A 61,142-nucleotide genomic window follows, 5' to 3' on the forward strand; every position below is an offset into this window, starting at 1 on the left:
CGAGCTTTTTCTTCGGTGATGTCATATACCTCGGCCAAGGATTCATTTTTGCGTCTATGCCCTTCAGCCCTCAAGCTCGGCTTAGTTTTATGCGTGGATTTGAAACGTTTGCTGCATTTAATGCTTGCTTTGTTCTTCGCGCTTTAATGAGTGATTGATTTGATTTGTGCTGCGAATTTCAAGGTGTCCCTGACCGTGTGATTGGTTGAGTTTTGATCGTGGGCTTTTTTGATGGCTCGGATTGGAACATAACGCTTCATATGTAACTGCTCTAGTCACTATGTAATAAACATGTTTGCAACCTTTGGTTTTTTGTATTTGGGATTCTACATTTTGAAAAAAAATGAGCAAAAAAGTGAGTGTTGATTCACATCTCTGCTCCTTCTTTCTTTCTTATTTTGGTTTTCTTTACTTTGTTGCATGGAAGAGGAAAAGGCTGGTGTTGGTGAGGGTGACCTCTATTGCTGGGTTGATGCTAAGGTTAGGGGTTATGTTCGCAATTTAGTGATAGGGAGTCAGTTGATGTGCTGGGTTCTGACGTATGGGTTAGGAGCGGTAGTGGGATTAGGATAGAAATACTTCCCTGTGATAGTGGTGATCGTGTTTTCCACCGTCGCGATGACTGGGCCTTTTTCTACATGTATAGCTGCTTGTTTACTGAGTTAGGAGTTAGGCTTCCCTTTACTGATTTTGAATGTGGCGTTCTTTACTGGTTGAACTGTGCTCCTAGTCAGCTTCATTCTAACTCGTGGGGGTTTGTGAGAGCTTTTGAGATTTTTATGGATTTCCTTAGTCGTCCTCCGTCTCTTAGGCTCTTTTTCTCGTTATTCCAGGATAAAGGGGTTGGTCGTGGGCTCTGGGTTAATCTGAGTAGTTATCCTCGTCGTGCTATCTTTGGTCTTTATAAGTCTTCTTTTAAAGATTTTAAGACCATGTTTGTTAAGGTTAGGAGCGTGCCCGAGGAGTTTCCCTTTTACCTAAATGAGTACCTTGTGGAGAAATTCCCTTTGTCGTGGCGTCCTGAGCCGATGCAAGTTTCGGATGTGGATGATAGGTCGGTTGATGACCAGATTGTAATGGAGTTTTTGTTTGAGATGTTGGGCCCGAAAAGGCTGTTGTCCGTATCTGAGTTGTTGAAATGGGATACCGATAGGCAAGCTGTTCTGGATTACCTAGGTAATTTAGTTTTTGTTACTTTGTTGTTGTGTTTCGTTTGGTTTGTTTTCATGTTGCTGGTTTTTGTGCAGGTGACAAGGCTCTTACTATCACTACTGCCGGGCTGAAGTCGTTTTTTAATCAGCGAAAAAAAGGGGAGAAAGAAGGATCGACTACGAATGCCGAGAAGGGTCCTGCATTTCAACCTGATCCGACCTACAAGCCGAAGCGAAAAAGGGATAATGTGAAAGAGAAAATTGTTGAAAATTTTTTGGAGAAAGGGGATTCATCTATGGAGCTTCAGATGGTGAAATTGGCGTATGAGTCTCAAAAAAGGTTGCACGGTTATCTGGGGGACGTGCATACTCGGTCTCTGTGGGGTAAATTGTATCCCTTTTCTGTTATGGTTGATGAGCTTTGTTGCTTTCCTGATGATATGAAGATGATTAATGAAGTCGGACATGTTGGGACGAGTCGTTTCCTGCAGGTGAGGAATTAAATTTGCTTTGTTGTTTGTAATTTATGATGTTTGACTCTCTGTCTTTGTTGTAGGTGATTGGTGCACGGATTGTGGTTATCGGAAGGGCCCAAGAACTTGCTTTCGAGAAGGAGGATAAGGTTACGTTGGATATTGCCGAGTTATCCTCGGCTATACAAGAGAAAGAGAAAACCATTGCTGAGTTGTCTTCATCTCTGAGTTTGAAGGAGATGGAGCTTGTTGAGGAGAGACGTCTTCAGCTTGCTTCTACTGAACAAGTTAAGACTGTTAAGGATGAGAATGATCGTTTGGAGTCGAGGATTAAGGAGTTGGAGAATGAAGTTTACGAGGCCTTTGTGCAAGGCTTTGATCGAGCCGTGTCTCAGGTGAAGGTGTTATTCCCTGAGTCTGATGTTACAAAGCTGGATGCGACTAAGGTTGTTGTCAATGACCAGCTTATGGATGATGAGGCTGCTGCTGGAGATGATAGCGAGGAGTCCAGCATTGGTGACAAGGCAGACTAGGCCTTTTAGTTTATGTTTTGTTATTTCGAAATTGTGTATGGCATTTTTTCCTTGGATGTGTATGTTTGACTATATATTTTGACTGTCTTTTGAATATTCCTGGGCGTGGTGCTCGGGTTATGCTTTATTTTCAGAGTATGAAGCTCGGTTTAATTTTGAAGACTACCATTTCGGCTATGTTATAAGATGTGTTAATTATCAAACTATGATATAGTAGCGTTGGAATTGTTCTAAAATAGTATTGGTTGATATATTATAACTTGTGGCGTCCGACCTCATTAAAACCCTCTTCGAGTAAAACCCATGTTTTTTGAGAAAAAAACCTTCGAAGGGGAAAAAAGAGTATCTTCATCCGCAGAACATAGTACATAATCATGATTGGTATTTCTTTAACGAGGTTACATTCCATGTTCTTGGAATTTGATCTCTTTTTAGGGTTTCTAACTTGTAAGCTCCTTTGCTGAGGTTCCTGACTACTCGGAGTGGTCCCTCCCAGTTTGCTGCCACTTTTCCGTGTGTGGGAGGCTTTCGTGCTTCCTCTGTTCGTCTTAGTACGAGGTCTCCCTCAATAAAGAACCTTTGAACGACCTTTTTGTTGTGTCTTCTTTCTATGAAGCTTTTCATTGCTCGTTGCCTTATGGTTGAAATGTCTCTCTCTTCTTCTATAAGGTCTAACTCGGCCTTTCTAGCTCGTATGTTTGTTTGCTGATTGTATAGCTCGGATCTTAACGTCGGCACGCCGACTTCTATTGGGATTAATGCTTCCGCGCCATATACTAGCTTAAGGGAGTTTCTCCTGTAGCGGATTAAGGTGTGGTGTTGTAGCCCCACAGAATTTCTGGAATGTGCTCGGCCCACTTGCCTTTGGCTTCTCCGAGCTTTTTCTTTAAACCCTGCAGAATAATTCTGTTAGCGGACTCAACGTGTCCGTTTGTCTGTGGGTGCTCGACTGAGCTAAAGTGATGTTTAATGTTGAAGTTAGTTAAAAAAGAGGCAAGTTTATGATCTGTGAACTGTCTTCCATTATCGGAGATTATTTCTCGTGGTATACCATATCTACATATGATATTTTTCTATAGGAAAGATCTCACCTTATCTGCTTTTATGTGTGCTAGTGGTTGTACTTCTATCCACTTAGAAAAATAATCTATCGATACCAGAAGGAATTTTACCTGTCCTGACGCTTTCGGGAAGGGTTCGAGGATATCAAATCCCCACCTATCGAAAGGCCATCTTACCTCTATGGTGTGGAATCTTTCGGCTGGGACATTTGAGTTTGCGGCATGCCTTTGGCAACTGTTGCATGCTTTGACTTTTGAGATGCAGTCTCTTTTGATTGTTGGCCAGTAGTATCCTGTTCGTAATATTTTGGCGGCCAATGCTCGACCTCCTCTGTGGTTCCCGCAGATCCCTTCATGTGTTTCTGCCATGACCTCCTCGGCTTCGTCCTTACTGATGCATTTGAGGAGTGGTTGTGAGTATCCACGTCTGTACATGGTGTTTCCTATTACTGTGTAGAAGCTTGCCTTTCTTCGGAAGAGTGATAAGTTTAATTCCTCCTTTGGCATGGTTCCTGTACTAATGTATTCGAGAAAAGGGGTTCTCTAGTCCTGTACCTGCATGATACTTAATATTGTCTCTAGCTTAAACCTTGGTTTATCAAGTGTCAGTTGTGATAGTGCTGGTGTGCTTGTTGTTTGTCTTGTTGGGCTAATTTGGATAGTACATCGGCTCTACTGTTTTGTTCTCGGTTTACATGAACAATATTAAATTTATTGAATTTTGAAATAAGATCCTTTATTTTGAGCCAATATTTCTCTAACAAAGGATCCTTTACCTGGTAGTCGCCTTTGACTTGGTGTACCACAAGTAAGGAATCACATTAAACCGTTATTTGAGGTATGTTGAGCTGTTGGGCGAGCGTTAGTCCTGCTAGTAGAGCCTCATATTCCGTTTGGTTATTGCTTGCCGTAAAGCGGAACTATAATGATTGCTCGGCTATTACTTTGTCTCCCTCTTTTAACAGTACACCTGCTCCACTTCCTTCCTTGTTTGATACTCCATCTACATGTATACTCCAACTCGTCCCTACGAGTTGTGCCTCGGTAGTCATTTTCGAGATGAAATCAGCTAATATTTGTGACTTCGGGATTTTCCTTGATTGGTACTGAATATCGAACTCGGAGAGCTCGATGGACCATTTGATTAATCGTCCAGTAAGCTTGGGTTTTGTTAAGATCTGCCTCAGAGGTTGTCGGTGCGTACTATTATTGTGTGGCTTTGGAAGTAGTGTCTTAGTCTCCTTGCCGTAGTGACTAGGGGTGTTCAAAACCGATCCGGACCGAACTAAACTGATGGACCGAATCGAAAAAACCGAAAACCGAATTAACCGAAAACCGAAAAAACCAAAAAAGTGATGTTTTGCGATTTTTCTGCGGTTCGGTTCGGTTTTCGGTTCTTGCCACCAAAACCCTAACCAAACCGAACCGAACCGGTTCTTCAGAAAACCCTAAAATTAAAACTACCCCAACCCCACCCCCCCAAACGCGTTACACTTTACAGGCTGCGCGAGTCCCTCCCCTCCCCCCATGGAAAGCTAACCTCGCCGCCCAAACCCCAGATCGGAGCCACCACCCACGCACCCACGCACCCAAACGGCCAGCAGTCACCCACCTTCTTCACTCCTTGTCCTTGATACTTGAAAAGTCGAAGGCAGCAGTCACCCACCCACTGCGAACACGAATACCCAGTCACCCACCCACCCACCCATAGGACCTCCGACCTAACCACCTCCGACGTCACCGCCTCCACCCAGAAAGCCTCCACCCAGCAGCGTTTCTGGGTTTTGTAGGGTCACCTCACCACCTCCGACCTCGCCGCCTCCACCCAGAAAGCCTCCCACACAGCCACCGATTCAAGTGCATATGGAGCCCGAGCCATCTATTCAGGTAAACTTTACTGATGCATTCTTGCCTTGTTGTTGGTATTGCTGCTTGGTGCTTGCTGGTTAATGGTTATTGTTCAATGTTTAGTTTGTTCAGTTTGTTCAGTTTGTGACTTTGTTCAATGTTCAGTTTGTTCACATGAATACAAAAACGGGCAAAATAATGGAAAAATAGTAAATAGTTTGCCTTTTGCTTCAGATATAGGTGAATGATTGGAGTTTTTTTTTTTCAATTTATTTGTAGGATCAAAGTTTTGAATTTGGCTTCTAAAATAGAGGCTTTCAGTTTCTGGTTCCTTGCTTGTTTATTGTTTGGTTTATTGCTGTTTATTGCCAAGTTCAATTTGTTGGTATAAAGGTTTATTGCTTGTTCATTGCTTGTTTGGTTCATTGCTGGTTTAATTTGAGATTATCAAGTTTTGTTCTGTTTAGTGTTTAATTTGCCAAGTTCAATTTGTTCATTGCCAAGTTCAATTTGCAAATTCTGTTTAGTGTTTATTGCTGCCTTGTTGGTTTAATTTGTTCATTGCTTGTTCACATTATCAAGTGCCAATTCTGTTTGGTTTATAGCTGGTTCAGGGCTGGTTTAATTTGTTCATTGCTTGTTCACATTATCAAGTGCCAATCCTTGCTTGTTTATTGCTGCCTTGCTTGTTCATTGCTTGTTCACATTATCAAGTGCCAATTCTGCTTGGTTTATAGCTTGTTTATTGTTTATTGTTTACATTATCAAGTGCCAATTTGTTGGTATTCTGAAATTATTAAAAATTATCTTAGACCATCATCAATAGGCCATGTTTGGTTAAATGTTGTGGAAGCCATGATTTAATTATGCAGTTAGCTAGCATGCATTGTATATGAATTAAACAGAAGGTTTTGTGGGCGTGGATGCGAACATTTTAGAAGGTTCTGAATTTTGTTGAATTCAGCTACACTTTCTTAACTTTCCATTTTTCCTATGAACCCTTTATAACGTTCCTTCAATTCCCTCTTAATCAATTCATTTTCATTGAAACAAAAAAAACATCAATTAATTTTCACTATTCCGCTAACTATATATATTTTCCTTCTGTGTGTACATTTTATTTACTTATTTATCTTCCTATATAAGTATATTATATATATGGGCTAATTAAAATGTTGGGTTAGTTTAACAGTTCAACAAGCAGATAAGCAAAATGAATCTCTAGTGAAAGTGACATACAACTTTATAAGATCGTATGTAATATCAAGTGCAAATTCTGTTTGGTTTATAGCTGGTTTAGGGCTGGTTTATTGTTGTCTTGCTGGTTTAATTTGTTCATTGCTGGTTTAATTTGTTTATTGTTTGTTTTATTGCTTGTTTATGTAGTTTGACGTCAGTTCAAGTGAGAATATGGGCGACACTGGATTGCCTCCAGTTCCTATTCTGAATGAATCAACAAGCATCAGATCTCCGACTGCTTTGCCTTCTGCTTTAATGACAATTTATTTTTATTTTCAGTTGTGTTGATTGTTGAGCTATTAAACTTCTTTAATTGTCGTATTTGAATTCTATTGTCGTTATATTTCATTAGATCAAGACTTTGTTAGCTATTGTGTATTTTGGCTTGTTGATTTCAATCTTATGACATTGCATAATAGTATGGTAGAATTTTTTTATTTGATTGAAAAAACCGAACAAACTGAACCAAACCAAACCGATTTTAATTGGTTTGGTTTGGATCGGATGACCTTGAAAAAAAAACCGAACCAAACCGAACCGCAGCTTAATTAAACGATCGGATCGGATGGCTTTTCCTTCAAAAACCGAACCAAACCGCACCGCGAACACCCCTAGTAGTGACTAGGGCTAGTGATAAATGAATTTTTGCCGGTATAGAAATTATCAAGTAATCAATCGTAGTATAGTCTAAACCGACGCAAACTCCATCATCAAACAAATCTACAATCTATAACCGAGAGCATTAGTCTCCCGAGTCGTCCTCCCTTGGAATTGCCAAAATGTGCATCTTATTGATTAGAAAGATTTGTTAAGGTTCTTTGAAAGTTTTAGCAATGTAGTAGGAAACAAGTAATCAATCATTAAAGGACTTGGCTTAGGGTTGGCAATTGAATGCATATCCTTATAGTTCTTTCAATGAAGATAACAATTAGGCCATGCCTCATTTAGTTATCCCCTAGGTATAGAGGAAAGTCAAATGAAGGTAGTCAACTTGAGTCACAAGTCCTAGCTTCACCTCATGGGAATCTAGCTTTAGTGCACTCCAAGTCAATTAGCAATCCCTAATTCCAAATCAACAATTGACATAACTATTCAACTTCTTCTAATGATCCAACCCTATGCCAAGTGAGAATTTTCTACTCCATAACTAGTGTTGACATTTTATCAAACATGTGATGAGCAAGAAAGATAGTCATAGTAAAATGAGAAGAAAAGTAGAATTAAAGGTATTGCAACACAAGGAACTAACAACAAATGTCAAAGAGCAACAATGAGGATCAAAATCTCAAAACATTAATGAAATCCAAAATCATCAAGTTGAATCCTAGATCTAAGGGAATTTAGCAATTACAACTACAACTTGGAATTGGAGAAGAAAATCTATTACATGAACAAAGTAAAGTGAAAATTGCAATGGATCTCACCAAAGAGTGGGTGAAAATTCAGAATTTTGATGAAGAAGAATCCTAGTAAGAGCTTGAGACCTCTCTCTCCTCCCCCAAGAGTGTAACTCCCTATCCCTCAAAATATCTAAAAAACTAGAAAATGAACTAAGTGTCTTTGACCCTTGCTCCTCTGGTCTTCTTAAACTTTTCCCGCCAAGACATTCCCCAAAAATGGGATCTCTAACCAACTCCACGCCTAAGTCACGTGACTTCTAAAAAATCACAATCGAACATCGGCGCGTACGCGCAAGGTACGCGTGCGCGCCACAGATGCATTTTGGGATGTACGCGGAGGCGTGACGTACGCGTGCGCGCCCGAGAAGATCATGGCTTAGCCGCTGTGCAAGCCGACTCGTGGCTTGACTCTTGGCTTCGGCTTCTAGTTGTTCTATCCACGCGGACGCGTCAAGTGCACGTATGCGCCCATGCCGAGATTTCCAAGGCTTAATTCTCTTGCTCCCTTCCTTTGCTCCCATATTCCTTCTCTCTTCCGGTCCATCCTTGCCCTATATTCTGGAACCACTTGACACACGGGTCACGGCATCGAATGGCATCGAGAGAGGATTAGAAATGTATCTATTTTAGTGCAAAATAAGTATGTTTTCATCCATGGTGCAAAACTAGGAAAGGAATGCAAATCCTTGTATTTTCATACAGAAAGTGTGTGAAATCATTGATAAAACCCCTGAAATTAGCACAAGATAAACCCTCGAAATGGGGTTTGTCAACATCCCCACACTTAGATTCTAGCATGTCCTCATGCTTGGAGAAATGCAAAAGAAACATAGAAGACCGAGGAATCACAAAAGTGTAAGACTCATGAAGTACAACCTACTTACATGAATGCAACTATGACTAGTGCTATTTCCTACTTGGTTAGGAACAAATCAACCCTCTCATGACAAATGCGAGCATATGGGACACAATGGTGGTCAACGTATGGGACTTGCCAATTTCTAAGCATAAGAATGCGGTATATGCACCCTTGCATAAAGAATGCTCGTGAGAGCCGGGAATCAAGGAATTGAGCATCGAACCCTCACCGGAAGTATTTACACTCTAACCGCTCGGTGTTTGGGGTTGATTCACTCAATTCTCCCCTAATCATGCTTTCCAAGATTTGTTTTTCTTCTAACAATCGACATACATTTCATGCATGCATACAACTATCATGAGGTCTTTTCTTTGGTTGTAATGGGGTTGGGGTCAAGGTATGATGCATATATGGTTAAGTGAGCTTGAAATTTGAATCTTTGATAAGCTTAAACTTTCCACCTAACCTATGACATCTTATACAATTTCAAAGCTAGCTTAACTACCCATTTTGCACTCCTTCACATACTCATGTATCCCTTTTCGTTTCACAACACTCATGCATTGATTTTACTGAGCTACACTTTACTTTGGGGCGTTTTGTCCCCCTCTTTTTTTATTTTTTTTATTTCTCCCCCTTTTTTTTCTTCTTTTTTTCTTTCTTTTTCTGTTTTTTTTTCTTTTGTTTCTCTCATTTTCTTTTTTTTTCTTTCTATATACAAGAGCATCAATGCATAAGGTTTTACATTTGATCAATACATGAGTATGTACCCAATTCCCAATAAATTCAATAAAAATACCGAACTACCTTTTTATTCACCCAATGTCCCAAGATTCCCACACTTGAATAGTACTCACACACACTAGCCTAAGCTAATCAAAGATCCAAATTAAGGACATTTATTGTTTTCCGCTTTAGGCTTGTAATGTGCTAAAATAAGAACGAAGTGGGTCAATCGTAGGCTCAAATTGGCTAACAAAGGAATATAAAAGGTAAGGCTATTTGGGTAAGTGAGTTAAATGAAATGATGGCCTCAATCATGTAAATGCATGAATGCACAAAATAATGGACATCGAGAATCGAACAAATCAAAGATTACATCATAGAGAGAGAATAATGCACACAAGAAGGAGGATAAGTGGTTATAAGATGTAACCACGCAATTAGGCTCAAAACTCACTAGCTTGTGTTCTTATCTCAAAATCCATGTTCCAAAATATAATTCTTCATGCAATTTTTGGCATCAAAGTATTTTTGAAATTGGCAATGCCACGGTTGCCCCAAAGTATTAGTTTCCTAAGAAGTGGTTTCATTGTTCCAACCGAGTGGACTTATCATGCGAATGGTGCCAACTAAAACCTAATCATGCAACCTATCCTAATTATGATGGAGTTCAAGGAGCAAGAATTTATTTGGGTGTTACCTACGGAGATCGGTCGGTTGACCTCCCCACACTTAAAACTTAGCACCGTCCTTCGTGCTATAGGTAAGGCGCAGTGGGTGGTCGAGTCCCGAGTGTCCTGCATCTCCAGTGTCATCGTCATCCCCGCTTGAAGTTGCGGTGGATGTGGAGATATCTGGCTCCTCCATAGGTGGTGTGACTACGCTTAGAAGTTTCTTCACATGAGCATAGCGGCGTTGGTTACGCCTCTCATAACGGTCCAACTTCTTGTGAAGGTCTTCAAGGCGTTGGGTGGCTGACTTTTGTGGTGTAGATGATGTGGTAGTGTCGCTTGTCGGTGTGGGTAATCCAAAGTCCTTGGTGAGTTCCGGGGGCTTGAGGCATCTCTTGGTCGGAATGACATCACTTTCGACCGGAATCGAGGTTCTCCTATCTTTAGCCTCTCGGTTGACGCCGGCCCTTGCAACCAATTCGGTCACCAAGACGGGAAATGGTAGGTTTCCTTTGGCATGAATGCGCCCCATGGATTGGCGAATGGCATGCGAAATGTCGACCGGTTTCTCGGTTAAGATGCACCATATCAATAAGGCAAGCTCGGCGGTAATGGATGACCCATGGGTGCTCGGGAGCACGTAGTGAGCTAAAATTTGGGCCCATGCCGTAGCCTCTTGAGTGAGGTATCGGGCATCCAAACCTTTTGGTCATCGCTTTATGGTCCCCCGAATCCAACATGCGTCGGGTATAGCGATTATACGGAGGATAGTGCTCCAATCGAACGCACGGTCATCACATGCTGTCAAGACTTCTTGGTAAGCGTCATAGTGACCTGTCAATGGCTCAATCCCAAGGACCTCTCGGATGGTGTCCACTGTGACGGACACTTGCTTCCGACGCACAAATACTGATGTAAGAAGGGGTGAGTGGTAGTTGGAATAGAATTCCACCACCCATGAGAGATTAGCCTCCGTCGGTTGTCTCAAGAGGAACCCCCATTGTCTCCGGTCAATGTGTGGCATCACAATCGGATTGAGATGAGCCGGTAGGACTAGAAGGGGCTCCGGGTGGTAGTTCCTTTCAATCATTCTTGAGTAAACAAGTTCGCAGTAGCGGTTGGGGAACTTGTTTGAATCTCTTGGCGGGTTGTCCTTTTCGAGAACATCAACGGGGCCCTTAGTCTTCTTTAAGAGCGGCTTGGCCGTTGGTTCTTGGTGCGCTTTAGTGGAAGCTGACCTCTTTGGAGCCTTCCCTTTATCCTTTTTAATGACCATCCTGTGATAGCAAAGAAAGGGGATAACATCAAACCCAAAGAGGCGTAAATAAATGTGATGATGCAATGAAAGGTTATGCCATATAGTGTAGGAATCATTATTACATGACAGCTGCAACATGTAGTAAGATAACATGTGAAGAGCAAGGCAATTCATTTGCATGTGGGACAAGGGTAGTAGAAGCATGCAAGTAAGAAGCATGAGAAGCATGTACCTTTAATTATCTAAAATGGGAAGCAAGTTGAGAAAAATGAGGGAATGGATTGGGGAATGTGGGGATGCACGTAAAAGTGATTAGTTGAGAGGCAATTTAGTCAAAATGTGCTAAAAACTCAAGTATGCCTTTCGTCGAACACTTGGCGTGCATCCTTTGTGTAGTATGGGATTAGAAGAAGGTGAAAGCAATGTAACATTCCACAATCCAATATCAATGACTATAGTGCACAATGGATGTAAGAAAATCAAGCAACACATCTCATCTACCAATGCAAGAGAAGTTGGGACCCAAATGCCTATGAAAAGTTAAATGGAGAAAAAAAGAACAAAGAAAAGGAAAACAAAGACATTCTAAAGGGATAACTAAAGGGAGGGAGGAGGTGGGGAGAGAGGCTACTTAAAAGAAAGTGAAACTAAATGATTAAGAATCAAAAGTGGAATGAGAGGGTACCTTAGTATAGTACCTTGAAAGATGGAGGAAGATATGGAGGAAGAAGTTGTATAGTGGGATGATGTGGGGCTACCGGAGGTAGGTGGTGGAAGGTGGTTGACTGGAAGAAGAGATAGTGGTAAGTGGATGGGTACTAGAGAGAATGAGAGGGAAAGGGTAGGAGGCCCTTCTTACGCTGGCGTCGATCACCCGCGCGTGCGCGCACGGTGCGCGCTCGCGCGCAGGAGCGAAGTGGAGTCGAGGCGCGCGCGCGCACGCTGCGCGCACGCGCCCATGCGCTTGGGCTGGTAGCTCAATGGTGGCATAGAGGAGGCACAACTCTCTGGACGAGGTACCAGAAGTTGGCGACAGGTTGACGGCGCGTACGCGTACTGTGCGCGCACACGACAATGGGGGTATGCCCCAGGCATGATATCGGCCTGGGCTGGGCCTAACTCTCTGTGGAGTGGCCTAGCGGAAAGTGCAGAACCTGGGACGCGGGCGCGGCGAAGGCGCGCGCGCACCTTGTGTTGGTAGTGTATGGACGCGTGCGCGCCAGGTGCGCGCACGCGGCAGAGGTGCTGGGCTGGTGGCTTAGTGCGGGCCCGAGGGTGGCTTAACTCTCTGGAATATGTACCAGGGGTGTGACAAAGGAATCGACGCGAGCGCGCGCAGTGCGCTAGCGCGTCGATTTGCAGATTTCGCCCCAACGCGCGTACGCGTCATGTGCGCGCACGCCCGAGTTGCCTATGCTTCAGGCATGGTGCTGGCTTGGTGTGGGCGTAACTCTCGGGTAAATATATGGAGGGGTGTTTTTCGCAACCCACGCGTCCGCGCACGGTGCGCACGCGCGTGGGTTGTCACCAAATGCCTCAAGGGCGCGCACGCGCCAGGTGCGCGCACGCGCAGAAAGGTGCCTTTTCAAAATTTTGCATGATTTTGCACCACTTATGACATTCCAACCCCCCAAACAGCCACTTCAATACTATAGTAAGGCGTTTTAACTTGATAAACTACCAATGAACTCAACAAATGAAGCAGAATTAGGATTGAAATCTAACTATCAAACATGAAGTCAAGTGTTAAGCTAGTGTTAATCAAAGAATGATGCAATGGCTACATACAAGGGAAGATCTTACCATGGTGGGGTGTCTCCCACCTAGCACTTTTGTTTACCGTCCTTAAGTTGGACTTTCAATAGCTCAAAGTTCTTGTTCAAGAGGTGCATCCCTCAAGAGGAATACTTCAAATTCCTTAGAGTTCTTTCTTTGCTCACCGTGGTACAATTTGAGACGGTGCCCATTTACCTTGAAAATTTCCGGACTTGATGGATGGCGCAAGTGGTAGACCCCAAAAGGTTCTACCTTCTCCACTTGGTAGGGTCCATCCCACCTTGATCTAAGCTTTCCGGGTAGTAATCTCAGTCTTGAGTTGTAAAGGAGAACTAGGTCACCGGGTCGGAATTCTCTTCTCCTAATGTTCTTGTCATGGATGGCTTTCAACTTTTCCTTGTAGAGTCTAGAGTTGTCATAAGCTTCTAATCTCAAGCATTCCAATTCCGCTAATTGAAGCTTTCTTTCTACTCCTGCTCCACCTAAGTTCATATTACATTCCTTTATTGCCCAATAAGCTTTGTGTTCGATTTCCACCGGTAAGTGGCATGCTTTACCATATACAAGCCGAAAGGGGCTCATGCCAATAGGTGTCTTGTAAGCTGTTCGATAGGCCCACAGTGCATCGGAGAGTTTAGTGCTCCAATCCTTCCTACTCGGCTTCACAATTCTTTCTAACACATGCTTGATTTCCCGGTTAGAAACTTCGGCTTGGCCGTTTGTCTGAGGGTGGTAAGCCGTGGCGACTTTGTGTATGATGTCATATCTTCTCATGAGGCCTTCCATTTTTTGTTGCAAAAGTGGTATCCTTGGTCGCTAATGATTGCTCTTGGGGAGCCAAAGCGACAAATGATATTGTTCCTCACAAAAGAATAAACAACATGAGCGTCATCCGTTCGGGTGGGGATTGCCTCCACCCATTTTGACACATAATCGACGGCTAACAAGATGTAGAGAAAGCCATTGGAATTTGGAAATGGTCCCATGAAGTCGATTCCCCATACGTCAAAGATTTCACAAAAAAGCATATTTTGTTGGGGAATTTCGTCCTTCTTGGAAATATTTCCAAATCGAATGCATTGGGGACAAGAGTTGCAATATTGGGAAGCATCTTTAAGAAGAGTTGGCCACCAAAATCCGCAATCAAGGACCTTTCTTGCCGTTCTTTGGGGGCCATAGTGGCCACCTCCTTCGGAAGCATGGCAAGCGTCCAAGATTGCTTGGAATTCGGTTTGAGGTATGCACCTTCGCACTATTTGGTCCGCTCCACACCTCCACAAATAAGGATCGTCCCAAACATAGTATTTGGATTCGCTTTTCAGCTTATCCCTTTGATGTTTGCTAAGATTGGGAGGGAAGATGCGTGAAACCAAGTAGTTTGCTATTGGGGCATACCAAGGAACTACTTCCGAGATTGTGTGCAAACCATCTAGAGGAAAAGAGTCATTGATAGGAGTGGTGTCGCCTTTTGTGTGTTCGAGGCGACTTAAATGGTCCGCCACTAGGTTTTGGGAACCACTCCTATCTTTGATCTCCAAGTCAAATTCTTGTAACAAAAGCACCCAACGAATTAATCTCGGTTTTGATTCCTTTTTGGTCAACAAATACTTAAGTGCTGCGTGATCCGAGTATACTACAACCTTGGAACCAAGAAGATAGGCTCGGAACTTGTCCAAAGCAAAAACAATGGCTAGGAGTTCCTTTTCGGTTGTAGTGTAGTTGGATTGGGCACCGTCTAATGTTTTGGAAGCATAAGCTATGACGTAGGGGTTCTTACCTTCGCGTTGTGCTAACGCGGCTCCTATTGCATAATTTGAGGCATCGCACATGATTTCAAATGGTTGAGTCCAATTTGGTCCTCGCACAATAGGGGCTTGTGTCAATGCTACTTTAAGTTTGTCATATGCTTCCATGCATTCTTTGCTTAGCTCAAATTCAGTGTCCTTTTGTAGTAATCGAGAAAGAGGTAGGGCCACCTTGCTAAAGTCTTTGATGAATCTCCGGTAGAATCCTGCATGTCCAAGAAAAGAGCGGACTTCCCTCTCGGAGGAGGGGTAAGGTAAACTAGATATGACATTTATTTTTGCCGGATCTACAGAGATGCCTTCTTTGGAGACTATGTGTCCCAAAACAATGCCTTGTTTGACCATGAAATGACATTTTTCAAAATTTAAGACAAGGTTTGTTTTGGTGCATCTCTCTAAGACTTTTTCAAGGTTGCCTAAGCAATGCTCAAATGAATCACCGTATACACTAAAGTCGTCCATGAAAACTTCCATACATTGTTCTAGAAAATCCGCAAATAAGCTCATCATGCATCTTTGGAACGTTGCCGGTGCATTGCATAGGCCAAATGTCATACGCTTGTAAGCGTGCGTTCCAAAGGGGCAAGTGAATGTGGTTTTTTCTTGGTCCTCTAGAGAAATGTGAATTTGGAAGTAACCTGAGTAACCATCAAGAAAACAATAATATGATTTACCGGCTAGTCGATCAAGCATTTGATCAATAAACGGTAGTGGGAAGTGATCTTTTCTTGTGGCCGCATTCAACCTTCGGTAGTCTATGCATACTCTCCAAGAATTTTGCACTCTTGTCGCTATGAGTTCACCGTTTTCATTTTTGATTGTGGTCACCCCGGACTTCTTTGGCACTACTTGGACCGGGCTTACCCACTCGCTATCCGAGATGGGATAGATGATGTCCGCTTCAAGTAGCTTAGTGACTTCTTTCTTCACAACCTCAAGAATGGTTGGATTAAGTCTCCTTTGAGGTTGTCGGACCGGTTTTGCTCCTTCTTCAAGAAATATGCGATGCTCGCATACTTGGGGGCTTATTCCCACTAGATCCGCCAAAGTCCACCCGATTGCCCTTTTGTTTTTCCTCAATACATTTAGCAATTTGTCTTCTTGTTGAGGGGTTAACTCTTTTGCAATTATCACAGGGAGTTCTTGGGCTTCATCAAGATATGAGTATCTTAAATGGGGTGGTAGTGGCTTTAATTCCATCTTCTTTTCATTCTTTGAAGTTTGAGTTTTCGGATGGTTGGTATAGTGTGTGGTGTTCACTTTGCTTGGATCTTCGTTTGCTTCTTCAATCATGTACTTCTCATCTAACTTTGCAAGGTGCACTTCGGCAACCATGTTATCAATTGGGTCATACCGGAATAGAGAGTGATTCTCCAGCGGATGTTTCATTGCTTCCTCTAGGCTGAAACTTACAACTCTCCCATCTATTTCAAATGAATAAGTTCCCGAGTAGGCATCTAGCTTAAATCTAGAAGTTCTCAAGAATGGTCTTCCAAGTAGAATAGATGATGCTCTCTCGGTTTCGCTTGATGGCATTTCAAGGACATAGAAGTCAATTGGGAACACCAACCCTTTGATATTTACCAATACGTCTTCCGCAACACCCGTTACGATTATTATGCTTTTATCCGCTAGGACAAATCTTGCCGTCGACCTTTTTAGTGGTGACAACTTCAATATCCGGTTGACGGAGAGCGGCATAATGCTAACACATGCTCCAAGGTCACACATACAATCTATAAATTGAACTCCATTAACGGTGCAAATGACCATACAAGGGCCCGGATCATCACACTTCTCGGGCAATGCTCCCATTAAAGCGGAAATAGAACTCCCCAATGGGATGGTTTCCAATTCAAGAATTCTATCCTTGTTTATGCATAGATCTTTGAGGAATTTTTCATATCTAGGAACTTGATGGATAGCATCAAAGAGGGGAATGGTTACCTCAACTTTCTTGAACATTTCTACCATTTTTGGGTCGAGTTCTATGCGCTTTCTAGCTTTCTTTGCAAGTGTTGGAAATGGAAGTGGTTAAGCAATTTCTTCTTCTTCCAAGGTTCTCTTAGCCTTGGTTGTCTCCCTTGTTGGTTGGGCTTCATCCTCAACTATGACTTGTGGTGTCTCATCTTCCTCTACCTCTTCCATATCTATTCTCTCATCCTCTTGGGTGGTTGTGATGGGATTGGAGTCCTTTGCTTCCTTCTCTTTTAATTGTGTTCCGGATCTAAGGGTGATGGCATTAATACCCCCTTTTGGATTTGGTTGGGGTTGAGAGGGGATAACACTTTGGATTGGGGGTTGAGGAGTGGGGTTTGATGATGCATCCATGCGTGCAAGAAGAGCTTGTAGTGTAGAGGTGAGGCCGGTGAGACCGGAAGCTAGTGTGTTTTGTAGTTCCTTTTGGCCTTGGATAATGGTCCGGAGTGTTTCGTCTTGGTTGGAGGGGGTGGTTGTATATGCGAGTTGGGAAGCTTGTGATTGGTTGGGTGGCGGTCTTTGATGTGGTGGTTGGTATGTTTGATAGTTTCTTTGTGGGTTTTGTTGGTTGTATGGTTGGTTTTGTTGGTTGTATGGTCGGTTTTGTGAGAAGTTTTGTGAGTTGTTGCCCCATCTTTGACCTCCTCCGTTGTTGTTGTTGTCCCTATTTCCTTGTTGGTGATTGTCTCTCCAATTTTGATTATGGTACCCTCCCCCTTGATTGTAGTTTCCTCCTTGATAAGGGTGTCCTTGGTTAGAATTACCGCCTTGGTAGTATCCTTGATTTGGGCGGTCATAGAAGTTATGGGTAGCCGCCAAAGTATTGTCTTCTTGAAGGCTTGGGCACTCGTTCGTGTAGTGAGAATAGTAAGAGCAAATGCCACATACTTTTTGAGAAACCAATTGTTGGTTGTGTTGTTGAGGGGGTGGGGGTTGTTGTTGGTATGATTGAGGTTGTTGTGGTTGTTGTTGGTTCAATTGGAGTTGCCTCAAGATGGATGTCATTTCACTCAAGGATTGAGTTAAAGCGGTGGTTTCACTGCTAGTTGATACCTCATTCACGGTTCTTGGACGGTTGACTCTTCGTCTCATATGGTGATTGGATTTGGCTAAGTCAATGATAAGTTGCCATGCCTCCTCCGCTGTTTTATATTTGGACAAAGAACCATTGCTAGAGGTGTCCAAGAGAGTTCTATCTTGCTCTCGCATCCCTTGACATATGTATCCAAGCAATACTTGAGTATCAAGCATGTGATTGGGGCATGCGTCTAGTAGCTTGCGAAACCGTTCCCAATACTCGTAGAGTGGTTCCGTCTCACCTTGCACAATACAAGACATTTCCTTCCTTAGCCTATCCATCTTCTCCGGGGGCAAAAATTTATCCAAGAATCCTCTTCTAAGTAGGTCCCAATCGGAGGTAACTTCACTAGATAGAGTGTAGAACCATTCTTTAGCCTTGTCTTCAAGAGAGAAAGGGAAAGCAAATAACCATATGGCAACCTCATCGGACCCTTCCCGTCTAGTAGTTGAGCATATGCGATGGAAGTCCTTGAGATGTCGAATAGGGTCTTGTGCAGGAAGCCCATGAAACTTAGGTAGGAGGTTGATCAAAGCGGTCTTTAATTCAAAGTTAGCATTCAAGTTGGGGTGAGTTACATGAAGGGGTTGAAGGACATAATCCGGTGCACCCGCTTCCTTGATGGTAACTCTCCTCGGAGCATCCATGGTATTATTACCTAAAACAAAAGAAGAATTGTTAGAGAGATTGGTGGGAGTATGACTAATACCTTCTTTGAGTGACGGTTCAATGTTCACTTTTAGTAAGGTGGTTGCGGAGGTAAAAACCTCTTCACCTTTCCCAAACTTTAGCCGCCTCCGAGCTTGTCTAATATGAAACAAAGTTCGTTCTATTTCCGGATCAAAAGGGACTAAGCTCGGATTCGGTTGTGAACGCGTCATGCAATGAAGGGGAAATGAAATTCATGGTAACGATGAGGGGTTAGTCACTTGAACAATTTACAATGAAATGTAGCTATGTACATATGCACACACTCAATCCAAACAATAACATGGCACACTAAGCGAATTCCCCGGCAACGGCGCCATTTTGATAAATGAATTTTTGCCGGTATAGAAATTATCAAGTAATCAATCGTAGTATAGTCTAAACCGACGCAAACTCCATCATCAAACAAATCTACAATCTATAACCGAGAGCATTAGTCTCCCGAGTCGTCCTCCCTTGGAATTGCCAAAATGTGCATCTTATTGATTAGAAAGATTTGTTAATGTTCTTTGAAAGTTTTAGCAATGTAGTAGGAAACAAGTAATCAATCATTAAAGGACTTGGCTTAGGGTTGGCAATTGAATGCATATCCTTATAGTTCTTTCAATGAAGATAACAATTAGGCCATGCCTCATTTAGTTATCCCCTAGGTATAGAGAAAAGTCAAATGAAGATAGTCAACTTGAGTCACAAGTCCTAGCTTCACCTCATGGGAATCTAGCTTTAGTGCACTCCAAGTCAATTAGCAATCCCTAATTCCAAATCAACAATTGACATAACTATTCAACTTCTTCTAATGATCCAACCCTATGCCAAGTGAGAATTTTCTACTCCATAACTAGTGTTGACATTTTATCAAACATGTGATGAGCAAGAAAGATAGTCATAGTAAAATGAGAAGAAAAGTAGAATTAAAGGTATTGCAACACAAGGAACTAACAACAAATGTCAAAGAGCAACAATGAGGATCAAAATCTCAAAACATTAATGAAATCCAAAATCATCAAGTTGAATCCTAGATCTAAGGGAATTTAGCAATTACAACTACAACTTGGAATTGGAGAAGAAAATCTATTACATGAACAAAGTAAAGTGAAAATTGCAATGGATCTCACCAAAGAGTGGGTGAAAATTCAGAATTTTGATGAAGAAGAACCCTAGTAAGAGCTTGAGACCTCTCTCTCCTCCCCCAAGAGTGTAACTCCCTATCCCTCAAAATATCTAAAAAACTAGAAAATGAACTAAGTGTCTTTGACCCTTGCTCCTCTGGTCTTCTTAAACTTTTCCCGCCAAGACATTCCCCAAAAATGGGATCTCTAACCAACTCCACGCCTAAGTCACGTGACTTCTAAAAAATCACAATCGAACATCGGCGCGTACGCGCAAGGTACGCGTGCGCGCCACAGATGCATTTTGGGATGTACGCGGAGGCGTGACGTACGCGTGCGCGCCCGAGAAGATCATGGCTTAGCCGCTGTGCAAGCCAACTCGTGGCTTGACTCTTGGCTTCGGCTTCTAGTTGTTCTATCTACGCGGACGCGTCAAGTGCGCGTACGTGCCCATGCCGAGATTTCCAAGGCTTAATTCTCTTGCTCCCTTCCTTTGCTCCCATATTCCTTCTCTCTTCCGGTCCATCCCTGCCCTATATTCTGGAACCACTTAACACACGGGTCACGGCATCGAATGGCATCGAGAGAGGATTAGAAATGTATCTATTTTAGTGCAAAATAAGTATGTTTTCATCCATGGTGCAAAACTAGGAAAGGAATGCAAATCCTTGTATTTTCATACAGAAAGTGTGTGAAATCATTGATAAAACCCCTGAAATTAGCACAAGATAAACCCTCGAAATGGGGTTTGTCAGCTAGCGCCAGCTGTTCTATTTTCCGGTATCTTGTCTCCATTGATTGTAATACCCTGCTAATGAAGTATACTGGGCTCTGATTTTTTCCTATTTCAATCACTAGAACCGAGCTTATAGCATGGTTAGATACTGATAAGTATAAATTCAATGGTTTACCTATTTCTAGTCTCTGTAGTATTGGAGGTGATGTTAAGAACTGCTTGAGCTCCATAAAAGCATTTTCACATTCCTCGGTCCATGCAAATTTCTTATTTTTAGAGAATGTTTGGAAGAAGTGGTATGATCAATTTGCCACTGCAGGTAGGAAGCGTGACAGAGCGGCGACTCTTCCTGCGAGTTGTTGAACTTCTTTTATTGTCTTTGGACTCACCATGTTCAGTATTGCATTGCACTTTTCTGGGTTTGCTTTAATCCCTCCTGAAGTCAACATGAAACCGAGAAATTTTCCTCCTTGAACTTCGAAGGCGCATTTATCTGGATTGAACCTCATGTTGTAAGCTCGGACTTGATTGAAAACTTCTAACAAGTCGTCGCAATGTGCGCCTCGTTCAGGTGTCTTTGCTACCATGTCATCTACGTAAATTTCCATGTTTCGACCTATTTGTTGTCCAAATACATTGTCCATTAGTCTCTGATACATCGCCCCTGCATTCTTTAAGCCAAAAGGCATTACCTTGTAATAAAAGTTCCCATGTTCTGTTATAAAGGCTGTTTTACTTTGGTCCTCTGGGTGCATTAGGATCTGGTTGTAACCAGAGTATGCATCCATAAAACTCAAGGTTTTGAAAACGAAAGCATTATCTACTAATTTGTCGATACAGGGTAATGGGTAAGCATCCTTGGGGCAAGCTTTATTTAAATTTGTAAAGTTGACGCACATGCGCCATTTACCTGAGTTTTTCCTTACCATTACCACGTTGGAGAGCCATGTGGTGAAGCAAATTTCTTTGATGAAGCCTGCGATGAGGAGCTTATTGGTTTCCTCTAGTGCTGCTTGTTTCTTCTCCTCTCCGAGATTTCTTTTCTTTTGTGCCACATGTCGGACTGCCTTGTCAATTGCTAACTTGTGGCAGATGACTTCTGGACTTATTCCAGGCATGTCATCTGGCGTCTATGCAAACAGATTGGAATTCTATCACAGTATTTCTATGAGTTTTGTTTGTTTTTCCCCCTTCAGTGCTTCTCCGATGTGTGTGTACTGCTTTTCATTAGCTGTTAGTGTTATTCGGTGGAGGTTGTCCATTGGCTAGGGTCTTTCGTTGAAATCCTCTCTTGGATCAAGCTCGTCTAATGTTAAGATCTTGGCAGTATTGTGGATTTTTTGGACTTGCGGCCGAGCTGTCTGTTTTGTCTAGCTTTGCTTTAGACTGGCATTATAGCATTGCCGAGCTACTTGGTGGTCGGCATACACTGTTGCTATCCTGTTTTCCTGCACAAGAAACTTAACACACAGGTGTAAAGTAGACACTACTACCCTGAATATATTCAAGGCGGGTCTTCCGATGATAATATTATAAGGGCTATAATAGTCTACTATTAAATATTGGATATCAATGGATTTTGACATAGGGTCTTCTCCCATTGTTGTCTTTAACCATATGTATCCCATGATGGGGACCCTTTCTCTGGAGATCCCAATCAGCTCTCCAGAGGAAGGTTGCATTATTTTTTCTGATAACTTCATCGTTTTGAAAGTAGAGTAAAATAAAACATCAGCACTACTACTTGAGTCCAGTAGTGTCTTTCTTACCAACAGTTCTCCGACTTGAATGGAGATTACTACCGAATCATCGAGGTTAGGGCTTGCCGACTTAAAGTCTGATTGATCAAATGATATCATGACGTCTAGGTCCTCTTCTTTCTTTGGTGCACTATTCCTTCGATTGCCAATATTGCTCTGTAGCTTCATTTTTTGGCCGAAGTTGTTTCACCCCCACCTGCGTAGCCTTCTGATATGTGGTTGATGATCCCTCTTGGCGGGTTGGGTGTTGTCTGTTTCCCTTTGTCCTTATCTGTTGGCGCTCGTTGGTGTTCATCCATATCTGAGCTGGTTGCTTTGGTTTTACGTCCTTCGACGTATTTGTCTAGGAGCCCTTGGCGTGCCAGTCGTTCGAACAGGTCTTTGGCGACGATGCAGTCATCGGTAGTGTGTCTAAACTTTTGATGAAAGGTACAATGTTTGCTTCTATCCAACAAACTGAGAATCTCCTTGATGATGTTCTCCCATTTGGTGTTGAACCTGGTGTAAGTGTTGAATTTGGGTGTGAGTTTGAAGGGCTTCTTCGGCTCCTTGTTGATTGGTGGTCTGAAAATTTTTTCCTCGTCTCTTCTGTGTGGTTGTTTGTCTGTTTTCTGAGCTTTGCGGAGCTTTTCAATCTCCATCTGACCTGCAGCCCTTTCTCGAAATTCTTCCAGGGTCTTTGGTTTAGTTACTGCAATTGATGAGCGGATAATTTATACGCTTTTTGGCATTATTTTTAGGTAGTTTTTAGTAAGTTCAAGCTACTTTTAGGGATGTTTTCATTAGTTTTTATGTTAAATTCACATTTTTTACTATGGGTTTGTGTGTTTTTCTGTAATTTCAGGTAATTTCTGGCTGAAATTGAGGGACTTGAGCAAAACTCTGAAAAAAGGCTGACAAAAGGACTGCTGATGCTGATGGATTCTGACCTCCCTGCACTCGAAATGGATTTTCTGGAGCTACAGAACTCCAAATGGCACGCTCTCAACGGAGTTGAAAAGTAGACATCCAGAGCTTTCCAGTAATATATAATAGTCCATACTTTATTCGGGAATTGACGATGTAAAGTGGCGCTCAACGCCAAGTACATGCTGCTGTCTGGAGTTAAACGCCAGAAATACGTTACAACCCGGAGTTGAACGCCAGAAACACGTTACAACTTGGCGTTCAACTCCAATAAAAGCCTCAGCTCGTGGATAGACCAAGCTCAGCCCAAACATACACCAAGTGGGCCCCGGAAGTGGATTTATGCATCAATTACTTACTTTTGTAAACCCTAGTAGCTAGTTTATTATAAATAGAACTTTTTACTAGTGTATTAGACATCTCTGAATGCCTAGTCCTTAGACCATGGGGGGCTGGCCATTCGGCCATGCCTGAACCTTTCACTTATGTATTTTCAACGGTGGAGTTTCTACACACCATAGATTAAGGGTGTGGAGCTCTGCTGTACCTCAAGTTTCAATACAATTACTATTATTTTCTATTCAATTCTCTTTTATTCTTATTCTAAGATAAACGTTGCACTTCAACTTGATGAATGTGATGATCCGTGACACTCATCATCATTCTCACCTATGAACGCACGTGACTGACAACCACTTCCGTTCTACCTTAGGCCGGGCGCATATCTCTTAGATTCCCCAACAGAATCTTCGTGGTATAAGCTAGATAGATGGCAGCATTCATGGGAATCCGGAAAGTCTAACATTGTCTATGGTATTCCGAGTAGGATTCTGGTATTGAATGACTGTGACGAGCTTCAAACTCCTGAAGGCTGGGCGTTAGTGACAGACGCAAAAGAATCAAGTGATTCTATTCCAACCTGATTGAGAACCGACAGATGATTAGCCGTGCTGTGACAGAGCATAGGACCATTTTCACTGAGAGGATGGGATGTAGCCATTGACAACGGTGATGCCCTACATACAGCTTGCCATGGAAAGGAGTAAGAAGGATTGGATGAATGTAATAAGAAAGTAGAGATTCAAGAGGAGCACAGCATCTCCATACGCCTATCTGAAATTCTCACTATTGATTTACATAAGTATTTCTATCCTATTTTATTTTCTGTTTATTATTTATTTTCGAACTTATCATAAACCATTTAATCTGCCTAACTGAGATTTACAAGGTGACCATAGCTTGCTTCATACCAACAATCTCTGTGGGATCGACCCTTACTCACGTAAGGTATTACTTGGATGACCCAGTACACTTGCTGGTTAAGTTGAACGGAGTTATGATCACACCAGGGATTATTAAGATCCCAATTCATCATACCATGATCTCTTTGGGGTATTTTTGATAGAGCCAATATTTAAATTTTATACAAGTACAAAGAGACCAACTTTGAGGATCACAATTTCGTCTACCAAGTTTTTGGCGCCGTTGCCGGGGATTGTTGCTCAGATTAGGTAATTTTCTTTTCAAAAAGTTTTCAAAAATTTTTCTTTTCTTTTTCGTTTTTTTTCCAAAAATATTTTCGAAAAAAATTAATAAAAATCCAAAAAAAATCATAAAATCATAAAAATAAAAAATATTTTGTGTTTCTTGTTTGAGTCTTGAGTCAACTTTTAAGTTTGGTGTCAATTGCATGCTTTAAAAATTTTTCTTGCATTTTTCGAAAATTCATGCATTCATGGTGTTCTTCATGATCTTCAAGTTGTTCTTGACAAGTCTTCTTGTTTGATCTTGATGTTTTCTTGTTTTGTGTTGTTTGTTGTTTTTCATATGCATTTTTCGTTTGTTAGAGTCCATGCATTAAAGATTTCTAAGTTTGGTGTCTTGCATGTTTTCTTTGCATCAAAATTTTTCAAAAATTTGTTCTTGATGTTCATCATGATCTTCAAATTGTTCTTGGTGTTCATCTTAACATTCATAGTGTTCTTGCATGCATCATGTGTTTTGATCCAAAATTTTCATGTTTTGGGTCATTTTTATGTTTTTCTCTCTCATCATTAAAAATTTAAAAATCAAAAAATATATCTTTTCCTTATTTTTCTCATAATTTTCGAAAATTTGAGTTGACTTAGTCAAAAAAATTTTTAAAATTAGTTATTTCTTACAAGTCAAGTCAAATTTTCAAAAATTTAAAAATCTTATCTTTTCAAAATGCCTTTTTCTTAAAAATCTTATCTTTTTATCTTATCTTTTTCAAAATTTTATCTTTTTCAAAATTTGATTTTAAAATATCTTTTCTATCTTCCTATCTTCTTATCTTTTTAAAATTAAAAACTTCAAATCTTTTTCAATCAACCAACTAACTTTTTGTTTGTTTCTTATCTTTTTCAAAACCAACTAACTACTTCTCCCTCCCTAATTTCGAAAATATCTCATCTCTTTTTCAAAATTCTTTTTTTGTTTTAAATTTTAATTTTAATCTTATCTTATCTCTAATTTTCGAAAATTACTAACACCTTTTTAAAATTATTTTCGAATTCTCCCTCTCTTTTCTTATTCTATTTAATTAATTATTTACTAACACTTCTCTTCACCTCTCTTCATCTAAATATCCGAACCCATTCTTCTTCACTCTCCTTCCCTTTCTTCTTCTACTAACATAAAGGAATCTCTATACTGTGACATAGAGGATTCCTCTTCTTTTCTTGTTTTCTTCTCTCTCATATGAGCAGGAACAAGGACAAAAGCACTCTTGTTGAAGCTGATCCTGAACCTGAAAGGACTTTGAAGAGGAAACTAAGAGAAGCTAAACTACAACAATCTAAAGGTAACCTTTCAGAAATTTTCGAATAAGAGAAGGAGATGGCAGCCAAACCCAATAATGATAATGCAAGAAGGATGCTTGGTGACTTTACCAAACCCACGTCCAAATTTGATGGAAGAAGCATCTCCATTCCTGCTATTGGAGCAAACAATTTTGAGCTAAAACCTCAGCTAGTTGCCTTAATGCAACAAAACTGCAAGTTCTATGGACTTCCATCTGAAGATCCTTATCAGTTTTTAACTGAATTCTTGCAGATCTGTGAGACTGTTAAGACGAATGGAGTAGATTCTGAAGTCTACAGGCTCATGCTTTTCCCTTTTGCTGTAAGAGACAGAGCTAGAATATGGTTGGATTCACAACCTAAGGATAGCCTGGACTCCTGGGAGAAGCTGGTCACGACCTTCTTGGATAAATTCTTTCCTACTCAAAAGCTGAGCAAGCTCAGAGTGGATGTTCAGACCTTCAAACAAAAAGATGGTGAATCCCTCTATGAAGCTTGGGAAAGATACAAGCAGTTGACCAAAAGGTGTCCATCTGACATGTTTTCAGAATGGACCATATTAGATATATTCTATTATGGTCTATCTGAGTTTTCGAAAATGTCATTGGACCATTCTGCAGGTGGATCCATCCACCTAAAGAAAACACCTGCAGAAGCTCAAGAACTCATTGACATGGTTGCAAATAACCAATTCATGTACACTTCTGAGAGGAATTCCATGAATAATGGGACGCCTCAGAGGAAGGGAGTTCTTAAAATTGATGCTCTGAATGCCATATTGGCTCAGAACAAAGTGTTGACTCAACAAGTCAACATGATCTCTCAAAGTCTGAATGGATGGCAAAATGCATCCAACAGTACTAAAGAGGTAGCTTCTGAAGAAGCTTATGATCCTGAGAACCCTGCAATAGCAGAGGTAAATTACATGGGTGAACCTTATGGAAACACCTATAACTCATCATGGAGAAATCACCCAAATTTCTCATGAAAGGATCAACAAAAGCCTCAACAAGGCTTTAACAATGGTGGACGCAATAGGCTAAGCAATAGCAAGCCTTTTCCATCATCTTCTCAGCAACAGACAGAGAATTCTGAACAAAACACTTCTAATTTAGCCAATCTAGTCTCTGATATGTCAAAAGCCACTTTCAGTTTCATGAGTGAAACAAGATCCTCCATCAGAAATCTGGAGGCACAAGTGGGCCAGCTGAGTAAGAAAGTCATTGAAACTCCTCCCAGTATTCTCCCAAGCAATACAGAAGAGAATCCAAAAGGAGAGTGCAAGGCCATTGATGTGATCAATATGGCCGAATGCACAAGGGAGGAGAAGAACGAAAATCCTAGTGAGGAAGACCTCCTGGGACGTCTCTCAAGCAAGAAGGAGTTTCCTATTAAGGATCCAAAGGAATCTGAGGCTCATATAGAGACCATAGAGATTCCATTAAATCTCCTTCTGCCATTCATGAGATCTGAAGACTATTCTTCCTCTGAAGAGGATGAAGATGTGACTGGAGAGCAAGTTGCTCAATATTTAGGAGCTATCATGAAGCTGAATACCAAGTTGTTTGGTAATGAGACTGGGGAAAGTGAACCTCCCTTGCTCATTAATGAACTAGATACCCGGATTCAGCAAATTTTACCTCAAAAGAGACAAGCTTATGGAATAGTAGAGGACGTGTTAGTAAAGGTTGAAGGCCTTTACATCCATGTTGATTTCATAATCTTAGACACTAGGAAGGAAGAGGATGAATGCATCATCCTTGGAAGACCTTTCCTAGCAACAGCAGGAGCTGTGATAGATGTCAACAGAGGTGAATTAGTCTTTCAATTGAATGGGGACTACCTTGTGTTTAAGGCACATGGCCATCCCTCTGTGACAAAAGAGAGTAAGCATGAAAAGCTTCTCTCAGTTCAGAGTCAAGAAGAGCCCCCACAGTCAAACTCTAAGTTTGGTGTTGGGAGGCCACAACCAAACACTAAGTTTGGTGTTAAGACCCCATATCCAAACTCTAAGTTTGGTGTTGGGACTATACAACATTGACCTGATCACCTTGTGGCTCCATGAGAGCCCACTGTCAAGCTATTGACATTAAAGAAGCGCTTGTTGGGAGGCAACCCAATTTTATTTGTCTAATTTTTATTTTATTTTATTTTATTGTTATTTTGTGTTTTATTAGGTACATGATCATGTGGAGTCACGAAAAAAAATATAAAATTAAAAACAGAATCAAAAACAGCAGAAGAAAAATCACACCTTGGAAGAAGGACAGACTGGCGTTCAACGCCAGTAAGGAGCATCAGGCTGGCGTTCAATGCCAGAACAGAGCATGAATCTGGCGCTGAACGCCAGAAACAAGCAACATTATGGCGTTTGAACGCCAGGAATGTGCCTTGAGAAAAGCTGGCGCTGAACGCCAGTAACAAGCATGGAACTGGCGTTCAACGCCAGAAACATGCTACACATGGGCGTTGAACGCCCAAAACATGCTACACATGGGCGTTGAACGCCCAGAACGTGCATCACCTCGGTGTTTTAAACGCCAGAATGGTATGCAAAGGCATTTTGCATGCCTATTTGGTGCAGGGATGTAATTCCTTGACACCTCAGGATCTGTGGATCCCACAGGATCACCTCAGGATCTGTGGACCCCATAGGATCACCTCAGGATCTGTGGACCCCACAGGATCCCCACCTAACATATTTCCACCTTACCTCCTAATCCTATAACACTTTTCCCCATATCACACTTCCCAACAACTTCAATCTCTCTTCCTAGTTACCCCCTTCACCACTTACATCCATCCACTCTTCCCCATAAACCCCACCTACCTTCAAAATTCAAAACCACTTTCCCACCCAAACCCACCCTAAATGACTGAAACTATACCCTCTCCCCTCCCTATATATACCCTTCCATTCTACTTCACTTTTACACAACACAACCCCCTCTTCTATACCTTGGCCGAAACCTACACTCCCCCTTCTCCTCCATATTTTCTTCTTCTTCTTCTTCTCTTCTTTCTTCTCTTGCTCGAGGGCGAGCAATATTTTAAGTTTGGTGTGATAAAAGCATAAGCTTTTTGTTTTTCCATTACCATCAATGGCACCTAAGGCTGGAGAATCCTCTAGAAAAAGGAAAAGGGAAGACAAAAGCTTCCACCTCCGAGTCATGGGAGATGGAAAGATTCATCTCCAAAAGCCATCAAGACCACTTCTATGATGTTGTGGCAAAGAAGAATGTGATCCCTGAGGTCCCTTTCAAGCTCAAGAAAAATGAGTATCTGGAAATTCGACATGAAATCCGAAGAAGAGGTTGGGAAGTCATAACCAACCCCATGCAACAAGTCGGAATCTTAATGGTTCAAGAGTTCTATGCCAATGCATGGATCACTAAGAACCATGATCAAAGTATGAACCCGAGTCCAAATAATTATCTCACAATGGTTCGGGGGAAATACTTAGATTTTAGTCCGGAGAATGTGAGGTTGGCGTTCCACTTGCCCATGATGCAAGGAGATGTACGCCCCTACACTAGAAGGGTCAACTTTAATCAAAGGTTGGACCAAGTCCTAATGGACATATGTGTGAAAGGAGCTCAATGGAAAAGAGACTCCAAAGGCAAGCCAGTTCAACTAAGAAGACTAGACCTCAAGCCTGTGGCTAGAGGATGGTTGGAGTTCATTCAACGCTCCATCATTCCCACTAGCAACCAATCTGAAGTTACTGTGGATCGGGCCATCATGATTCATAGCATCATGATTGGAAAGGAAGTAGAAGTTCATGAAGTCATCTCTCATGAATTCTACAAAATAGCCGAAAAAGTCCTCCACCATGGCAAGGCTAACTTTTCCTCATCTTATTTGCCATCTATGTTACTCAGCTGGAGTTATCATAGAAGGAGACATCCTCATTGAAGAGGATAAGCCCATCACCAAGAAGAGGATGGAGCAAGCAAGAGAGACCCTCCACGGATCTCAAGAGATGCCTGAGGAAGCTCATCATCAAGAAATCCCTGAGATGCCTCAAGGGATGCACTTTCCTCCCAACAACTATTGGGAACAACTCAACACTTCCTTAGAAGATTTGAGCTACAATGTGGAACAATTAAGGGTGGAACATCATGAGCACTCCATCATTCTCCATGAAATAAGAGAAGATCAAAGAGTAATGAGGGAGGAGCAACAAAGGCAAGGAAGGGACATAGAAGAGCTTAAGGACATTGTTGGTCCTTCAAGAAGGAGACGCCACTAAGGTGGATTCATTCCTTGTTCTTATTTCTTTCTGCTTTTTGGTTTTTATGTGTGTTCATTTATGTTTTGTGTCTCTACTTCATGATCATTAGTGTTTAGTAACTATGTCTTAAAGTTATGAATAATTCCATTAATCCTTCACCTTTCTTAAATGAAAAATGTTTTTAATTCAAAAGAACAAGAAGTACATGAATTTCGAATTTATCCTTGAATTTAGTTTAATTATATTGATGTGGTGACAATACTTTTTGTTTTCTGAATGAATGCTTAAACAGTGCATATTTTTGATCTTGTTGTTTATGAATGTTAAAACTGTTGGCTCTTGAAAGAATGATGAACAAAGAGAAATGTTATTGATGATCTGAAAAATCATAAAATTGATTCTTGAAGCAAGAAAAAGCAGTGAAAAAGCAAAAGCTTGTGAAAAAAAAAAGTGGCAAAAAAAAATAGAAAAAGAAAAAGCAAGCAGAAAAAGCCAATAGCCCTTAAAACCAAAAGGCAAGGGTAAAAAGGATCCAAGGCTTTGAGCATCAATGGATAGGAGGGCCCAAGGAAATAAAATCCAGGCCTAAGCGGCTAAATCAAGCTGTCCCTAACCATGTGCTTGTGTCATAAAGGTCCAAGTGAAAAGCTTGAGACTGAGTGGTTAAAGTCGTGATCCAAAACAAAAAGAGTGTGCTTAAGAGCTCTAGACACCTCTAACTGGGGACTCTAGCAAAGCTGAGTCACAATCTGAAAAGGTTCACCCAGTCATGTGTCTGTGGCATTTATGTATCCGGTGGTAATACTGGAAAACAAAGTGCTTAGGGCCACGGCCAAGACTCATAAGTAGTTGTGTTCAAGAATCAACATACTTAACTAGGAGAATCAATAACACTATCCGAAATTCTAAGTTCCTAGAGAAGCCAATCATTCTAAACTTCAAAGGAAAAAGTGAGATGCCAAAACTGTTCAGAAGCAAAAAGCTACAAGTCCCGCTCATCTAATTATAATTAATATTCATTGATATTCTGGAATTTATAGTATATTCTCTTCTTTTTATCCTAATTGATTTTCAGTTGCTTGGGGACAAGCAACAATTTAAGTTTGGTGTTGTGATGAGCGGATAATTTATACGCTTTTTGGCATTATTTTTAGGTAGTTTTTAGTAAGTTCAAGCTACTTTTAGGGATGTTTTCATTAGTTTTTATGTTAAATTCACATTTCTGGACTTTACTATGAGTTTGTGTGTTTTTTTTGTAATTTCAGGTAATTTCTGGCTGAAATTGAGGGACTTGAGCAAAACTCTGAAAAAAGGCTGACAAAAGGACTGTTGATGCTGATGGATTCTGACCTCCCTGCACTCGAAATGGATTTTCTAGAGCTACAGAACTCCAAATAGCACGCTCTCAACGGCTTTGGAAATTAGACATCCAGAGCTTTCTAGCAATATATAATAGTCCATACTTTATTCGGGAATTGACGATGTAAAGTGGCGCTCAACGCCAAGTACATGCTGCTATCTGGAGTTAAACGCCAGAAACACGTTACAACCCGGAGTTGAACGCCAGAAACACGTTACAACTTGGCGTTCAACTCCAATAAAAGCCTCAGCTCATGGATAGACCAAGCTCAGCCCAAACATACACCAAGTGGGCCCCGGAAGTGGATTTATGCATCAATTACTTACTTTTGTAAACCCTAGTAGCTAGTTTATTATAAATAGAACTTTTTACTAGTGTATTAGACATCTCTGAATGCCTAGTCCTTAGACCATGGGGGGCTGGCCATTCGGCCATGCCTGAACCTTTCACTTATGTATTTTCAACGGTGGAGTTTCTACACACCATAGATTAAGGGTGTGGAGCTCTGCTGTACCTCAAGTTTCAATACAATTACTATTATTTTCTATTCAATTCTCTTTTATTCTTATTCTAAGATATACGTTGCACTTCAACTTGATGAATGTGATGATCCGTGACACTCATCATCATTCTCACCTATGAACGCGCGTGACTGACAACCACTTCCGTTCTACCTTAGGCCGGGCGCATATCTCTTAGATTCCCCAACAGAATCTTCGTGGTATAAGCTAGATAGATGGCAGCATTCATGGGAATCCGGAAAGTCTAACCTTGTCTGTGGTATTCCGAGTAGGATTCTGGTATTGAATGACTGTGACGAGCTTCAAACTCCTGAAGGCTGGGCGTTAGTGACAGACACAAAAGAATCAAGGGATTCTATTCCAACCTGATTGAGAACCGACAGATGATTAGCCGTGTTGTGATAGAGCATAGGACCATTTTCACTGAGAGGATGGGATGTAGCCATTGACAACGGTGATGCCCTACATACAGCTTGCCATGGAAAGGAGTAAGAAGGATTGGATGAATGTAATAAGAAAGTAGAGATTCAAGAGGAGCACAGCGTCTCCATACGCCTATCTGAAATTCCCACTATTGATTTACATAAGTATTTCTATCCTATTTTATTTTCTGTTTATTATTTATTTTCGAACTTATCATAAACCATTTAATCTGCCTAACTGAGATTTACAAGGTGACCATAGCTTGCTTCATACCAACAATCTCTGTGGGATCGACCCTTACTCACATAAGGTATTACTTGGATGACCCAGTACACTTGCTGGTTAAGTTGAACGGAGTTATGATCACACCAGGGATTATTAAGATCCCAATTCATCATACCATGATCTCTTTGGGGTATTTTTGATAGAGCCAATATTTAAATTTCATACAAGTACAAAGAGACCAACTTTGAGGATCAAAATTTCGTCCACCAGCAATCGTCTCCCGGAATTTGCCCAGTCTGAGGTCGGCTTTAAGGGCGTGCAGGTGAACTGCCAGATCCAAGTCTTGGATCTCCATGGTTGCTTCAGCGAACCGAGTCATATAGTCCTTTAGACTTTCGTGTTGTCCTTGCTTGATGGTGCCTAGATAGTCTGATCCGTGCACATATATTCGTGATGCAGCAAAGTAATCAATGAAAGACCTCATTAGCTCCTCAAAGGAGGAAATTGAACCTGCAGATAGCTTAGAAAACCAGAGTAATGCAGCACCGTCAAGATAAGTAGGAAAATCTCAACAAAGCACAGGTTCATTGTTAGCACCGTTAAAAAATATCATAGATTGAAATTTCTTAACATGAGCCTGGTGGTCACCAAACCCCTTGTATGGCTCAAGGGCGGTGGGTAGTACAAAATTTTTTAGCATCTGGAAGTTGGTGATCTCCTCAAAAAAAGGGTTGTCCAAAGTCAGCTTTTCTTTCGGCGGGCTGATGTTCAAGGGAACTGTGTTGCCCTGAGCCGAGCTTTTGGAGCTTTCTTCCTCAAGTTTCCCATTGCTATGGGCTGACAGTTCAGCTATCCTCCATACTTCTGCCTGTAGCTCAGCAATCTGTGCTAGGAGCTCTGCTTGTGTTAGTTGTGGGACCCCGTTATCGGCCATGTTTGGTGATTGGGAATCCTGCAAAATAAAGTAGAAAACTAGGGGAAGAAAATAGTGGGGTTAGATCAGGGCCCCACGGTGGGCGCCAAGTGATACGTCTGTGCACTAGGGCAGCCGAGTTATAGCGATTCCGGGCTGGGTACCGTCAGAGTGGGAGAGCTATACGTCGGCCAAGACTGAACACCGCGGCGGGAATACCTGCAAAAGATACTCCGACGCTCAAGTCAGTAATAAATTTCAGTGAGTATATCAAATAAACATGAAACTGAGAGAAGAACCTGATCCTTAGCCGAGAATATGAGTTCGGCTTTATAGACGTTATTTTACCCGTTTGTTGTGGATAAGTCCGAGTTTGTAGGTTGGTTATCGTATTCTATTTTGGTGATCAGATTTGTTAAGCACGTTTCTTATTTTCAAATAAGTGGGCCCGATCTTATTTGTTTACGTTCTGAGCTTTTTGGGCGGCCGAGGTATGTGGTTACATATCAGTTACCATTTCAAATTATAAGGATTAGTTAAACAACCTTCCAATTCATAATCATGTATTCTCCTCCTCTCCATCGCGATAACCCTCCTCCGATCGCGTCCCACCACCCCTCAAACCACTCTCCCTCCTCGAGAGTGCCATCATTTTTGCGTTTTTCACTGCCTCTAGCCACTGCAGTACTTCCCTCACAATTCGTAGCATTGTCCACCACTATAGAGCCCTTCTCGTTACGATTCGAAATGTCACCGACCACCACAGTGCCATCCTCGTCGCGATTTACAACCCCGCCAGCATAGCATTGCCATTCTCGTCACGATTTGCAGCGCCGCCACCACCACCACAGTCCTTCTTCCCTTGCGATTTGCAAATCACTTCCACAACCTTTCTCCCCTCGTGGTTCGCAGATCTCCGCCGAGCCCTCTTCCTCTCAAACGAAACAAGGAGAAAGTATTGGTTTATTGTTAAAGCATGATTTTAATCATCTAGTGATAATGGTGCTTCTTTTTCAGGTTATCTTGTCTCAGTTGATTCCTATATGAATTTATAGGTGTATTCTCTGGATCATTTCCTATTTGTTTTCTATCGTATAGTTTACTCATACTAGGGTTTTTAATTCTTAGCTATTGACGTTATTTTTTGTGTAGATGGATCTCTTTGTAATTTGTTAACACTAAAGAATACATTGAGAAACAATTTACAAAAATTAAAAAGAAAATTGATTAGATATGTGTTCTATCTAAATTTTATATCTGAGACATTTTCTTGTTTTGCAATCGCACGTATATATTAATTTTATTTGTGATTATGAGTTGTGACTTTGTTATAGCATATATATTAATCACTTTGCTGTTGTGGCTTATAGTACATATATATTACATATAATTTTTTGGATGTTTCTTTTTAATTAAATAGATATTTTTTCAAATGGATATTTTTTTATATAGAACAGCAAAAGTTTGACTTTCACAATCATCTGTATTAGATGAGCTTAAATTCTTTTCCTCTGCATTGGATGTAATGCGCACAATAATTTTGCAAAACTTTCGATTTGTCTTAGTTATTTTGGTTTAGTTGCTTCTATTTAGATATTGAAAATGTTAAGTGATGTCTTTACTCTAGAATTAAAAGTTTTTTTTTGGTTATTTTTAGAGCTACTAGCTTTCAAATAATGCAAAATTTCTTAGTTTTATCTATTTACTTTTATTTTCCTTTAGAATATCGTATTACTATTATGAAACAATTATAATTGCTTACAAGTTTTGTGACAAAGCATTAGTTAATGATGATGGGTTAATGATTATGCAGTTTTTAATATACTCACAGAGAAATTTTGCAATAATATTTGATATAGTAAAAAAAAAAATTCCTAATTACTAATTATTTAGATTTTAAGAAGAGGATTTATCTTTAATAGCTTAAATCCATCCAACGCTAAATTTAAAGTCTCTTCTCTAATTAACATTCTATTTTTCTAAGGCACTAAATTAGCATGTGATAACCAAATTCTAAATCTAAAATAAACATATAATTAAATTCTAAATTTTAAATTAACTTAATCTTAAATTTTATTAGCATATGATAACCAAATTCTAAATTCTAAATTAATATATAACAAAATCTTAAATCCTAAATTAACTTAATCTTAAATCGTATACCCAATTTCACAATAATATAATTTAAACTCTAAATTTCAATTTCACAGAAATTTCATTAATTTGAAATTAAAACATATATTAAAACCAATTTTACACTACAAAAAATGTTAAGTACCGTTAGATTTACTGTAAAAAAATATCAGCCAATATAAACCTTGCTGCTAAACATTTACCGTTGGATTTATTGTGTCTAACAGTAATTACCGTTAGATTTTTCGATGGAATATAATAAAAGAAAAACGGATTCTTCGTCGACATTACCGTCAGATTATTCTGACGGTAACATTTAGTGCCACTTCGTACGATTTTTCGCCATATTATCGGCAGATTTATCCAATGCTGATACCGACAAAAATGTTATTTAAACTATTTTTTTAAAAAAAATAATAGTACCGTCGAAATATTTTGATGGTAATTCCGATAGAAGAATTTTTTTTTAAAATGTAAATTATCTTTCTCTGTCTATTTCTAATGTACCTTGATAATTAACAATTGAAATAGTGCTTCAAACCTTATGTGAAGTACAAAGAATTTAAATTACAAATACCGAATGATGGTAACTGAAATATCTGAAACAATGCTAACTATATTATATTCACGGAACTATGTTTACATTCACTAAAACATATATTACAAATACACAAAGTTTCTTAAAGAAATACATATCATAAAACTATATTTACATTAACCTTAACCAGATTCATTATCTTCTTCCTCTGGTTTACTATCCTCGTCTTCTGATGTAGTTTCCTGATTATTATCGAACTCGTCTTCCTTTTCTTCGTCACTATCGACCCTGTCTTCTTCTTGAAGATTGTCGTCCTCTGCTGGAAGTGCGTTGGCATTTAGCCCAAGGTCAACAATGTCATCATCCTTAACAGCAAATCAAAGGGAGATCGGTTCATCGGTATCAATCACCGTTTTCGAAAGAGTTGGTCGTCAAACCAAACACGTTTTAAACAATTTAAACAATAATTCGACAAATCTTCTGCTTAATTCAGTGACATGCATGAAATAAATACAATAGTTTTCATATAGGAAACAATTTCAGTCATAAATCATTAACATACAGGCATTCAATAAAACATCAACCCCTAACCATTCTAAAGCGCAACCCCTTATAACTCCACAATTTTCCAGCAAACAAGTGTTTCAAGAAGGCGCCACTACGCGACCTTCTCCCACTTCCGTCCCAAATCTCTATTATAGGAAAAGTAAGTCCAACATAAAATGTAAACAATTCATTATATTCAAATATAGAAAACTAATTTAGAATATTACTGTACAGAAAATAAAAGAAAGAAACTCCAATTGAGCTCAAAGAAAATAGTACCGTCCTGATAAAAATGATTACTTATTAAATTCACAAGGTGAAACTAATTCCAAAACTAACTTAAAAGAATAGGTAAAATTCATTACTCTAATTAATTAAAATCTAATTTTTAATTCAACCAAACTAACATAAACATCACAAATTTAATTTTTACTTACATTAAAGTAACACAGCTTCTAATAACATACTTCATTAATTATATTAAGCAAGTTTAACCATTGATTTAGCAACAACTCTAACAATATGTTAAACTCACAAGGAAACTAATTTAAATGAATATGTAAAATTCATTACTCTAATTAATTAAAACTTAATTCTTAATTTAACCAAATTAACAAGATTTAACAACAACTCTAATAAAATGTTAAACTCACAAAATAATATGAAAAAAATATAATAATCATACTAACAAACCAATTTGATGATAGTAGTGGTAGCTCGTGGTAACAGAGGCGGCAATAATGGCGACGTGAACAGCAACTGTGACAGAAGATGCAATTGAGATAGCAGCAGATTCGACAAGCACGCACAACGACGGTGACAGCAGGTGCTCCAAGCGCGGTGACGATGTCGACGGGAAGTTCTAGCGTCGGCTATGGTGATTGTTGCCGTCAAAAGAGTGACCAAACGGAGAGAGAGAGAGAGAGAGAGAGAGAGAGAGAGAGAGAGAGAGAGAGAGAGAGAGAGAGAGAGAGAGAATGGCATCGAACATGTGAGGGGGAAGGGGTTCGCGTTTGAATTTAGCCCTAATTTTACTGTCGAATCTATTCGACGGTAACGTCTTTGCGTGTCCAAAACACAGCGTTTCACTAAACAACGGTATCATCAGATTACTCCAACCCTAAATCCAACGGTATTGAGCGTGCTAAAAAATTTTTTTCTCCAAATATTACCGTCGAAATTTATGTTCCAACGATAATATTTTAGTGTCAAAAATTTATTGCCTAATCCGGCGGTAAATTTGACAAAAAGCTCGCTGCTATTTTTCGACAATACTAAGCGTTTTTCTTGTAGTTTCACAGCAAAATGCAAACATTAATTCCAAAAAATCTAATGGTAGAAACGGCTAACTTACTTGCAATGGAGGAGGTGGCCGGCAGCGTAGCAGATTCCTCGTTGCAGAGCAGAAGCGGTGCAAATTCTTCACGAAATAGAGGCGCAGTTTAAGCAAATTTGTCATCGCAGAGAAGGGATAGTGCAAGGAGAGGAGGCGGTGACAGGAAGCACCGGCGCCGGCATCGGCGGGGCTAATGTACGGAGCGGCACGGAGAGAAAAGGGTTATAGAGAGAGTGGGAAAAGAGAGGTTAGAGAGAGAGAGAGGGAGGAGATTTCGAAATGAAAGGGGAGAGGTTTGCGTTTCAAATTTTAGGGCTCATTACCGTCGAATTTGCCGGCGGATAAATCCGACAGTAATGCATTGCACGTCACTAAAATGCAGCGTTCCACTAATGGAGCTTACCAGCGCACAAATTTGCCGGTAAATCTCACGCTATATTTCGCACTTATTTTTCTCGTTTTTCTTCCAATTATTACTAGCAATTTTATCGTCGGAAATAAAAATTTGTCGGTAATAATTTGACTTGAGAAATTTCACATAAAAATCGTCAATAAATCGATGCTAATATACGATGCTAAAATTGACGGTATTCAATACATCTTTTATAATATTAGCCTAATAAAAATTGACAAAAATTGACTAGACCCTTTTTAATTATCTATCGGAATTGTTTCATAATTTATTGGTATATGATGCTCAATTCGTAAGAGAGAGAATTTATTTCGATCTGAACTTTGATACACTGAAAATTGGTGATTCAATGCGTGAATTTGAATTTCTAGATATGTAAGTTATGTTTTACTCAAATCATATATATTTTTTATTACTGTAGTTAACATTTTTTTCTTCTTCTAATATTGTAATGTTATAGTGTAGTATACGGTGTTTTAATTTATATAAATAAATGTTTAATTATTGTTAGTAAAAAATAATATTAATTTTAATAAATGTTAGTCCATTTTTTAATTTGTTATAAAATTATTTTAATGTTTGTACTTTTTTGAAAATGAAAAATTTAAAATTAAAATTTAAAATAAAAAATAATAGAAGCTTCAAAAAGTAGTAGCCAATGCAACAACCCCAATCTGCATATCAAATTCTCAAGATAGAAATACATTGCATCAAACAGCGTTTTCATGACCCCACATATAAATGATAATGTATAATCAATATTATTAGCATTTGATCTTGATAAGAAAACTACCACCTTTTGCACGTGGCTGAATTCCTATCGACAAACGAACTTTTGAAAATGACGGAACAAATTAATGACTCCTAATGAAGTCAACGACCCTTTCAATTAGCCTTTCAGTCTCCTCAGCCAGTCTCGCATCCAACTCCATGCCAATTTTATCCAAATAGAAGCAATGCGGCATCGAATCAAACACCACAACCTCCACCTCCTTCCCCGCATCTTTCATGGCCTCACAGTACTCCAACTGCGTGTCACGCATCAAATCCTTCTCGCCAACGGCAACAAGCATCGCCGGCAGCCTCAGCCCCGCCAGCAGCGGTGCTTGTGGACCCATCGGGCTTATAATCGGGTGATCCTTGGTGGTTGCACTTGGCTCCGGCACCGCCAAATCCATCAGCTTGTCGACCATATCTCTAGTCAACATCGTTGACTCTTCGCTTTCCATGTAAGACTTAATAGGCCCTGAACGTAGAAAGCCAGGGCACAAGATCAACCCGCCGACCAACCTCACTGGCTCGATGTCCGTACACCCTGCTCGAGCTGCCACGTCATGAACAATGTTTCCACCGGCACTGTCGCCAATAAGAAAAACTCGCTTGAAATCAAGAATATCCGTCGTCAGCCATGGCTCACACGACTCGGCTAGAGCTAAAGAACGAATCCACATGAGTGACGCAAGTGCTGCGTCGCTTGCCGCCGGAAGCTTGTGTTCTGGAGCTAAGGGCAAGTACACTGACACGCACGGAGCACGTGCCTTGCGCACGAGGTTGGTATAGAAGTGATAGTACATGAACCAGTCGGGTTGGGTTATACAGTATCCCCCGCCATGAAAATGGAGAAGGAGGGGAAGCTTATTTGTCGGTTGTTCTGTTGTTGTTTCGGGAAGGTATATGCGCGCCTTTAAGCCAGTTTGTGGGTTTATGATGAGGTCTTTGGTGGCAACGCCGTTGATGAATTCTTGATGTGGTGGGACTGGATTCAAAAGAATCTGGGCCTGTGGCGGCCCAGTCCATGTACGGTCTACTGTGCCGTCGTCGTACACCCGTAAGAAGCCGGAAACCTCTTCCACAACTTTCTTGCCGGTGTTAGAAGCCATTGCTTGGGTGGGACTTTAGTTTGATTGGGTCACAAAGAAGAGGGAAATATATAAAATAATGGAGCATTCCATAAAGATCCTATATCAATAATTTTATCCATTGATCCAAAGCTAAATAAATCACTTCTTGTAGAATGTACGTAGGAGAGAGGTTGTACCGTTGTAGTCTTGTCTTTTGTAGACGATAATTGAAGTGAGAGAGAGAGAGAGAGAACGCGGTAGGGATGGAATGGAGTCCAGCTGAGTTTGAACGAGAAGGTTTACAAAAAGGAATAGTAGGAGCAGCAATTTTGGTGTTTTGTAATCATGAATTGGTCATTAATAATATTTTTAATAATGTGAGATTATATTTAATAGTAAAAAATTACTCACTTTTATTTTGATGGTTAAGTGCTAGTAAAAAAATATAAAAATTATTACCTCCTAGACTTTTCCATTTAAAAAATTGAATTTGGCTCACCTCTGAATTTATTAACAATTTAGTTTATTTCATAAGTTCAATCTTGATTAATAAAAAATTTACGAGTGAGTTCAAATTTACAAACTGATTTAAATAACAAAAATATAATTTATAATCTTATATCAATTAATTATAATTTGTATATATAAAAAATATTTAAAAAAATTAATTTTATATATCATCCATTTATCAAATATAAATTTTTTATTTATATTTTATATCAAAATTATATATAAAAATAACTATAAAATTTTAAAAACCAAGAACATTAATATTTTTGTAAAATTATATATTACTATTTTACAGGAGAATTCACGTCAATAAACCAAATAGATCTTAAATTTACGTATATCTTCTAAAACAAAAAACGTAACTTGAATCTCCCCATGCACAAATGTATATAAATTGAATTAGTGTAATTTAATTTAGCATGAATAGTAAATTAAACACGACTGAGTCGATTTACTGTGAGTTTTGGTGGTTTAAATTGGTCTAATTCGATTTAGTTAGGAAGTGCACGTCGAATGAAGTAAATCGAAGCACTGATTCGATTTACCAAAACACAATGTGTTGTATATAAATCGAATTAGACATGAAGTTAAGGGATTAAATATTGAATGCTCATAGTAAATTGAATAAGCATAATTCGATTTATTTAAAACAGTGGCTATGGTCAATCAAATCAGAGTATATATGGTGATTTTTCAATGGATTGAGTTATATATATAAATCAAATTTGAGTAATTCGATTTAGTGTGAAACCAACTTATATAAATATTACATGAAGGTGAATTTCTTATGATAGTGGAACACAATGTCTAGTGAGGATAGGTTAATTCGATTTACCAATGCACATAATGTAAGCAATAAATCGACACATTCCAATTCGATTTACCATGTATTCACCAAGATATATAAATGGATGTAAGTTAATTCGATTTACTATGGTGCAAACGTATATAAAAAGTACAATAAAGATTACATTTAATAATGAGATATTCTCCACATCCAAGCAATTTTGGCATCTAGGTTCATCCAAACAATTTTAGGTCACGTGCTTTTTTCGCTTTCTTCTTTCCTCACGCTTCTTCTCTTCTTCTTCTTCTCTTCTCCCCGTGCTTCTTCTTCTTCTTCTTCTCACGCTCGTTTACACACGGAGCGTCTTCTTCTTCGCCTTTTTCTTCACGTTTCTCCTCCTCATTCTCCTCCTTTTTTTTACGTTCCTTCTTCTTCACGTGTTTTCTTCTTATCGTCATTCTTTTATTGTTGCTGCTGTATTTTTTTGTCTTTTCCTTCTTCTCTCCCTGGTGAAGAAGCACTAGAAGGTGAGGAGGAAGAGTTTTGAATTGTGCAGAACAGAAATGAATCGAACATGTTATTATGGTGAAACAATTGTATAGTACTAAATGAATGGAACATTATCCATTATATAAATTCAAATTCGAACAGCTTTCTGCATAATGAGTCGATCACGTACTCATAGTCAAATAATTGTATAGTACTGAATGAACGAAACATAATCCATTATATAAAATCAAATTCAAATAGCTTTCTACATAATGAACCGAACACGTACTCATGGTGAAACAATTGTATAGTACTAAATGAACGAAACATAATCCATTATATAAAATCAAATTCAAACAGCTTTATGCATAATGAACCAAATACGTACTCATGGTGAAATAATTTTATAGTACAAACATAATCCATTATATAAAATCAAATTCAAAACACCTCTGTCTACAATTTAGAGATTATCAATTCAATTTAGATTAAGAACACATGCGTCCATTCAATTCAATTTAGCAAAATACTGGTGTTGTTGGTGATGATAATAATGAAGGAGGAGGAGGATGAGAAGGAGGTAGAGGAGAAGGAGAAGAGAAGGAGGAGGAGGGGGAAAAGCAGGAGAAGAATTTGAGGAAGAGGAGGAGGAGAAGGAGGTATACATGAATTTGAAAGAAGAAGATGATGACATATGCGTGTATTTAAAAGAAGAAGAAGAAGAAGCGCATGAGAGAAGAAGAAGAAGCGCGCGGAGGAGAAGAAGATAAAGCGCGTGTAATGACGCTCTTTTAATGAGAGTAGTTTTTTTATTGTTAGACCTACTTGGATAAAACTTGGATGAAAAAATACTTAGATGTGTAGCATAGCCCTTTAATAATACCCATAGTGAATACAATAAAAAGTACATTCAATAATAAATTTAAAAAAATAATTATAAATATCTCCTATAAATTATTAAGAAATCTCATTATAAATGTCATGTTACGTTGAACTTAAAAAGAGTACTAAAATATGTTTTATTTTATATGTTAATTTTAATTTAATGAAAAAATATTAATTTTTATTATAAAAAGAGTATTTAAAAGGTTGTTAAATTTTTATATATTACTTTTAATTCAATTTACTAATAGGAGTTGAAATTAATTTATGTTTGATAATTTTATACTAAAATTAATTTTAATAAAATGAATATTGTTTGAATAATATTAGTTAATATCACTTTATAGATAATTACTAAAAACATATGATATATAATATTATGGGTAAAAAACGTAAACAAGCCAAGGAGAGAACAATTTGACACAAATAAGCCAAAGCAAAATCTGATTCATCAATCAACCAAAACACATTTCTATGTAGTTCGAACCAACATGGTTCGAACTCACTTTCCACGTAATTCGAACCAAATAGGTTCAAATTACACATTGTAACCCATAGCCACATAATTCGAACCAGTTTGGTTCGAACTCTAACTTCATAATTTGAACCAATTAGGTTTGAATTACACTGAAGAAATAGTCACCAAGTAATTCAAACTAACATGGTTCGAATTACTCCGAATTCGTTCCACACAGCAATTTAAGTTACGAACATAGTTTTCGCATCATGTCTTAATAAAACTCGTACAGTTATTTATTCCGGTGTGCATTAGACATACATTTCATTTAAAACTGCGGAGACAGAACATATTCATTAACTAAAATCCCATTCAAAGTACATCGCACTAACGTTAAGAAATTCTATCAGTCACCAACTACAAGTAAGAAAACCGATAATAGTGGAATCTAAACGCAAAATTGAAATAACAAAAGTACCAAAGCCACCAATACACCTAATCATGTCCCCGTGTGTGCTCTGCTCCTCCGAGCTGTGGGCAACTCTGACGTGTGTGGCCGGGCTGCCGACAAAGCCCACATCTCTTTGGCCGGTTCGGATCTGCCTCGTCCATATTGGTCCGTATCCGAGTGGACCTCGGACGACCCTCTCTCGCACGCCTCTTATTGGGATCAGGGATGACAGTCGGCCCATTATATGGTGGCCAGAAACCCTCCGGAATGGGAGGTGTGAAACCCATCCGATACACACTGAAGACCGAACTAAGATAATACACCTGGTGGACGTAAGACTCCCATGTAAGCCGTGAGTAGGCACAGCATGCCAGTGCCTGGGGACACGGGAAATGAAGTGCCTGGAAGTATCCGCAGTCACATGTGTGAGATGCAAGCGAGACTCTGTAGCTACCCAGTGAGAAAGAACCAGTCGGAGTTGTCTCTGCGACGGTGAACTCGGAGTTATCCCTGTCGTACACAGTAACCGTGAAGCACCTAGCCGTCTTTAAGTTGGCCTCTATATAATTCACCAAGTGCTGACTAAATTGTTGTCCGGTTCCCATCTGCGCCTCAGCCTCTCTCCCTTTGCGAACAAATAATTCGGCCAACCTTCCGTATGTTGCCTTCACTAGCGAGCACACAGGAAGGTTTCTGACACCCTTGAGGATCGAGTTCACATACTCAGATATATTCGTCGTCGTGTGTCCGAATCTACGCCCCTCATCACAATGCTGTGTCCACAACGAATACTCAATCCGGTTCGCCCAGTCACACATCGCCGGGTCTTCGGACCTAAGAATATCAAACCAGTAATGGAACTCGACCTCGGTCTTAGCGTACGCCGCATTCACAAGTAGCCTCCTTGCGTCTTTGCCCTTGAAGGTGAGGGCTAAATTTGTCGCAACATGTCGAATGCAGAATGCCCGGTACGCAGACGGAGGTAACCAGCCTCCGTCAGGAGCCTTAAGCGCGGCCTTGATGCCGTTATGCCTGTCCGAGATGACCAGCAGACCCGGCTGCGGTGTCACATGCTCACGCAGGTGGGAGAGAAAGAAGGACCACGACTCAGCATTCTCACCCTCGACTAATGCGAATGCAACGGGGAGTATGTTGGAGTTCCCATCCTGTGCAATCGCGACAAGCAACGTTTCCCATACTTGCCATACAGATGGGTGCCGTCAATACTAACTAGGTGCTTGCAATGACGGAATGCCTCAATACATGGTGGAAACGTCCAGAATAGTCAGTGAAAATAAGCTCGAGACTCGTCCAACTGTCCACCAACACGAACAGGGCTCATCCTTAGGACTGCAACAGTACCAGGCATCGTCAACTGGACTCCTAACACCCACCTTGGGAGCTCGTTGTACGACTCATCCCAGTCACCATAGATGAGGGCAACAGCCTTCTGCTTCACCAACCAGACCCTCCTGTAAGTCGGCATAAACCCAAAGTGTGCGGCGGTGGCATTTAGGAGCACCTTGATGTTGACGGATGCATCAGCCCTAACCATTGGCATAATAAATGCCAATATCACATGGTAATCCAAACTCCTGTGGTCGCTGGAAATGGAGGTGGCGAGACAAGTATGCGGTCCGTTGTAACATTTGACCTCCCAAAGTCCCTTGCGCTGTCGGAGACTAAGCCGAATCAACCATGTGCACCCATTGCCGAACTCAGAACACTTGCCCACATACCGGCAATAGTCAGACTCCATGACCTTGTACTGTACCCCTCGACGGATGCTGTAAGTCTTGACACTTAACAGGGCCTCTTCTTTATCCAGAAATTGCTAACCAACCTGAAACTCTGTCAGACCTGCAGACCCTTCAGCATCTCTAGCACCAAATCCAGCCGGCTACCCAGGAACCCCCTCCTGCCTCATGGCATCCAAGTCCAAAGAGGAAAATATGGAGGGTACTGCTGCGTGCCAGAGCTAGAACCACCGCCTGCCCCAGCAGGCTCACTTGCTCCAACATCATCGCCACTGTCATCAGCAATCATATCCGGCTCAACATCATTGTCCTCTGGATCATCCAAGAATCCATCTCCAACCCCAGCCGGTGCAACACACTGTAAAGAGGTCCGCAGATATTCCCCTTCTCCGACCTCGTTGCCTACACTGCCGTTGAGATCAACAGTGAACGAAGGGGAGGCGACAGGTTAGATGGGTGGCTCGTACACAAGGACGGAGGAAGATACAACGGCAGGTCTGGAGCTAGAACCGGCTACCGTGGCTAAAGTGGTGGTATTCCTGCTCGAACCCCCCGAGCTGGACACCGTGTCAACCAACTTTGCCAACAGTTCTGGTGTCCTCACCTCTGGAAACTGCCGGCGACAATGAAACATGACCTGTAAGTCCTCATCACTCCCGATCGTGAAACAATCGTACTTTACGGTTTCCTGGAGCACCGTGATTGGAATTCGATATAAAAACTTCTTAACCCATTTCACACTTTCTAGACCAAGTTTCAGCAGTACAAAGCTAACAAGTTCCCCATACCTCGTCGTAGGCCTGACGATAATACAAAGAGGATCCTTATCAGTGAACCTCACACCGGAACGAGTTTTCCTCTTAATGGATCCTCTGTGGTGAACCAACACTACGAAACTCTCCTCACTAGCCATCTTACCCCCCTCTAATGATAGCAACTCACGTTCACACCATATATATACAGGTCTGGTCCTCACTAATTCGAACCAGCCTAGTACAAAATATGGTCTGTGTAATTCGAACCTAATTGGTTCAAATTATGAAGTTAGAGTTTGAACCAAATTGGTTCGAATTATGTGGCTATGGGTTACAATGTGTAATTCGAACCTATTTGGTTCGAATTACGTGAAAAGTGAGTTCGAACCATGTTGGTTCGAACTACATAGAAATGTGCTTTGGTTGATTGATGAATCAGATTTTGCTTTGACTTATTTGTGTAAAATTTTTCTCTCTTTGGCTTGTTTACGTTTTTTACCCTAATATTATCTTTTAAAATTTGTTATAATCTTTTTTTATACTTTTTTAGTATATTTTTTATACTATATAATATTTTTTTTCTAATATCCTATTTTAGTATGCTATAATTTTTTATTATTCACAACTAGAAAATTAATACTCTTTTTTATAATAAAAATTAATATTTGTTATTTATTAACTTAAAAATAACATATAAAAATTGATAAGTTAGGTACTCTTTTTTTATAATAAAAATTAATATTTATATAAGTTGATTTAACATTAATTTAATAGTCCAAATTTGATTTATACATATAACTCAGTTTGCTAGTAAATCGAATTGGACTGAATCGATTTACCATGGACGACCAAATTCCATAATCGAAGCAACCTAATTCGAATGACTAGTTGTCACAAACTATGCATAAATCGAATCATACTCATTCGATTTACTACTATGGACATCATGCATGCATAAATCGAATCAGGCCAATTCGATTTATGCAAAAGACATTTCCATGTAATTCAAAACTTATTACCAATTCGATTTACAATTATATTGTGTAAATCGAATTTAAACAATTCGATTTATATAGAAATATGGTTTGGGGGTTTATTTGGGTGAATCACGTAATATTGGGCTAGCTTTGGTTTAATTATGTATTTTGCCCTATTTTATATGTATATATAATATTAAAAGTATAGATTAAATACATATCTTATATGTATATTAATAATTTAATATATATAATCGAGCCCGTTCACGGGCTAATGAACGGAGCTTATCCAAGTTCAACCTCGACTCATTTAATTAATGAACTCAATTCCAAGTTCAAACTCAACTCACCAGATCAAGAGTTCAACTTATCAAACTATTAACAAATCGAGTTTGAGCTGACTTGACACACTTCGAACATTAAACGTGAGTAATAATAAGATGGATTTTCAGTAGACTAACCAAATTTCTTAGGCAGAAAATTTCAAAAAGAGAAAGTTTAGGGAATCAACTAGGATACCAATTAATTCTTTCATTTACAATGTGAATTGCAATAATACAAAAAAACCATCTTATAATATTATCCAAACTTAAGCCTAATTTAATTTCTCACTATTACTTAAAATAAAAAAATCTCACCTCACGTTCCTCTCCCATCCCAACAGCGTCGTACTTCATCTTCTCCAGTTAGTTTCGTTGTTGAGAGACATCACCTGTGCATCCAACTGTGGCAATCAATCTTCTGTCGTACGAAAGAGCTGCTGCGCCTAATATTGAAATCGACGTCTACAACACGCACGACGAAAGTTCTTTGGCGGCGTTGCTTCGCCGCGTGACCTGACACCAACCTCGAATGGACGTCTGTCGGGCTACGTTTGTTTCCGAGAACAGGACATGATAAGACATTGATGGACAGAGACACAAAATTTTGTGTTCTTGTATTCTGTTTGGTGATAAATTAGAACAAATTATGAAAATCCAATTATTTTTATTTTTTTTCGTTCAAAAAATTTTAGATGAAAAATAATAATAAAAAATATAATTATGAAAAATTAACAAGAATAATGAAAGAAAAAATAAAAAATAAATTGTGTCCCTTGTTAGTGTCTCTGTGTCCTTCCTATCAGGATGGACACAAAATAGACTAATTCAGTGTCTCTGAACACATTGTCTCTGTCCATGTCTTCTCTGCCAAACACGATTTTGTCTCTCTGTGTCCCTGTCTCATTGTCTTGTCTCTGTAAATAAACGCAGCCTCGGTGTCTACCCTATGCCTGGTGATCAGAATGAGTGATGTTGTAATTGCTGTTTGCCGCCAATTATAAGGTAACATTGTTTAATTTGTGTCTGTTATTATTTTGTCATTTTTCTGAAAATCAGACAATCCAATTTTGTGGAGGGAAGAAATCGGATGGGGTGATTATTTTCTTTTCCCACAAAGTGTCTATATAGCTGTTCAATGTAATCACCTCCTTATATCACAAGTGTGAGATTTACTTAAACTACTCCCAAATACAAAATAAGGATTAATAATGAAATTAGTCTTTAAAAATAGTTAGTTTTTTAAATTCATCTCAAAAATTTTTTATTAATTAAATTGATTTTTTAAAGATTACAAATGAATCATTTTGTTATTTTATTAACAGCTTTTGTCAACGATTGATGATATGAAATATTAATTGATAATAATATAATATACATGACATCTAACATGTTTAATTAAACACTGAACAAATATGTTTATGAAAATCTATCAATTTAGTCAGTAAATTATATTAGAATTATAATTTATGTAATTGGAAGTAAAAGGTTATATTGGTTTGTATTTCAATAGTAAATACTTGATCATATTTTCCATTTTAATAAAAATATTAAAAATTCTAAATTGTTTATTAATTAGATTCTAATTATGTATAAAATAACTGGATTTATTTAATTTTTTCTATTTTTAAAAATTATATATATTTGAATTTTTATTTATTTAATAATTAAAAATAAAATAATTAAAAAAGAGGTAAGTATCCCATATGAGAATTGTTGTAGATAATATGAGGACCAGAAATGTGGCAGTGAAAAGCAAGACCAGATCCAAGGAAGTGCCACACCAATGCAGCGGCGCGATGTCCTTACAGGCGTGGGCAGGATTCTGAGGAGGAATGAGAGGGATGGAAGAGGTTCGCTCAATGAACTCCATAAGGGAACAGAATCCTTGGTCGCCGAGGGCAGGACTGTGGCGGCAGGGTTGGAAGTAGTGTATGGTGAAGCCAAGTAACCGAACAAGAAGACCAAGAAGGAGATGGGATTGAAACAGGGATGGGTACGAATGAAGGTACAGCGCTGTGCATAGGTAACAATATTCGGAGCCAGGAAGAAGAAATGGTCAAAAATAAAGAAGCTTGGAAATTGGCGGTTGAATCAGGCGCAATACCATATAGTGATGAGGAGGACATTATGGCGATTCTTCAAGAGCAAAATGATGCATTGTCTATGAAACGGAGGCAATCGAAGCTAAAGGAGAAAATCAGAAGAAGTCAGCCAAAAAATCGCAAGCAGGTGTGTAATAATTTTTATAAATGATTCTAAGTTCTTGGAATATTAGGGGTCTGAGAGGAGTTTCAAAATTGAATATGATAAAAAGTTTCAAAAATAAGTATAGATTAGATATGTTGGATTTGATAGAAACAAAAAAAGAGGTGGTGAATAATTTTGATGTAGCAAGAATTTGGGGTAATAATAGCGCTAGTTGGGAGTGTGTTAATTCGATTGGAGCTTCGGGAGGATTACTGTTAATATGGGATGAATCTATTTTTAGATTGATAAATTGTTATAAAGGTGATAGGTGGATATGTGTAGAAGGTGTGATGACCAAAGATAATTTTCACTGTACTATTTGTCTGGTGTATAGCCCGCATGTGAGAGATGAAAATTATTACTATGGGAGGAATTAAGTTATATTACAGGGCTGTGTCAAACTCCGTTGTGTTATATGTGAGATTTCAATGAAGTTGTACATGTAGCTGAGAGGAAAGGGGCGACTAGTTTCTCAGCATCTGGTGAAGACTTCAGAGCCTGGATAAATGATATGGAGATGGTAGATTTAGAGCTTAATGATCGCAAGTATACATGGTTAAGAGGCCAGTCCTGTAGTCGTATTGATAGAACCCTGGTGAGTTTGGAATGGCTGGACACATACCCGAATACTCGGCTTAGAGGAGGACCGAGAGGATTATCAAATCATTGTCCCTTGATATTAGAAGATAGAAGGTTGGTTCAGGGCCCACGACAGTTTCGTAGCCTAGACTCATGGTTCACACACGAAGGATTCCTAAGGATGGTGAAGGAAGAATGGAGGGGATTGGGAGATGCACAATTCCTAGATAAGCTGAAGGCTCTGTCGAAACCGCTAGGTAGATGGCACAAGCAGCATTTTGGGAATATACCTGAGAAGATAAAAAAGCTTGAGGAGGAGATCAAGAAAGTGGACGACATGGTCAGCAACGGGGTTTATGATGGTACAATAGAAGCAAGAAGGAAGGCGCTAGTAAGATGTTGTGAGCTATGGTATACGAGACAAGACATACACTGGAAACAAATGTCCAGATTTCGACATGCTAAGGAGATGGACATGAACATAAGATATTTCCACAATATTGCATCAGCAAGAAAAAGAAATAACCGAATTGAGTCCTTATTGATTAATGGGGGGATGATAAGGAATCATGCAAGAATTAAGGTTGCCACCAGAGATTTCTATAGGAAACTTTTCCAACAGGAAGCTTCGCCAAATATCAGCTTTCGAGACGGCCTAGTCAACCGGTTAGAAACGGAAGAAGCCGAAGCGCTAGAGGTGTTACAGTCGGTGGAGGAAGTAAAGGATGCAGTATGGGATTGTGAATCATCTAAGGCACTGAGACGTGATGGATATAACATGAACTTTATAAAGAAGTGTTGGGAGGAGATTAGAGTGGAATTTTCTAAAGCTGTGATGACCTTCTTTGAGACTGCGAGGCTACCAGCAGACTCCAATGTCACGTGGGTTGCGTTGGCATCGAAAATTGTAGGTGTAAAGGAGATAAATGATCTTAGACCAATCAGTATGGTTGGATGCATTTATAAGGTGATATCAAAAGTGCTGACAAGAAGAATAAGGAGCGTAATGCCAGGATTAGTTGGGGAATCACAAAGTGCTTTTGTTAAGGGTAGGAAGATACATGATGGAGCATTAATAGCATGTGAAACTGTACAATGGCTAAAACTGAAAAGAAAAGCATCAGCAATTATCAAATTGGATTTTCAAAAGGCATATGATAGGGTCAAGTGGAACTTTGTTGATATTGTGTTGGAAAAGATGGGGTTCGGTACTAGATAGAGGGCATGGGTTGCAGAGTGCATTAGGTCAGCATCTATCTCCATAATGGTCAACGGGTCACCGTCGTAACCCTTCAAGATGGAAAGGGGGCTGCGGCAAGGTGATCCCTTGTCACCCTTTCCTTTCGTCCTTGTTGTAGATGTCTTGAACAGGATGATTGGGGAGGCAATAAGAAATAGGTGAATATCCCCTCTTCTAGTCGGAAGGAATAATATAGAGTTATCGCATCTGCAGTTTGCTAATGACATTATATTGTTCTGTCCACCAGAGGAAGAAATAGTGAGAAATTACAAGAGACTCTTGAGGTGTTTTGAAGTAATGTCCGGACTGAGCATCAACTTTGAAAAGTCTAGTTTGATACCGATAAATTGCAGTCAGGAGTGGGTGGATCGGATGTGCGGGTTATTAGGTTGCCAAGTGGCAACTCTTCCAGTGAAGTATTTGGGCATTAATTTAGGGGCTAACCCACGACTGGTAAAAATATGGAAGCTGATAATAGACAAGGTAGAGGAGAAACTTAGTCTGTGGAAAGCAAAGGTCCTCGGTAAAGCAGGGAAGTTGGTCCTCATTAAGTCGGTCATCAATAGCCTACCTGTTTACTATTTGAGTTTGTATAAAATGCTAGTTGTGGTGACTAAAAAATTAATTTCATTGCAACGGAGATTCTTTTGGGGAAAGGATGATGGAAGAGCTGAGTTGGCTCTTGTAAAGTGGGAGTTGATACAGACACCGAAGAAACTAGGAGGGCTAGGTGTCGGAGATGCCATGGTTCGCAACACTGCCTTATTGTTCAAGTGGTGGTGGAGATTTTCTAAGGAAGACTGCCATTATAGAAGAAGATTGTATGCTCGTGTAATAATCTGAACCCGAACCAGTTGTTATCGACCCAAGATTTACCAGCAAAAGGGGCTCCGTAGAAAGATATATGCCACCTGCAAAGAAAAGAACAAATTGTCAGACAAAAGATTATTAATGGACTTGCTATGGAAGTAGGAGATGGCAGAGCAACCAGATTTTGGGAGGATATACATGGTTACAGTCAGGGAAGTTGAAAGACTCATTTTCCAGGCTTTTCTTGGTTTCAAATAACAAAGGATCCGTAATTGGGGATTGTGGGTTTTGGGATGGGATAGAGTGGGTTTGGAACTTCTAATGGAGGAGGGAGCTCCGCCAATGGGAGACTGAAAGTTTGAATCAAATGCTAGATATCTTGCACGCTATGAGATTGATAGCAAATGTACAAGATAGAGTGGTGTGGAAATTTGACAAGGAAGGCATTTATACTACTAACTCATTTGCGCAAGTCTTGCAGGAATATACTTTGAAGGATGATATCCTTAGGTACAAGTACACAAATGGAATCTGGAAAGCCTAGTACCCCCTCGAGTGGAGTTGTTCACTTGGTTTGTGCTAGTAGGTCGAGTTAACACGAAGGATCGCCTGAGTAAATTGGGCATTATTGATCAGAATGATAATATTTATGTGATGTGTAACAAGGACCTTGAGTTTGTGCAACATTATTTGTTACGTGTGAGTATACTTGGCAGGTATGGTGCGCATGGATTACTCATACGGGTCGGGCGGGGTGCATTCCAGGATCCATCAGAGAACTCTTTAAAAATTGGAGGACGATGCCATTGAGAAAGGAGGAGCACAAAACATGGCTAGTGGGATTTTTCTCTGTGATATGGAATATCTGGTTGTGTAGAAATGAACTTATTTTTCAGAATAAGGCAACGGTTGTGGTGGAATGCATTGCTTGGACGATTAGTACTTCTAAGGAATGGTGTGAAATAAACTCATGTTGTTGATGGCTTTGGCGGAGATAACATAGGAGTTGCTATGTGTATTTTTCTGTTTATTGCTCCACCGAGTGTGTTGAGCTTATTTGACTTTCAAAAAAAAAATAATAAAGAGAGAGCACTCAAATTAAATCATATCGGGGTGCGCATGACAAAGTGGACTTTCTTTCCTTCATATATAATATCTTATGCATGAGTCATAAAAAACTTAACAAACAGTGTAACATACATGATCTAACAATAACATTCATAACCCACTACAACAATTTCGAATTTAGACATTAAAAACCATTGTCTAAATATATGAAAAAAGAAATTGCCTCTAATCTGCCTAATAGAACAGCACATTTCGGATTTAGACATTAAAAACCATTGTCTAAATATATGAAAAAGGAAATTGCCTCTAATTTGCCTAACACAATAGGACACTTTTGAAGTAGTTATCCATAACATTATTTCTTTTAATCTAGAACAACACTTTTTTAATATACTACCAGAAACACGGGTGTTACCAATAGGTAGGTACCCACGAACAAACAGTGGCAAAGCTCAATGATCGTGGTAACCAATTGCAACGTATTATATCTTTGTGACCAAATTTTGCGAAATTTTTTGACGTTCTTTTTTGTCTGTGGCTAACCAATGATCACCATGACAAAATAGAACGATGTCCACTTCTAATTCTGCGCTTAGTTTGGTGTTTCCCTAAACTTTAACCTCAGATAAATATCAGGGTGCAGGTTTTTTTTTCAATTTTCTGATTGTTGGTTTCTTCTCCTTCTCAGTGCTGCCATTGAAAATTAATAAGGTATGTTAATTATCTAATGTTAGATGCGGTTTATGATTTACAGTTTTCACAGTTTCTGCTAAAGTTGTTAATTTTTGCTTCTTGATTAAATAGTAATTTCTTAGTGTGGTTATGTTGTTTATTAGCGGTATAAAAATTAGATGCGGACCATGATTTGTAATTTCACTCTTTCTTTCATTTTTACCATGCACATTTTTTCTGTAGATGTTCTTTCTGGCCGAATGGAATTTATTTTTTATTCTTTCCTATTTATTTATGGTGGTTATGTTTGTATTTATTACCCTTTTATTCTTTACTATTTATTCATGGGGAAGTTAAATTTTGATTTTGTATGGGATGCATACGTAAGAGTACAGATACAAAAGTCACAACAATCATCATCAAATTATTAGAAGAGAATTCAATGCTACAATAATAATGATCCATGTTATATATGTTAAAATTATAAGAAGAGTACAAAAAGAAACTAATTTTATAAACTACTTATCGACTAAAAATCACTTTTTATATCAGTTATATTTTTCATATATATGATGGATCATTATTGTATTCTTAAGTATGCATCTCAAAGAGAATCAAAATTTAACTCCACCATAAATAAAATAGTAAAGAATAAAAGGGTAAAAAATACAAATAATAAAGAACATGCAAAATTTATTTTATTCCAATGACCTACTGCTCAAAAATGAATACATGTTTATAATTAACTTACAGATGGAGTATAAGTTGATTTGAAATTAAATTGAGGAGGAGGGAAGTAATAAGTGAATTTAATAATAATATACATTAAAATTATTATTTTACGGAATGAAATTAAAGTTATGATGCACAATAATGTTAATAAGGTGAATATTTTTTAGATAGGAGAGATAAAAATGGGTATAGTATCTTTTGGAATTCTCATGTTTATGTTTAACGGAGTAGCTTTAACTAATTTTAAAAACCACTAACTCTGATTAATTGGAATAATAACTAAGTTAATTAGTAAGTATTAATTAAATTCATCTCGATATTGAAGAAAGAAAAAATTTTATATTGTACGTATTTAAATTACGTTTCATAAGCCTTGAGAAACCAATTTATAAACTAATTCGTTGAGTAGCAAAAGTTCAGGGTCAGGTTTTAATTCTGTTTTGAATTTAATCTTTAACTCTTAGTTTTAATGGCTACTTCTATATACAATGATAGTATGTTAGTATAGTTTAACACCTTATTTGAATTAGGGTGTAAAGTGAATGAGAACTAATTTTTTGTTAGTATATTCTAGTGATTTTTTAATCTTTTATTTGTTTATATGAATCTGATTAATTGTCTTAATTATAAAAATATGACTAATTATGCTTTTTAATCTTGATGTATTTGTTACTATTTAGGTTACACAAAATGACAATCGCACGACCTTGCTGAAAAGATTCAACCTGGCTTACTATGAAAGAGCGTGACTTGCTTGAATGCTGTGGAAGCATCAAGTTTGCTACGCTCTTTTGATTTTCCATTCTCCTCGTTGCAACACACACTCAATGTGGCCTTCGACATTTGGTGTAACAAGATTAATGTGCATTCTTGGCTGATAGCACTCAATGCTCACACCAATACCTGTAAAAAGCCCTTCTCATATACATTCTACACTTTTGCCCCATCTTTTGCTATGGATTCTAGTATAGAGGTTTGTTATCTTTAATATTCTATTTGCACTTTGTTATCAAATTTAACATGATGTTACCATTTAATAATTCTCTATAGTTCTTTGGTCTTGGTGGGAAACTTGTAGGAGATATATGCACTTAGCGTGCAGTATCTGCAAAGGCATGGGTTTCCATATTTTACTATTTCTTCTGACTGGGATGCAGATATTATATTAATGGATCTGAAGGTAAATTTTAAAAATAAATTGTTTGCTAGCACCTGTATATAACACTGTAAATTGAATATAAATCATTGCATTTTTTTATCTATGTAGACAAGCGTTACAACCAAGCCAGCATGTGAGTTTGAGTGGGCATGTCGAAAATAATTCATCATTATAGAGCAACACATTGCAAAAATTTTTCAAAAGAGAGGATATGTTCGCTCTACAACTGAATCACCAGAAATCCCGGCTGCGATTAAGGATTTTGATCTCAACCAGAAGACATTTTGGAAGGAGGAACATTATCCAACTGAACCAAATATATATTTACCAGTTTCTAAGCAGGAAATCATTGCTTTAGTATGGTTGGACATGAGTGATTTCTTTCAATTATTAATGATGAAACTTTGGATATTTTCTGAATCTGAATCTAAGTTTGACTTGTTAAATATGCTCTATGATTGACTTACTGAATATGCTGTATTGGTATTATGCTTAGTAATGTTTAATTTAGTTAAATGTAGAGACATTTATGAAACTCTTTTTATGTTGTTTGACTTCTTGTATTTCAATTATATGAAATATTTTATCTGTATTATTTTATTTGACTTTTTTTCTGAATTCTTTTTACGCTGTCTATGACTTTGTGTCGCAGGCATTTAGTATACTATGAAGTATAAACGTAATATTTTCGGACAATCAATCCTTGAAGAGCTATGAAGACAAAGTGAAGACATAAACTTGAGTTCGGAAGATGGTTTGGAACAAATAAGTCTCAACGATGGTGGGGATGAATTTTCAGAGACAGAGATGTTAAATCAAAGTGGTGTTGATCTACCAGAACCTGCTACACCTAAGAATAAAAGAGATGAAAATGAGCCACTACTTGTGAAGGTCAAAGGTAGGTTTATTCAAATCCTAACTTCTCTTTTCGAGCAACTAGAAAATAGTATTGGTGTCAAATTTTGTTATCCGAATGCTCCTATAAAATAAATACATTTGTTACACTGTAGCTTTTTTTAATATCTTTTTAAGCAAATTAAGAGGCGTTGTCGTCTTGGAGTCCAGAACTGATTTCAGCTGAAATGGTTACCCAATCCCTAATGTTGTTGTTTATGTCTTGATCTATATCTTGAGCAGTAGTGTCTTTTAACACTAAATGATAGATTGTTCTTTTCAGTTTTCATTTTTATTTTTTGGTTTAGCTTTACCGAAATAATAATATGTGACTAAATCTAGTTACTTTATTTTTTCAGTCCACTGTCCTGAAATTATGTGCTCCTTTAATTTGCTCCAATTAATTCACCATAAGTTAAGAGTATTTAGTTTTTTATTAGGTGGTCAGTTTGCCAAATCAGATCCATTTATTTTGCCGATTTATGTGTTCTTCTAGTAGATGCTTTTTAATTTCACCAATCTCTAGTGAGTTTATATTCAAAGCCCAAAGGTGGTTGATTTTATTTTCTACAAGTTATACTTGTGCTAGCTGGTTTTTTTTCTCATCTTGTTTTTAAATTTGAATAACTCAGTTTTTGTTCCCTTTAATTTTGGTTCTTTCTCTGTTTGCTCTACACAAAGCATATTTGTGTTTTTCCTGTCTTATCCTGGATTTATGTTACTATAAATATATTTTAAAATTATTGGATACTATGATATAGTGTTTTTGCTTGTAGTATGTATTCATGTTATACATGATCAGGAAAAAGTCATATGTGGGATAAAAATGTAACTGGTTGTGGTCGAAATTATTGGCCTTGAATTAGTTCTTATTGTTATACACTTTGCTTTAATAATGTTATCTTTTATCTTGATTAATCATGCACGGACAGACTAGCAATATACATGTTTACTTTGTTGGTAACCTCTTTTAGTGTAACGAAACCTTGAACCATATAATCTAATTTCCCGTTTCATTAAAGCCGCACTTATTTAATTGGTAAGTTCAAGATTCTAGAGACAATTTCTTACCAACCCACCGTGCTTTTATTGTTGAATTCTATATTTAGTTTGATACCGATATGTGTATGGAATTTAGATTAGATTCCTATGTATGTGTGTGTGTGTGTGTGTGTAATTAATTTGATAAATTTAAATTTGTCATCTATGTTGTTTTGTTTTTCTTTTTTTAACTTTGGTTTAGTTTGACTTGATGTTCTTCCATTAATTCAGACACTTTTACTGGAGAAATCATCACTCGCAAGATGACAACGATTCAAGTTTGGGCCTTGAAAAAAAGTGAAAAAGTTATGATGGAGTTGGATGCAGATGGACAAGGTCGAGAAAACGGCTCAAACCTGTTTGTAAGATTTCTTGGTTAAGTAGCTCGTCGAATTATATTTTGTCCCATATCAATCAAAAGATGGGATAAGATGCCAGAAGATAACACAAAAAGACAGTGGGAACTTATTAAAGTAAGTTTATTTCACTTTGATGTGCATTTTTATTGATTTCTTGTCATTTAATAATTGATCTCCTCTATGAAATATTTCAAGAAAAATTTTGAGTTTGATTATGCTGCTGGTGTCAAATGGGCTCTAAGGACCTTAGGTGATAGATGGAAGGTCCATAAGTATAATTTACGAGGAGAATACTTCTTTCCTAACAAAAGAAAGACAAGAATTCTGGCTGCGAATTCCTCAGGCATACCGCCTGTTGAATGGACTGCTTTTGTGAATCATTATATAGACCCTAAAACAAGGGTTAATACTTAATCTATGCTTTTTTATTTTTTTTATTGAATATTTATTGTGGATATCTGGTAACATTTATTTACTAGTTTCTTGTTCTTGAAAATCATAGAAACAATGTTTGCGAAACGCCAGAAATCGTGAGAAGCTTATAGTTTCACATAACGGTGGAAGTAAAAGCAATGCTAGAAGAGCAACTCAGATGGTATTATTTTTTTTTTATTGTTGAGCCTAGTAATGTTATACTATTTCTATAAAATTAGTGGTTTTAATTAAATTTGTGATTACCTTTAATATTCTATTTATTGTATTAGGAGAAAAAATTAGGAAGGCATGTATGTCGAAGCGAGGTTATTGTATCAACTTTGCTCAAGAAAGATGGGAGTTATGTAAGAGGGGAAGGACAACGATTAGCTGTGAGTGTCTGAATTTTTTTTATTCGGCTGTATTTTTTTGTTTAATTATTCTGTTGGTCCCTATAGTTTCACCAAATTTTTAATTAGGTCTCTATACTTTTTTTCCTTTCAATTGGGTTCTTATACTGCTTTTTAAATTTTGTAATTACGTCATTTTCGTGTTAAAAATATTAAAATTAACATAATATTTTTACCAAAATACATGCGGTCAAAGATTTTATTAAGTTCTTAATTATAAATACCTTCAATTTGCGAAGAAATACTCAACTAACTCTAATATTTTTTACACTAGGAAGGACTTAATTACAAAATTAAAGTAGTGTAGGGACCCAATTGAAAGGAAAAAAAGCATAAGGACCTAATTAAAAATTTGGTGAAACTACAGGGACCAATAGAGTAATTCAACCTTTTTATATGCCTTAATTATGTCAATACTCTACTCCAATACGATGTGTATTTATTTGTAGGAAAAGATAGCAGATCATTTGCCTAAAGACCAAGAGTGTGCTGCCACTTAAGGTATTCATTCAAAAGTCTTGGCTCATCCAGATGATGCAATTGGAAAAGTTTGTGGTCCTGAGAATGGTAAGCGAGTATGTGGTTTTAGCAATGCTGCATGTCCCAGTGATTTTGGTAAGTCAAAGCGCATCTTTGGAGGAGCAATATGCGGAGGTTCTAGCAGTGCATCACAACACCATGTTGCAGATTTAGAGAGACAACTTCAAGAAGGCAAAGATCAAGTGGCAACTCTTCACAGATTTCTACAATAGAAGTACACTGATGAAGTACCTACTTTCTCTGATTCTGTGCCACATATTCAGTCGGATTGATGCATCTCATGTCATGTTTATTTTAATTTAATTTATATCTAGTTTATATTGTTATTAGAGATACTTTTAATTTTTCGTCGTACAGAATTTGAAAACTTGGTTTTTGTTATTTCTTTACTATATATATGAACAATGCATATGCTTTACCATTATTACTTAGTTTGCTATTTTTTTGTTTTGATAGTTATTATCATAGTTTTGATGGTTTTTATTATTAGAAAATATTTTTAACATGTTCGTATATATATAGAAATAAATATATGCAATAACAATTTAAAAAAATTTTAATTAGTAATTATGGCTTAGAGTTTTTTTAATTAAAAAAAATTAGCTATAGATTTATGTGTTGGTAAATAGCCCATTAATATATTGGCCCCAAAAAAAAGCGTGGAAAAAATACCCGGCCTGCCAAATATTTCTTATACATTTTTTTTGCCACAGAAAAAACTATAACTAAATAACCCATCAATATTTAGCCACAGAAAAAATGTGGCAAAAAGCCCAACCTGCCAATATTAGCTACGGAAAAAATTGTGGCAAAATTATACTTGTTGGTTACATTGTTGTCATTTAGTCACGGTTTAGAATGTAGGCAATAATGTAAAAAACATGGCAAATCATCTGTCTCTATGGGTCACATAATTGGGGCTAACAATCCGAAAACCTTAGCTAACTGAAAAGGCGTCGCCCTTGTTAGCCACGGATATGTATTTGTTGTTAACGTTTAATTGTCACAGATTTTCTTAATTTTAGCCACGTTTCTGATAGTGCATCTAAAAGAATGCTTGACTTTTTATCCTTTAAGAAGCATTGTATTTTATTTAGATATAAGCCACGCTTGTTGTGAAATCCTTAAATAACGATTTTTAAGTGTTCCTTCTATGACAACATACTATAGCGTTGCCTATTTTAGCTAAGATAACACTGTTAAAATGTTGT

The 61,142-nt window shown here is 38.7% G+C and overlaps 2 protein-coding genes and 1 non-coding gene across 3 annotated transcripts; all 3 read right to left on the reverse strand.

Moving 5' to 3' along the window:
* Positions 1-26,332: 26,332 nt before the first annotated feature.
* LOC112699660 (small nucleolar RNA R71) lies at positions 26,333-26,436 on the reverse strand. Its single transcript, XR_003152606.1, has one exon. It is a non-coding gene; the product is annotated as a small nucleolar RNA R71 (small nucleolar RNA).
* A 12,955-nt stretch (positions 26,437-39,391) lies between these two features.
* LOC112697370 (strigolactones hydrolase CXE15-like) lies at positions 39,392-40,417 on the reverse strand. The gene has a single exon (XM_025750509.2). It carries the CDS (start codon positions 40,415-40,417, stop codon positions 39,392-39,394), a length of 1,026 nt encoding a protein of 341 aa, XP_025606294.1.
* A 3,581-nt stretch (positions 40,418-43,998) lies between these two features.
* Positions 43,999-45,323, reverse strand: LOC112805873 (uncharacterized). Its single transcript, XM_025848197.1, has 2 exons — positions 45,282-45,323; positions 43,999-45,120 (listed from the first exon to the last, which is right to left on the reverse strand). Exons 1-2 carry the CDS (start codon positions 45,321-45,323, stop codon positions 43,999-44,001), a joined length of 1,164 nt encoding a protein of 387 aa, XP_025703982.1.
* Between the last annotated feature and the right edge of the window lie 15,819 nt (positions 45,324-61,142).

The sequence above is a fragment of the Arachis hypogaea genome, chromosome 6, assembly GCF_003086295.3.
Source record: "Arachis hypogaea cultivar Tifrunner chromosome 6, arahy.Tifrunner.gnm2.J5K5, whole genome shotgun sequence".
Taxonomy (NCBI): Eukaryota; Viridiplantae; Streptophyta; class Magnoliopsida; order Fabales; family Fabaceae; genus Arachis; species Arachis hypogaea.

What these genes read in the sequence shown, in the direction of transcription:
- LOC112697370 (XM_025750509.2), bottom strand. Translation starts at nt 40,417, where the DNA reads ATGGCTTCTAACACCGGCAAGAAAGTTGTGGAAGAGGTTTCCGGCTTC.
- LOC112805873 (XM_025848197.1), bottom strand. Translation starts at nt 45,323, where the DNA reads ATGCCTGGTACTGTTGCAGTCCTAAGGATGAGCCCTGTTCGT. An exon ending in TAAGGATGAGCCCTGTTCGT is followed by an intron (nt 45,121 to 45,281) that starts GTTGGTGGACAG and finishes GCGATTGCACAG; the next exon opens with GATGGGAACTCCAACATACT.